Source organism: Pelophylax lessonae, assembly GCF_965119305.1.
Source record: "Pelophylax lessonae genome assembly, chromosome: 3".
Taxonomy (NCBI): domain Eukaryota; kingdom Metazoa; phylum Chordata; class Amphibia; order Anura; family Ranidae; genus Pelophylax; species Pelophylax lessonae.
The window spans coordinates 623803823-623875911 of record NC_138770.1 but is presented as its reverse complement, the minus strand read 5'-3'; the positions used below and the strand labels follow the sequence as shown (position 1 = coordinate 623875911).

At 41.8% G+C, this 72089-nt stretch overlaps 1 protein-coding gene across 1 annotated transcript; it reads left to right on the top strand.

Annotated features, from left to right (window-relative positions):
* Nucleotides 1-32559: 32559 nt before the first annotated feature.
* On the top strand, nt 32560-48572 carry ATF3 (activating transcription factor 3; the record flags this gene model as incomplete). Its single annotated transcript, XM_082249433.1, has 4 exons — nt 32560-32684; nt 44714-44951; nt 45857-45964; nt 47484-48572. 4 exons carry the CDS (start codon nt 32560-32562, stop codon nt 47700-47702), a joined length of 690 nt encoding a protein of 229 aa, XP_082105559.1. The 3' UTR covers nt 47703-48572.
* Nucleotides 48573-72089: the final 23517 nt, after the last annotated feature.

Sequence of the window (72089 nt, the reverse complement as noted above, 5' to 3'; positions counted from 1 at the left end):
AAGGGACCAGGAACAAGTAAGCATTATACTGAACCACAGCCTGAGACAAGACCTACCAAAACCTATTAACAGTGGATAAGCAGAATTCCTCTATTTACCCAGAGACTGTATTCTATCTGGATGTTTGTACTACAATCAAAACCAGTCACAGTAAAAGTTGTGAGTTGTATCCTACCACTGTCTACCTCATTCTTCACTATTGCTACTACAACTGGTTGTACCACCATTAACGGTACTGGCGTCACGACAAATACCACCAAGGGATCCAGCCACCACAAGCACTCTAAACACCCCTGTCATCATGGGCACCTCAACCACCATCTTGGCTGGCGTTTCCCTATCACAGAGCGTGCCCCGGAGGATTTCGTGCTGTCTTCCTCTTCACTGTGCGACCAGCCCAGGGAGGCTTTCTGCTAACCGTGAGTAAACCGATGAACTGTATTATTGCTGTCTCTCATCGGCCCACCGTGCACCTCACGTGTCGCCCCTGCGGTTCTGGCTCGTCGCATAAAAATTTGGCGTCACGAACAGGATATTAACCCCTGCGCCTTATCTAAAAGACTGTTGCATCAGAATAAGCCCCTTTGCTTTATTGAGAGACTGTTTACTTATTGCACACTGTGTGGGGCCACAGAACTGTTTAAACTGTTTCAAAGTCGCATGGAAGTGTTATCCCAGTTATCGGCATAAAAATCGCAGCATCCAAAGAGAGGAAATCAGACATTTGTGTGTCAACAAAACTGCCTGCTGTATTTGAATTGACTGTTTCTATTCACTTAAAATGGCCGCCGGAGGCCTTCTTCTTCAAAAATGTCTGTGCCATCACTGTGGATAAGTTAGTGACACCCCCTGGAAAGCGGGAAAGTTTGGTGCCACCCATATATGCAAAATTGTCCAGCCAGCCCGCCTTACCTTTGCTGTGTCAATCCTGGGAGTAGAGTGTGACAAGCGCACGCCACAGAAGTCGCGAGACTTCGCATGCGAGCAAAAGAAGAGAAAATAATCGCATTGCTTGCTGTCCGAGCAGTAATCGCAACCTGTCAGCTGCCTCTACTAACTATAAGGAGCACTAATAGCAGGAACTCTGCCAGAGACCCAAAATCAACATTGCTGCAGCATTATATTGAGCCAGCATTCAATTCTTAAAGGGCCATACACCCGCAAGACAGCAGTCGCCCATAGCAACACCTTGCAAAAAGTGTCTAAAAACGCATTTGACTTACCTAACTAGAATTCACCTGCTGTTACCATGTCTGTGCAGGAAGATAACATGCAGCCTGACCTCAGCGGACCCCCTGCAGCAGCCGCAGTCGGTCCCAGTACAATACCAGCCGCTGCAGTACCAAGCTTAATGCCTTTAACCATGCCTTATTATTTTGGGGCCCCCTGGTTCCCACGATATTCTGGAGAAATTCATACTTTAATGGACTTTAAAGAAAAAATTCTTGCTGTGTTCAGATTGTACCCTGTATCCTCAGAGCAACAGATGGAGATTCTTCTTGCTCAATTGGAAGGAGCTGCGCTCAGAGAAGTGGAATCTTGGCCGAGCTCAGAGAGAAAGACCATTGAGCAGATTTTTGAACGTCTCTACACCACCTTTGAACCCAGAATCGTGTCAGAGGTCAAGATGAGGTTCTTCAGCAAGAAACAGCAATCTGGTGAGTCACTCAGAGACTTTGCATTATCTTTGCAGGAAGCCCTTAGAGCTGTTGTCCAAGTAGACCCCCCGTGAGGCAGAGAATCAGGACAAAACCCTGAAAGAACAATTTATTGAGGGCGTCAATACAGACAATCTAAAGAGCCAGCTAAGAATGTTAGCCGCCCAACATCCAGGAGCTACCTTCTTAGATTTCAAAGAACTAGCTATCAGCATACTGGGAAAAAGCCCACCAACAGAACCTGTTAGATCTGTTGAAGTGCCTGTATCACAGCTGGTTACCCCTGTAAAGTCTTTACCTATAGTCAGTCAGGCAACCCAAGCTCCAGTTCCTGACGCAGTTGCCGCCTTGACTGAGCAAGTCCATTTCCTGACTAAAAGTCTGGAGAAAGTCCACCAAAAGTTGGAACAATGGGAGAAACCATTAATGCTAGAGGATGAGAAACCTGTGTCCAGAAGACTCTTTCCCTCTAATTATAGAGAGACTTATTCCAGAAATTCGGGCGGACGCCCCCCTGACCGCACTAGTACCCCTAAGCGGCCAATCTGCACGTACTGTCACAAACCAGGCCATACAGAAGCAACCTGCTGGCAGTTAAACAGGGAAACCCCCGAGGCCAAGGACCACCCCTCGGGAGTTAAACCAATAGGTCCAGAAGATCCCCACTGGATGCCAAGATACGTTGGATCCCGTCCAGAAGTGACACTTCAAATAAATGGAGTTCCTTTTGTTGCCCTAGTTGACACCGGATCCCAAGTCACCACTATCCAACAAGCAGCCTTTGAAAAATACTGGGATCAAAATCAGCTTACCCAGCCTCCAGAATCCTGGCTGAGTCTCATAGCCAGTAACGGCAAACCCGTACCAGTCCATGGTTATTGGGAACCTACCATTCAAGTAGGAGGAACTACACTACCTCGACAAGGCCTTATTGTGGTACGAGTCAGAGACAATAACCCTAACCCCCCAATAGTCCTAGGAATGAATGTCCTCAGGAACTGTTATGTTGAGATGCTAGAAGCCTTGCACCAGTTAGTGCCTACTGCCTCTCCTGATTCTAAGAAGGTGATCCAACAAACCATCCGTGTACTAAATGCGCAACAGAGATTCACCAACGAAAAAGGAGAAATTTGCTGTGCCCGCATCCGGGATAAGCAACCTGTGATCCTCAAACCCAACACCGAAACTCTCTTGTGGTGCCGAGCTGTAGTCGGAATTCAAGGTCAAGACTACCAAGCCCTGGTAGAGCCTGTTGTTTTGGAAGACTATCCTCTAGTTAGAGCTGCAAGAAGCCTAGTAACCGTCTCTGAAGGTAAAGTGCCTATTCGACTCCTAAACTTGAGTGATAGCAGTGTAACACTAACAAAACACCGTCCTATTGCACAGCTAATCCAAGTCACGTTTCAAGATGTCATCAGTGTGGCTACAGCTACCACAGAGCAAATTACCAAGAGACAGAACCCACAGGACCAAAATGTAAACACATCCTGGTGGAAAGAACTTCATGTGGGAGATGCTTCCACACCAGCAAACCAAATTGAGGGAGTACTAAAAATTGTGAAGGAGCTTCACCGTGCCTTCAGTAAGCATTCCACAGACTATGGAGAAGTGGATATCATCAAGCACTCCATCCCTACAGGTTCACACCCACCGATCAAGGAAAGATATCGGCCTATACCACCAACTATGTACCAATCCGTAAAGCAAATGATCCAAGAGATGAAGGACTCCAATGTCATTAGAGACAGCCATAGTCCATGGGCTGCACCTCTAGTCCTTGTCCGTAAAAAGGATGGTAACATCAGATTCTGTGTGGATTACAGAAAAATTAACCAAATCACCCACAAGGATGCTTACCCTTTACCACGCATAGAGGAATCTTTGACAGCTTTAGGATCTTCAGCCTACTTCTCTACCCTTGATTTAACCAGTGGATACTGGCAAGTACCAATGGCACCTGAAGATCGTGAGAAGACTGCATTTACCACCCCTATGGGCCTATTTGAGTTCAACTGCATGCCTTTTGGACTTTGCAATGCGCCCGGAACTTTTCAAAGATTAATGGAGCGTTGCTTAGGACACAAAAATTTCGAAACCGTCCTGTTGTACTTAGACGATGTCATCATCTACTCCAAATCTTATGAAGATCACTTGAAACATTTGGCCGAAGTTTTTCAAGTCCTCATTAAACATGGACTCAAAGTCAAACCATCTAAGTGCTATCTACTGAAGTCAGAAGTCAAATACTTAGGGCATATTGTAAGCTCTGAAGGTGTTAAACCGGATCCAGAGAAGATAGCCGCAGTCCGAAATTGGCCTACTCCTACTACAGTGAAAGAAGTGAGGAGTTTTCTCAGTTTCGCAGGATACTACAGACGCTTTATTCCTCATTTTGCCCAAATTGCGGGGCCAATACTAGAACTTCTGAGAGGACATCCTAAGAGGTACCAAAAGTCTCCAATACCAGTTGAATGGAACACAGAAAGAGAAATTGCCTTCCAGCTCCTGAAGAAGAAGTTAACAGAACCACCAATCCTAGGCTATCCAGATTACCAGCAGCCATTTCATCTTTACACAGATGCTAGTAAGAAAGGTCTGGGAGCTGTCCTGTCGCAAGTACAAGAAGGAAAAGAAAGGGTTATTTCCTACGCTAGTAGATCTCTTAGAGGTACTGAAAGAAACGACCAAAACTATAGTTCCTTCAAATTGGAATTCCTCGCACTCGTGTGGGCTGTTACAGAAAAATTTAAAGATTACCTTGCCGCAACACCATTTGTGGCCTTCACAGATAACAACCCGCTAGCACATCTTAATACCGCTAAGTTGGGAGCATTGGAACAAAGATGGGCCTCACGCCTAGCTAACTACGATTTCACCATAAAATACAGAACAGGAAAAGCAAATGAAAATGCGGATGCATTATCCCGTCTGCCTACCCAAGAAGACCCTACTACAAAGGAAGATGTTTGGGAAGAGGTAGAAATGCCAGCTTTTTACAAAAATTTTGCCCAACAAGACATTATCACCATCAAAGGAAGAAAAGTTCTTAACCTTCAACAACAAGTGGATCCAAGATCCCAAATGGACAAAGAAAGGTGGATAAAGCTGCAAAATGAAAGCAGAGTGTTGGGAGAACTGCAAGATTTCTTCACCAGCGGAAGAACACCTGAAAGAATTCGCAGAAGAAATGCTGATCCAGAATTGTCAAAACTTTGGAGACACAGAAAACATCTCTTCCTACAGAAGGGCCTACTATTAAGAAGAACTTTAGACCCAATTACCTGGGATCGTCTATACCAAATCTTAATACCACGCCGAGATGCAAGAATCATTCTTGAAATGTACCATGACCAATCGGGACACTTTGGTGTGCAGAAGACAGAAGCTACCATCCGTAGAAGATTCTATTGGATTGGGATGAGAGGAGACATTGAACAGTGGTGTCGAGAATGTTCCACCTCTGCTGTTGGAAGAAATGAAAAACATGACCAAAAAGCACCCTTACATCCCATTGTAAGCCAAACACCGCTAGAAATAGTTGCAATTGACCATGTGAAGCTGGAACCAAGTCGCTCAGGTTACACATACGCCATGACCATCATTGATCATTATACCAAATTTGTTGTAGCCGTACCTGTCAAGGACTTGACCGCTAAGACCACTGCAGATGCCTTCTGGAAACATTTCCTATTGCCATATGGATGCCCAGAAAAAATCCTTACAGATCAGGGATCTGCCTTTGAGTCGCAACTCTTCAAAGAACTGTGTACACTTCACAATTGTCAGAAAATCAGGACCACAGCCTACCACCCCCAAGGAAATGGACTTTGCGAGAAAATGAACCAAACTTTAATTGAGATGTTAAGAGCAGTACCGCCTGCTACAAGAAGTGATTGGCCTACTCTATTGCCTCAATTGATGTACACCTACAATAACACCATTCACTGTTCTACTGGGTATACACCTTACTATCTCATGTTTGGCCGACAAGGTAAACTACCTGCTGACCATACTTTGGGCGTACAAGTGCCTGATGCAATCAACCCTCTACCAAAGACTGATTGGGTGAGTGAACACCAAAGACGTTTAATTGATGCACAAGAAATTGTTCAACATCGCATGGAACATGCTCATGAAAAGCAACAAAAAGATTATAACCAATCTGCCAAAGCAGAACCTCTCAAAATTGGTGACCATGTGTGGTTAAAAAATGACCATCGCACCAGCAAGTTAGATAGCAAATGGGAGAGAGAACCTTACACCATTACAGCTATTCTCAATCCAGAGACTCATACTTATGAGATCACCAAAGAAAACAAATCACGTGTAGTACATCGCAATCGCCTTAAGTTATGTCTCAAGGAAAGTACTCAAGAAGAAACTCTTCAAGAAGAAGCTGTCCAAGAGGAAACACAATCCATAGAACCAGAGCCTACAAAATCATCTGATTCAGAGAATCCACTACAGTCTTTTGGAAAAGCATTATTAGACTCTGATCCTTTACAATGGTTCCTTACACCATGGCTCAATATCTTAGTGCCTGCCAAGACCAATACAACCGCACTTCAACCAGAGGAGCTATCTCAAGAAGTGTCTACTACAGCTCAAGAGACACCAAGTTCCCTTGAAACAAGGCCTGTAGAAACTCAGCCACTACGAAGATCCGACAGGACTACAAGAGGACAACCACCTGTCCGTTTTAAGGATTTCCTACACCAGCAGCCGAGAAGACAACTACCAGCCCTGCCATCTCATCGTTAAATGCATCCTTACATCGTTTGAAGTTCCAGAGTGAGAAGAAGACTTACTTGTGATATGTTCATTTCCTTTAAAGGACTTTTTAAAAGGACTACTTACCTACTGTTTTGCAACGTTCAAGCTTGCACCCGGAGATAGACTTTCACGTACCTGAGCCTCCGTGATATTCGTCTGTTGACATTTTCCTGTGCCCAGGGAACGGACTCATACCCTGTGAGCCTCCTGAGATGTTATTTTTGTTTTGTTTTCCTTTTTCCATCTCATCGTGGACTATTTTGGTTTTGCCATACATCACCAGTCTTCAGAGGAAAAACTACACCCCTTTTTGTCACCTTTTGACACATTTCGTTGTTGCCTGAGATATGTTTGCCTAACCCATTTTACTTTCAGATACAAGAAGTACAAGAATGGGGTTATGTTGTTATTTCCTATGCATGCATGCTTTTCCCTTTCTCTTATATCTTACAGGAAGACACAACATCGAGTCAAAAGTGTGTCGAGGTCGACACACGTTTTACCATGGGGGTATGCAGCGTCCCACTCATGACACGTGGGAACTGCAAATGTATTATTTCTTTGTCATCGCTGTATTGCATGTCATTTTGCATTTGACATTTGTTAATCCCTGTTCATAGGCTGGTCAAGTGTGCTTCATACTTCCCACCACAAGATGGGGATAGCACCACCCTGGGATATCTATCCCAGCTCAGGTTTATCTGTGGTCAGTGTTCAGTTCAGGAAGTGAGTGTACAGAGGAGAATGTGAAGGTGACAGAAGGTCAGTCCAGAGAAGGGACAAATTGGAACTGCTTAAATCAAAGGGTAAAAGCCACCAAACGGCAGCAAGACCTTTGAGAATAAAGGTGAAGGATTTCTTAGCCACTGGCAACCTCACCAAATTTCACTGGATTCTAAAGGGACCAGGAACAAGTAAGCATTATACTGAACCACAGCCTGAGACAAGACCTACCAAAACCTATTAACAGTGGATAAGCAGAATTCCTCTATTTACCCAGAGACTGTATTCTATCTGGATGTTTGTACTACAATCAAAACCAGTCACAGTAAAAGTTGTGAGTTGTATCCTACCACTGTCTACCTCATTCTTCACTATTGCTACTACAACTGGTTGTACCACCATTAACGGTACTGGCGTCACGACAAATACCACCAAGGGATCCAGCCACCACAAGCACTCTAAACACCCCTGTCATCATGGGCACCTCAACCACCATCTTGGCTGGCGTTTCCCTATCACAGAGCGTGCCCCGGAGGATTTCGTGCTGTCTTCCTCTTCACTGTGCGACCAGCCCAGGGAGGCTTTCTGCTAACCGTGAGTAAACCGATGAACTGTATTATTGCTGTCTCTCATCGGCCCACCGTGCACCTCACGTGTCGCCCCTGCGGTTCTGGCTCGTCGCAATAACGAGCCACTTTGCCGCAGTACCAGCTCAGTGAGCGGTCGGCAAGTGGTTAACCACTTGCCGACCGCCGCACGACTATCTACGTCGGCGGTCAGCCCCTCACAGGCAAACTGACGTAGGGCTACGTCGCTTGCTTATGAGGGTCTAGGGAGCGAGCGCGCGCCCCCGGAGGCGCGCTCCCGCGTGGTCACGGACCCCCCCGCGCGTGTGACCGGCGGACCCGATGTCCGCCGGCCACTCTGCGATCGGCGGGGGAGAGGGAGAAAGTCAGGCAGCTTGTGTAAACAAGCTGCCTGTCATTCTCCTCGGTGTAAAAACACTGATCACACGGATCTACTATGTAGATGCGTTGATCAGTGTCCTTACAGCTCAAGCCACAGCCAATCACAGTAGAAAGCACGCCCCTAGGGACACACACAGCCCCTCCCTCCCAAATAAAGTTAACCCCTTCACTACCAGTGTATTTTTACAGTAACAGTGCATATGTATAGCACTGATTACTGTTGAAATGTCACTGGTAACCCCAAAAGTGTCAAAAATGTCAGTCAAGGATCCGATCTGTCCGCCGCAATGTCACAGTACCGCAAAAAAAATCGCAGATCGCCGCCATTACGCGTTAAAAAAAAAAAAACAACAAAAATGACAAAAATCTTTCCCTTTGTTAGTAAACGCGATAACTTTTACGCAAACCAATCAAAATACGCTTTTTGCGATTTTTTTTACCAAACATAGGTAGCATAAAACAAATTGGCCGAAAATGTTAAAAAATTTTGATTTTTACATTTTTTTGGGGGGGAATTTCATATAAAAAAAAAGTGAAAAATATTGTTATTTTTGCAAAATTTAAGCTCTTTTTTTGTTTATAGCGCATGATCAAAAAATCGCACAGGTGATCCAATACCACCAAAAGAAAGCTCTGTTTGTGGGAAAAAAAGGACACCAAATTCGTTTAGGTACAGCGTCGCACGACCGCGCAATTGTCCGTTAAAGTCACGCAGTGCCGAATCGCAAAATACCCCCTGGTCAGGAAGGGGGTAAAATCTTCCGGGGCTTAAGTGGTTAAGCAATGACTTTAAGCCCCCGTTCACAATGGGCCAATTTGACATGCGATTTGACACTACCAAATCAAAGCCTAATGGCAGCAACGGCACTGTCCGAATCGGTGCAACGCCGACTTTGCAGCGCTGTACCGATTCCCAAAAGTTGTTCCTGCACAAACCCGCACATATGTCTTTCAAATCAACCCCGAAGTCGGAGTGAAATGCCGGTTTGAAATCATGCCAGTTCAGCGAGTTTCAAACCCGCATTCGGTGTAAACCTAAACTAACATGTAGAAGGCATGTATGGTGGACAAGCATGACCATAACCTGGTCATCTTAGAAAAGATGAATTGTTTTGGTGATTCTTAGTCGGAGAATCAGTGATCATTGGTGCAAGTCCTGTAGAATCTGCAGACAGCACACTTTCCTATGACTCATACCCTACAAGCTACTGGTCTTACTACGAGGAATTGGCAGAAATCTTGTGGCCACCCATTAATCCCTCAGGTTACCCACCAGGAAAACCGATATGATTGTGGGTTTTCAAAGATAAAAATGGATCTGTCAGGATTATTATTAAATACGGAGAAGATTCTCCTTAAACCTCACTATTGAATTCCCTTGGGTTCTCCCACTGACACAAATACAAAACCGAATTAGTGGTGTTCTCCATATCAAGCAGTTACTAACTGCCTTTTTTTTTTTTTTTTCAACCTGTGATCTTTATTTTTTTGCAGTAAATTCCCCAAATAGTGTGTATTATTAGTCCAAGCCATGTTTCCTCGCTACATAATGTGCAGTGCTATCAGCATTTACAAAATGAAATAATCAATGAAAAAGTGATCTAAGCATAACAATCACACAAATAATAGTGATAATCTAAATAAAGTGACCAAATCAAGTGACATAAAAGTTCATATATCTGTGTGCTCAAAAAAGTCCACAATGTGCAAAAGATGTTTTCTCTTTCCAGAGAAGCCCCGAGATTTCCAGTAGGGACAGAGATAAATTAAATGCTTACCAGACCACCATGGACTTCTTGCTACTGAGTGGCCAGAAGCGCTTAAAGTGGAAATAAACTCTCCTATCATTTTGAGCAAAGGAAGCTGCCATCTTGACATACTTTCTAGTAGAATGAGGAAGGTTTAGAGCAGAGGTAGGCAAGTTTTGCACTCCAGTTATGGTGAAGCTAGAAATCCTACCATGTCTCTTGCCATACCTCAGGGTACTTTTAGTTTCACCACAGCTGGAGTGCCAAGGTTGTCTACCCCAGGATAACGTCTCTGCCAGGATTATATTGCTGTCTGCTGTATTCTCCTGAAGAAGTGCATGAGGCGAAACGACCGTAGAACAGGGTTACATGTCAGAGGTCCATAAGCCACCATTCTTAGTCCGAGTCTGGTGGCTTTATATTTAGGTGCTTTTATCCACGTTTGCACTATATGGAACTTTATTTGGATGTCACATTCAGCTTGTATTAGCTACTTTTATGCTTTTAACCACTTAAGCCCCGGAAGATTTTACCCCCTTCCTGACCAGGCCCTATTTTGCGATACGGCACTGCGTGACTTTAACGGACAATTGCGCGGTCGTGCAACGTTGTACCTAAACGAATTTGGATTCCTTTTTTTCCCACAAGCAGAGCTTTCTTTTGGTGGTATTTGATCACCTGTACGATTTTTTGATCATGCGCTATAAACAAAAAAAGAGCGTAAATTTTGAAAAAATAACAATATTTTTCAAATTTTTTTATATGAAATTCCCCCCCCCCCCCCAAAAAATGTAAAAATCTAAATTTTTAACATTTTTGGCCAATTTGTTTTCTGCTACATATGTTTGGTAAAAAAATCGCAATAAGTGTATTTTGATTGGTTTGCGCAAAAGTTATTGCGTTTGCTAACTAAGGGAAAGATTTTTGTCATTTTTGTTGTTTTTTTTTAACGAGTAATGGCGGTGATCTGCGATTTCTTTTGTGGGACTGCGACATTGCGGTGGACAGATCGGACCCTTGACTGACATTTTTGACACTTTTGGGGGTACCAGTGACATTACTACAGTAATCAGTGCTATACATATGCACTGTTGCTGTAAAAATGACACTGGCAGGGAAGGGGTTAACTTTATTGGAGAAGGAGGGGTTAAGTGTGTCCCTAGGGGCGTGCTTCTAACTGTGCAGGGATGTGGCTGTTTGTGTAACTACAGAGATATACGGTCCTACATAGCAGGACCGTATGATCTCTGCTGTTACACAAGGGAGAATGACAGGCGGCTTTGTTTACATTAGCCACCTGCCTTTCTCCCTCTGTAACTGACGATCGCGAGTGATCGGCGGCGCGCGCTCGCCCCCTATTGGCTCACAGGCGAGTGACGTACCGGTACGTCACTTTGCCTGCACGGGGCTGACCGCCGCAGTATATGTACTTGCGGCGGTCGGCAAGTGGTTAATAAATACTACACTATGAGGATATTTATTTTCTCTTATGCCTGGTGATTTTCCACACCCGTTTGATTGAAATATCTGAGGAGAGTTTGTCCTCTTGAGGAATAAGAAGATCACACTCAGCCCAATCAACCTGGCTTTATCCAAGACCTGATATTCTTATCTAATAAACAGAGTTGTATAAAGTACTCGAAATTTCTACTTGAGTAAAAGTACAAGTGCTCGATCAAAAAGTGACTTGAGTAGAAGTGGAAGTGCTCGCAGGAAAAGTTACTTAAGTAGAAGTACTAAAGTATTCAACATTTTTTTTACTTAAGTATTGCAAGTAGTTTTTTCAAAAAAATTGCTACTTAAGTACTAAAAGTAAAAAGTACCAGTAGTTTTGAAAAAAAATTTCTACTCAAGTACTGAAAGTAGAAGTAGAAGTACTGTGTTATGTAGTTATTAAAGAAAGAAGTCAAAAGTTTGAACATCATATTGATTTTTATTATTTCAAATGATTTATTCAAATGATTAACCTGTGTTTGTTAGTAGTTTCTTGATGCACTTTAAGCGCTGTAGCACCATTTATTTGTTTGTTTCATATTTTCTTTTTATTGGAAAGATTTGGTATAGCAGCTTTTATTATACACAGCCTTTATTTTAGTATGCGCTGATTTACAAATGACATTATACACATTTTTTTGAGCTTTATGCAACTTCCATCTACTGTTCTGGCAGTGGTAATTTTTTTAAAAGTAACGAGTAACTATGCAGCACAAAAAAAAAATATCGGAGTAGAAGTATCGAAATCATCGAAAAAATGTAGTGAAGTAAAAGTAGAAGTAGGAGAAAAAAATTATACTCTAGGAAAGTACAGATACCGCATTTCGGTACTTAAGTACAGTACTTAAGTAGTTCTACTTCGTTACTATACATCTCTGCATAGCTGTCCTAATAAAACAGCATATTGGTCTGGTGAGTTTGCATTTCTTACCTTGGTGGAGGATCACATGGTGGTGTCTTTTAAATCACATTGACACTGAATATCATCACATCTATGGATATATTATTTGATGGACTGAATCATTATACACAATCTGTCACATTAAGTCATTATATTAGCAACCTTGTTTATTTATATTATGTTGGTGTTTGTATGTTCACACTGTTTGCAAGCTGCTTTCACTTTTTGATAATTAGGCGCTGACATTTCCTTTATTCTAAATCTCAGGAGGGAAATTTCTCTTCACTTCCTGCCCAGGAGATGTGTGTCAGACAGAAAAGAAAGTAATGCCCCATACACACGTGCAGATTATCTGCAGACTTTTGTCTGCAGACTTACCAAAACCATATAATATGAGGTCAAACCTAAACACTTTCAATTTGTATGCAATCCGGCAGGCCCTTGCACTACATAGAAAAGGTAAGTCTGCAGACAAAAGTCTGCAGATAATCTGCACGTGTGTATGGGGCATGAGAGCAAATCTCCTCTGCATTTCAAACCTGACAGAAAAATCTCCACAGTGGGCAGCAGACAGCAACTAACTGGATGATGTTCAGATGATTTGCTGTTCTATCTAAGCTAACAGAAAAACACGTTTTAGCTGAGGTTGGGCTTGAAATGTTAAGAATGAGTTTACATTAGATAATTTCTACATTTGTCTTGTGTTGATGATAGAAGAAAAATGTCTAGCATGCTAAATATGCAGGGAAACCTCTACAGAGTACAGACACAGGCCTACCTGCCTAATGAGTCATTGTACAGCACATGTACAGTATATGTAACGGGACACAGACAAAGCTTCTAACCCTTACCCGCTCTAATAGCTTACCAGTTCAGAGCTGTGTGTGCTTTCCTCATTTTTCATGGCTTTGTCTTTATTTTTATGATGATTCTGCCAATACCACACTTCCTGACCTACAGTGACAACTAGGGTTGCCACCTCATCCCTTTAATCCAGGACACATATTAATTACACAGGTTCTGTCGCTGATTAAGGTGGTAATTAAACTCACTTAGTGCCTTATGTGCATCATATCAGCCTCAGAACCTGTGTAATTAATATGTGTCCTGGTTTAAAGGGATGAGGTGGCATCCCTAGTGACAACGCTCACTTACTGCATCAAATCTATGGAGAAGCAGCGTTGTCACACCAGTACAGGACTACAGAAAACCTCCCCCTCTCTTCATCTTCATGACATAGAGCCAGTGTTCCCCCATGGACTCTGCCCCCGTGTCCCAAATGGTAGCCTAACTAACCCATCTGTGGGTGCTTTGTCTGTTCCAGGTCTTGTCACCTCCCAAGCACAGTTCTCCCAGGAACAGCATCAGGCCGCCTACTGCCAAGCCATGCAGCTTCAATAACTCTATTAACATCCATCCATCATTAGCCGTGGATTAGCTTATAGATCCCCTGCTGATCGCGACAGAATCTGCATTGTGTGAAAGGGGCCCAATGCTTACAGGTACTATATATCTCTTCCAGAGATCAATGGACACCCTGCCTTTATCTCCTGAGAGGAGCACCTCTGAGCCTAGGCACAGTCAATTTCCTACTGTTCTGAATGCCCTTCTTGGCCTAGACACAACCAATTTCTCTTTCTCCCAGAATGCCCTTCCTAGCCTAGGCACAGTCAATTTCTTATTCTTTTGCAATGCCCTTCCTAGCCTAGGCACAGTCAATTTCTTATTCTTTTGCAATGCCCTTCCTAGCCTAGGCACAGTCAATTTATCATTCTTTTGCAATGCCCTTCCTAGCCTAGGTACAGTCAATTTCTCTTTCTCCCAGAATGCCCTTCTTAGCCTAGGCACAGTAAATTTCTCATTATTTTGCAATGCCCTTCCTAGCCTAGGCACAGTCAATTTCTCTTTATCCTAGAATGCCCTTCCTAGCCTAAGCACAATCAATCTCTCATTATTTTGGAATGCCCTTCCTACCGTAGGCACAGTCGATTTCTCTTTCTCCTAGAATGCCCAAACCAATAACCAAATGAGAACACACAGTCCAGCCAGCAAGGTATAACTTCTGTTGTAGGTGTGAAGTTCAAACCATTGCAAACAGATGAAGATGATGAAATCTCATACTGATGTAATAATATGCGCTTACCGCAATATATGGACTCACAATACCTTATGGTAAGTAAGTACTGACAAATATACTTCTGTCAGTATACGGCTTCCTCCCAGTCGTGAACATAGATATCAGATTTTCCCAGCCGCCCCCATACAAAGTTAGCCGGAAACTTAGCAGCCAATCCACATACACATATACATCCCATAATAGGTTTATCTTAAGGCAGACAGAAATAATAGAACAATGGGATACAGGCACTTACCAATAACAAACCCCACCCCACCTCACTGTCTAACAAGGGTCTATGAGAGACTCCAACAATATTCAAGCAATCTGAAAAGTCAAATTGTTTATCTTTATATATTTCTTGAGGGATATTGTTCAGAAATATTATTGTCCCAAATGTAAGAGGCCCTTCATTCTTTTCAACACAAATCACACATATAGAACCCGGGATAACCGGGGTAACACGAGATGCGGTGTGGTTGTACAGCGAGTCTGATTAGTGCAGACCCAAATGGGGTTCTTGGTCACCCTGTGCCCCTAATAGACACAGGGTGACTTACACATAAGAGGGGCCAGGGAAACTGGATAAGGAGTTTCCTGACCTTTCTAAAGTAATCTGGGTTCCACGAGCCCCCTACCCGAAGTGACTCCTGTCACAATGACATTGCGTCTTCTGAATTTCTATGTGATCACTGCTGTGGAAATATCTCATTGAAGCTTATTACTTCAGAATTGTTGTAAGTTTTCTACCTTTTAAATTAATTATTTTTTTACCACTTCTGGACCGGAAGATTTTCTCCCTTAATGACCAGGCCATTTTTTGAGATACTTTAACGGACAATTGCACAGTCATGCGACGCTGTACCCAAAAAAAATTGATGGCCTTTTTTTCCCACAAATAGAACATTCTTTTGGTGGTATTTGATCCCCTGTGCGATTTTATTTTTTGCGCTATAAACAAAAAAGAGCGAAAATTCTGGAAAAAACAAAACAATATTTTTCACTTTCTGCTATATAACATTCCCAAAAAAAAAATGTAAAAATCAAAAGTTTTCATCATTTTATGCCAATTTGTATTCTGCTACATATTTTTGGTAAAAAAAAATCCCAATAAGCGCATCTTGATTGGTTTGCGCAAAAGTTATCGCATCTACAAGCTAGGGGAAATATTTTTTGTTATTTTTTATTTATTTATTTGTTACTAGTAATGGCGGCGATCAGCGATTTTTAGCGGGACTGCGACATTGGGGTGGACAGATTGGACCCCTAACTGACTTTTTTGACACTTTTGGGGGGACCAGTGTCTTTACTACAGTAATCAGTGCTAAAAAATATGCACTGTTACTGTACTAATGACACTGGCAGGGAAGGGGTTAACCGAGGGGTGATCAAAGGGTTAAATGTGAGCCTAGGGGGTGTTTTCAAAGTGTGGGTGGGGGGTGGCCTTGTGAAATCAATACAGAGACCTGTGATCCTAAATAGGAGGAACACAGGAGCTCTGCATTGATTCCTGAGAGAACAACGGTCTACTGTATTTACAATGGCAGACCGCCGTTCTCTCTTCACGGGGATCGATCGTGGGTGCCCAGCGGCAAGGCAAGTGGGCACGCACGTCCCCAGGATTGCTCCTGCGAACCGCCGTACAGGAACGGCGATATGCGAGAACCTGCCGACCTGGCACTGAATATAGGCAGTGGCTGGTTGGCGAGTGGTTAAGACAGTTTTACACTATGTGGGGGTTTCTTGTTTTCTATAAATGTTGGAGTCCATAATCTACCAAGAGGGTTGGTCGGCGTGGAGAGTTGCGGTGTAAAACCCCTAGAGATCACTGCTTCGACCACCATACTGACATTTCCAGCTTCATGCTCGTTTGACTCATTTGAGTCCATACATTCTGATAAGAGTGTTTACTCTCACTCCTGGATGGTGGATGCACGTGTCACGGTGACTCCTTAAGTTGACAAAGATTGCTTTATACAGTATATAATGTTAAAATAAGTAAGCAATATTGGTTTAGATAATCTGTCAGAAGAAAATGGGATTAGTAGTAGGGGCAAAGAAGTAAGATTGAGGGTGACATAGGTAGAAAAAAAAGAGAAGTGGTAGATGGTAAAGAAAGGAGGAAGGTCAATTCTTCCACATGTTGGTAAGCTTTATGTATTTGTATGGGTTATTCTACTTATCCCACAAAATATTGATAGGAGGGAGGTTAACCACAGTTCTCAACCACCATCCGGAGCCCCATCCCCACCCATACACCACCCAGGTGCCTGCAAAACAAGCCTATAGCTCAGGGAGTTAGTATGAATGATCAGGGGTTATTCCATGGTATGCTACAAATTCCAAATGGAATCATTATTAGTAGCTGTAAAGTATTCTATCCTTTTGACCTCCCTGATCCTAGTGTGAAGCTCCGTCAAAGAGGGAGGTTCACTCTCTTTCCAGTAATAATCGTGGTGCCCTAAGAGGACACACCATCAGTCAGTTGGAATTTTTGGATAATGTAGTAGGAGGTAAGCCTAAAAGGTAAGTTTTAGGCGTAAAATGGGATCCAGGTGTCAAAAAGTCAATGGATTAGGTTATGAACAGCTTGCCAGTAAGGTTGGGTAATACCAAGATGATTCCAAGAGCTCTCTTGCATCTTCGGCATTGGCTGAGTACATTTTGGTTGAATGCAAAGGGACATGTGTCTTTGTTCAACTTACCAATGTACCAATGGTGTTAAAGCTTTGTAAGCTGAGCCCATTACCTATCAACAGACATGTTGCTATTGACTTTTACCGAAAAACAATATACTCTTTAGCTGGCTTATCTTGTTTTTGATTTTCTTGCAGCAGTTGGTTAACAGGGATGCTGACTGCACTTCCTGCAAGAAAATGGTGCCACTGCTAGACAGCACCTCTACATATACAGTATACATATGTAAACAAAAAAAAACGTGGAAGCAAAAAAGTGTAAAAATCGTTTTTTAGGTGACCATTTACAACAATAACAAAAATACTCGCTGATTATGAATGGTAATATACCTTTATTAGGTCTTCATGTAGCACTTCACAGACTGACTTTGACGTCCAGTTTTTTGTTGTTTTGTGCTTTCAGGCAGCTGAAGCCCGTCAGAGTGGAGAAGTTATTCATGTGAATGCGATTTGGGATTAGGACAGGTGAGGGAGGAAAATAACCGCAGGGTGTCGAGAAGGAATTTATACTATGAAGAAATCCACATCAGTGAAAACCAATTTAAAGAGACAGTCCCACCAACCTGTGGATACAGTCAAAGGATAAGTTCATCTTCCTAGTTTTCTTTTTACAACAAGATAACTTTAGAGGACCGAGGGACTGTATTATATGACTTGATAAACTTGATAAAATCAATGTGATCTCATATAAACATAAAACTAAGATTGCTTTACTATAGCTAAGGCTCCGTTCATACCTGAGTGTATCGTTTTCAGCCAGTATCGTTTGACCACCAATGTAAGGGGTGCACTCTTCATACTGACCACCAATGTAAGGGGCACATACTCCCTATTGACCATCAATGTAAGGGGCACATTCTCCCTACTGACCAATAATTTAAGGGGGACATTCTCCCTACTGACCACCAATGTAAGGGGGACATTCTTCCTACTGACCACCAATGTAAGGGGATATTCTCCCTACTGACCACCGATCTAAGAGGGACATTCTCCCTACTGACCACAAATGTAAGGGGGCATTCGTCCTACTGACTATCAATGTAAGGGGCACATTCTCCCTACTGACCACCAATGTAAGGGGCACATTCTCCCTACTGACCATCAATGTAAGGGGTGCATTCTCCCTACTGACCAATAATTTAAGGGGGACATTCTCCCTACTGACCACCAATGTAAGGGGGACATTCTTCCTACTGACCATCAATGTAAGGGGTGCATTCTCCCTACTGACCAATAATTTAAGGGGGACATTCTCCCTACTGACCACCATTGTAAGGGGATATTCTCCCTACTGACCATCAATGTAAGGGGCACATTCTCCCTACTGACCATCAATGTAAGGGGCACATTCTCCCTACTGACCAATAGTTTAAGAGGGACATTCTCCCTACTGACCACCTATGTAAGGGGGACATTCTCCCTACTGACCACCGATGTAAGGGGCACATACTCCCTATTGACCATCAATGTAAGGGGCACATTCTCCCTACTGACCATCAATGTAAGGGGCACATTCTCCCTACTGACCAATAGTTTAAGAGGGACATTCTCCCTACTGACCACCAATGTAAGGGGGACATTCTCCCTACTGACCACCGATGTAAGGGGGACATTCTCCCTACTGACCACCAATGTAAGGGGGACATTCTTCCTACTGACCATCAATGTAAGGGGTGCATTCTCCCTACTGACCAATAATTTAAGGGGGACATTCTCCCTACTGACCACCATTGTAAGGGGATATTCTCCCTACTGACCACCAATGTAAGGGGGACATTCTTCCTACTGACCACCAATGTAAGGGGATATTCTCCCTACTGACCACCGATCTAAGAGGGACATTCTCCCTACTGACCACAAATGTAAGGGGGCATTCGTCCTACTGACTATCAATGTAAGGGGCACATTCTCCCTACTGACCACCAATGTAAGGGGCACATTCTCCCTACTGACCATCAATGTAAGGGGTGCATTCTCCCTACTGACCAATAATTTAAGGGGGACATTCTCCCTACTGACCACCAATGTAAGGGGGACATTCTCCCTACTGACCACCGATGTAAGGGGGACATTCTCCCTACTGACCATCAATGTAAGGGACGCATTCTCCCTACTGACCAATAATTTAAGGGGGACATTCTCCCTACTGACCGTCAATGTAAGGGGCACATTCTCCCTACTGACCAATAATTTAAGGGGACATTCTCCCTACTGACCACCAATGTAAGGGGGACATTCTTCCTACTGACCACCAATGTAAGGGGATATTCTCCCTACTGACCACCGATCTAAGAGGGACATTCTCCCTACTGACCACAAATGTAAGGGGGCATTCGTCCTACTGACTATCAATGTAAGGGGCACATTCTCCCTACTGACCACCAATGTAAGGGGCACATTCTCCCTACTGACCATCAATGTAAGGGGTGCATTCTCCCTACTGACCAATAATTTAAGGGGGACATTCTCCCTACTGACCACCAATGTAAGGGGGACATTCTTCCTACTGACCACCATTGTAAGGGGATATTCTCCCTACTGACCACCGATCTAAGAGTGACATTCTTCCTACTGACCACCAATCTAAGAGGGTCATTCTCCCTACTGACCACAAATGTAAGGGGGCATTCATCCTACTGACTACCAATGTAAGGGGGACATTCTACCTATTGACCACCAATATAAGGGGGCATTCTTCCTACTGACCACCAATGTATGGGGCATTTTCCAAGTGACCCCAATGAATTGGTTTTATTATGGGTTCCCTGAGACCTGAATTATTTTAGGGGTTCTTCTGGGGTACAAAGTTTGAGAAAGGTTGCCTTAGATTATACAAGCATTTAACTTCTCACTATCCTGGGGCGGGGGTCACCAAAAAAGTATTTGAAAAGACTGACTGAGACTTAGCTTTAACCCTCCCCATTATTCATTAACCTATGCATGTTTTCACAAAAAAAAAAACAATCACTAGGTGACCTTTCTTTTTTTACTGGGATTGAATGTTCTTGTTCTCTAATCTCCTAGCAGATTATTGCTAGTACAATAAGAACAGACACTGCTGTCCTGTGTACTTTGATTTCTGGCACCTGAATGGAGAGAAATAAGGGTGCTGCTATCGCTGGCCTCCTTCTAAGAAGACTAGTTCCTTGGCGGTCCCAGCTTTCTGTGTCACTGCATAGGAGAGTCAGAGAGTAGTCAAACTTTTGAACCGCATAATCATTCAATATTAGCGCCATAGAAAATTATGAATCCTGTGGGTCAAAATGAGAGCCAGGCAACATGTATTTTCAGAAGGAAAGGTCTGCAATATGGGCTTCTGTTTTCTCTAGAAGTGAGAGATAATCCCTCCAAAGGGAAGGAAATCCCTGCTGTGTCCCCCATTGGAAGATTTCCCCTCTATCCCTGTTTTGGTGATAACTCAGGATTTGGGATTTTATTTTTCCTTCTGTGTCAGTGGTCACCAGGACAAATAGAGAGGGGAAATCTCCTTAACGGGGACACAGACAGCAATAAAAACCTGAAAGGGGTTCTAATCTCTCCCCACTCTATTTAAAACCAAAAAAAAATAATCATGGATTTTTAACAACAGCCATCAGCTAAGACATCCTCTCCATCTCTAACTGCTCCAATCAGCAGCTGATGTCTGCTGTAGTGGAGACTTTAGAGACACAGGACTGTCATATGAAGGTAAAGATCCTCTGATACTTGAGCTGTGATTGAAAACAGATCAAAAACGAAATCACTAAGTTGGAAAAAGGATCACCCCCCCCCTTCTGGAAAATGACTTGTAAACTCAATTAGGAGTAGCTAATCACCTTCTCAATGGCAAACAAAGCCATTTGACTTTCAACTGTGATCAGCTGTGGTAATTTTGATTAGCTCAGCATGAAAAGAGCTTTACTGGAGCATTTCAGTACCTGGTAGTGCAACTGAATCAAACAATCAACTATGGGTGGCAAGGCACTGTCAAAAGATCTCTGGGATAAAGTTGTGGACCGGCACAAGTCAGGAGATGGATATGAAAAAAATTCAAAAGCTTTATCAATGCACAGAAGCACAATGAATCAAACAGTCTTTTGTTAAGAAGTGGAAGGTATTTGGTACAAAACAGACCCTCCCTGGACCAGGACGTCACTCCAAACTGGATTAAAGAGCCAGGAGGAAAATGGTCAGAGAGGCTACCAAGAGGCCTACAGCAACTCTGAAGCAGTTGCAGGAATTTAAATAGTAGTCATTGTGTGCATGTGACAACAATATCACAAATTCTCCACAAATGTGGCTTGTATGGGGGGGGTTGCAAGAAAAAGGCCACTCCTCAAGAAAGGCCACATACAGTCATGACTGAGTTGTGCCAAAACGCACTTTGAAGATTCTCTGGCCATGTAGGAAAAGGTGTTATGGTCAGAGGAAACTAAAATTTAAATTTGGCCTCAACGCCAAACAAAATGTCTGGTGGAAATCCAATCCAGATTGCCATCCAAATGACACCATTCCTACAGTAAAGCGTGGAAGTGGTAATATCCTGTTACGGGGTGTTTCCCTGCAGCAGGGACTGGAGCACTTGTCAGGATAGAAGGAAAAATGGATGGGACAAAATACCATCACATTCTTGAGGAAAATCTGCTGCCCTCTGCCAGAACATTGTCAATGGGAAGAAGGTTTACCTTTCAACATGACAATGACCCAAAACACACAGCAAAATGAATGTCCTTGCATGCCCTAATCAAAGCCCAGACTTAAACTCCATTGAAAATCTGTGGAATGACTTGAAGACTGCAGTCCACAAATGGTCACCATCAAATTGAACTGAACCTGAGCAGTTCTGCAAAGAAGAGTGGGCAAATATTGCAAAGTCTAGAACTGAAAAGTTAGTAGAGTCATGTCCCAACAGACTAAAGGCTGTAAATAAAGACAAAATACTGACACAAGGGGGTGATCCTTTTTCCAACTCAGTAATTCTGTTTTTGATTTTTTTTTTTTTCTGACATGTTGGTGTTATATCTTTCACTTGGATGTTATAAGTTGCACTGAGCCAGACATAAAGTTTGGTGTTGAGACCAAATAATTTAATTTTAGTCTCATCTGACCATAACACCTTTTTTCCATGTGGCCTCAGAATCTTCAGGGTGCGTTTTGGCAAAGTTCAGTGGTGACTGCTCATGGCCTTCCTCGAGGAGTGGCTTTTTTTTCTTGCAACCCTCCCATGCAACCTACTTTTGTGGAGAATTTGGGATATTGTTGTCACATGCACACAATGAACACTCTTTGTCATAAATTCCTGCAACTGCTTGAGAGTTGCTGTAGGCCTCTTGGTAGCCTCTCTGACCAGTTTCCTCCTGGCTCTTTCATCCAGTTTGGAGTGACGTCCTGATCCAGGGAGGGTCTGTGTTGTACCAAATACCACTTCTTAGTAATAGACTTCACTGTGCTTCTAGGCATTGATAAAGCCTTTGAAATGCTTTTGTATCCATCTCCTGACTTGTGCCTGTCCACAACTTTATCCCAGAGATCTTTTGACAGTGCTTTGCCACTGCTATCCATAGTTGATTTGATGTTTGCTTCAGCTGCACTTCCAGGGACTGAAATGCTCCAGGAAAGCTCTTTTCATGCTGGGCTAATCAAAATGACCACCGCTAATTAGAGTTGAAAGTCAAATGGCTTTGTGTACCATTGAGAAGATGATTAGGTACACCTGATTGAGTTTACAAGTCATTTTATGAGGGGGGTGATCCTTTTTTAAACCCAGTGATTCTGTTTTTAAATTTTTTTTCCTGACATGTTGGTGTTATATCTTTTACTTAGATGTTATAAGTTGCAATGAGTAAATACAACTGGGTAGGGCTGCACAGCTAAAGATGTGATAAATGTGAAGGGGGTGATTCTTTTCTATGCCCATTGTGCATTGCTCAATAGGGTAATAAATGGGTCCCTGGAGATAGACTGGAGCATATTTTTTTTTTCTTTTCTAACTTATTATGCACTGGTAAGTTGTTTATGAGCCGTATAGTTTATATTTGGCAGTGGTTTCTGTATCGCTGGAAATTGAAAGGATTGCTTTAATTACATCAGCTCCGTGCTCCGGAACCCCCAGGGTCTCTGTGTTCCCGTTCTACATTCCATCCAGTCACCTGCTTATAAAATGATGGATAAAAACCAAGCAAGTGGCAAGAGGGATTCTTTAGGGATCATTTAAATTAGGTCCCATTTGTCACGCCTGGTACACCTCTCCAAGAATAATTCACAAATCCTAAATAAAGCATATTGATCTTGCAGGCATTAGCAGCAGTGGACTTCCCGGTGGCGGATCTTCAGAGCAATGCTTTGTGGGTATGTATAGCTGCACATCCCGGGTGCCTAACTGCCCTCCCACTGATATATAATAGATTACAGCAGCCTAAGGGTACAAGTAAATCCAATCAGTTATTGGAAGATGCTGTCCAGAAAACACTGCAGTGGCTAAAGTCACAGAAACCCTTCGCAGCCTTATTTAGCAGACTTTTTCTTGGTGGCACTACAGCATCCAATCACAACATTTCATTTATCCAATGTCTACAGAGGGAGATGGTTTTATTTAGGAAAGCTCTGGTCTCAGGAAAGTAGTGAAATCAGAGTCAGGATGACAGCCTAAAACTGTGACCCTTAAAAGTTGGCCGTCACAGCTCCCATTTTCTATTCCTGAGAGGTTTATTAAAGCCTAAGTTTTTTTTTTTTTTTTTTTTTTAAACATCAGCACAAGGGATGTTACTTTTAATTAGATTTGTCCCTTGTGCTGGTTGTCCTAGCTGATATCTTTCATCCTCTGGAACCCCATCCCCACCCTTTCCAAAACCCCACAGAAGTAATTTTCCAGTACTGTGGGGGTTAATACAGCCACTGGACATGTCATAGGCACTCGTCAAGATTGCTGACTTTGCCCGCCCCTTTCTGCCCCACTCTTCCATTCATAGAAGCTGCACTATAGCATTCATTAAGGAGAACTGCTCTATGAATGGAGGACAGGTAGATAAATAAATGGTCTGCCTCCTCTATTCATAGAGTGCTATAGTTATACAGCTTCTATGAAAGGAGGAGGGGACAGAAAGGGCAGATATAGTCGTTGCTCTTGATGAGCACCTGTAACAGGTCCAGCAGCTGTATTAACACCTGCAACAATGAAAGATACCGAGGTCTCGGGGAAGGGAGGCAGGCAGATGACTGAAGATTTCAACAACAGAAAATGATTGGAATGAAACATTCCTATTGGTGATAAAAGGATTTTAAAGGCTTTTTACTTAATGCAAAAAATACAATCAGGTTCTATAAAAGAATATAAACATTTATTGCATCATATAGAAGTGTTTTAAAGGGATCTGGCCTTTATGACCATAAATGCTTCCACAATGTAACCAAACAACATTAAAACCATCCTGCTGGCTTAGTCCAACACGTTTCACATCACTGTCGCTGCTTCTTCAAGGACCTCACAGGAGGATCTACATTAAAATAATCATAAAGCAAAGTAACCTCACATAATATGAACCTACAACATACAATACATGTGATAGGTTCATATCCTGTGAGATTACTTTGCTTTATGATTATTTTTAACTGTAGATGCTCCTGTGAGGTCCCTGAAGAAGCAGCAACAGTGCTGTGAAACAAGCCAGCAGAAACATACAAAGCATTTAGTGTTGTATTTATGCAGAACTCTTTATGGTTTTAATGTTGTTTGGTTACATTGTGGAACCATTTATAATCATAAAGGCCAGATCTCTTTCAAACATTTATATATGTTGCAATAAAAGCTTATATTCTTTTTGAAAACTGATTGTGTTTTGCCTTAAGTACGAATCCTTTAAAGTCCCTTTATCATCATTAGGAATGTTTCATTCCAATTGTTTTTTTTTTTGTCATGACTTTTTGAGACTTTTTGGCATCCTACGTTTATCCCTAGATTTGGTTTAATAATTTTTGACTGAAGATTTCAACTAGGACAGCCAACACCAGCGCAAGGGACACTGCTCATTGAATCCCTTGTGCTGATTTTTCAAAAAATAAATTTAACCAATCTTAGGTTTTATGTTTATGGGGTTCTATAGCTCTAAGTTATACAAAAAGGGCAAGAATTTAAAAATGTTGAAGCACAGACACTAAATAATTACAGCACATATGGCTCATTTTAGCTGAGATATACACTATATGGTCAAAAGTATTGGGACGCCTGCCTTTACACACACATGACTTTTAATGGCATCCCAGTCTTAGTCCGTAGGGTTCAATATTGAGTCGGCCCACCCTTTGCAGCTATAACAGCTTCAACTCTTCTGGGAAGGCTGTCCACAAGGTTTAGAAGTGTGTCTATGGGAATGTTTGATCATTCTTCCAGAAGAGCATTTGTCAAGTCAGGCACTGATCCTGGACAAGAAGGCCCAGCTCGCAGTTTCCTCTCTAATTCATCCCAAAGATGTTCTATTGGGCTGAGGACAGGACTCTGTGCAGGCCAGTCAAGTTCCTTCACCCCAAACTCGCTCATCCATGTCTTTATGGACCTTGCTTTGTGCACTGGTGTGCAGTCATGTTGAAATAGGAAGGGGCTATCCCCAAACTGTTCCCACAAAGTTTGGAGCATGAAATTTTCGAAAATGTCTTGGTAGAAGATTTCCATTCACTGGAACTAAGGGGTCGATCCCAATCCCAGAAAGACAACCCCACACCATAATCCCCCTCTACCAAATGATTTGGACCAGTGTACAAAGCAACGTCCATAAAGACATGGATGAGCGAGTTTAGGGTGGAGGAACTTGACTGGCCTGCCTGCTATTAAAGTTCATGTGCATGTAAAGGCAGGCGTCCCAGTAATTTTGACAATATAGTGTATGTATATATATATATATATATATATATATATACATATAAATACAAACCCGATTCCAAAAAAGTTGGGACACTGTACAAATTGTGAATGAAAACAGAATGCAATGATGTGGAAGTTTAAGATTTTTATATTTTATTCAGAATACAACATAGATGACATATCAAATGTTTAAACTGAGAAAATGTATAATTTTAAGGGAAAAATACCGTATATATTCGAGTATAAGCCAATTTTGTTTGTGCTGAAAACGTCCCCCTCGGCTTATACTCGAGTCAAAAAATAAAAATGTTCCCAGCCGGCCCGCCCGACGTGCTCTGAGGCCCCTTCGATTTAAAAATGTCGCCGCCCGGTGCCAACGTGTCACCGCGCATGCGCCGTCGCCGCTCGGGAAAGGCCATATACGTTCGGCTATTCCCTGGAACAGCCGAATGTATACGAACTTTCCTGAGCGGCGGCGCATGCGCAATGACGTGTTGGCGCAGGCCGGCACCATTTTTAAATCTATTGGCACTTTTCCACTGCAAGTACCGGCTAGTACCGGCTCGGCTCTACTCGGCCCTGCTTGGCCCGGTTTGCTTTTCCACTGCGGTACCGCATGGTACGGTGTTGGAACGGTTCGGTACGGTACGGTATAGGTTTGCTTTTCCACTAAAGTAGTACTAAAGTTAAGTGGGTGGGATAACAACGGGGTGGGTGGGATTCTCTGACCAATCAGTGGCTAGTAGTGACTGCATGCAAAGGATTGTGGGATATGGTACCAGTTTGGTACCTGTTGGAACCACTATCGAGTAGGTACTGTTTTTTCAGAGCCGTACCGTACCGTACCGTTCGGTTTCATGCAGTGGAAAAGCAAACCTATACGGTACCGTACCGAACCGTTCTGACCCTATACCATGCGGTACCGCAGTGGAAAAGCACAAAAGCGTGCCGAGCCGGTACGGTTCTATGCAGTGGAAAAGCGCCATAAGGGGCCTCAGGAACAGGTGAGACTCCTCCACAGCCGCACTATCTGCCGTTATGCGGGGCTGTGGGCATACTACAAGAGATGCAGTGCTGCGGGCATGGTACAGGTGTACCATGCCCGCAGCACTGCATCTCTTGTAGTATGCCCACAGCCCCGCATTCTCTTGTACTATGCCCACAGCCCTTTCCCGAGCTGCGACGGCGCATGCGCGGTGACATGTTAAAGCTGGGCGGCGCCATTTTTAAATCTAAGGGGCCTCCGAGCACGTCGGGCATGGTACAGGTGTACCATGCCCGCAGCACTGCATCTCCTGTAGTATGCCCACAGCCCCGCATTCTCTTGTACTATGCCCACAGCCCTGCATTCTCCTGTACAATGCCCACAGCCCTGCATTCTCCTGTACCATGCCTGCAGCCCTGCACTCACCTGTACCATGCCCGCAGCCCTGCATTCTCCTGTACTATACCCGCAGCTCTGCATTCTCCTGTACCATGCCCACAGCCCTGCATTCTGTACCATGCCCGCAGCCCTGCATTCTCCTGTATCATGCCCGCAGCCCTGCATTCTGTACCATGCCCGCAGCCCCGCATTCTCCTGTACCATGGCCGCAGCCCTGCATTCTCCTGTACCATGCCCGCAGCCCTGCATTCTGTACCATGCCCGCAGCCCTGCATTCTCCTGTACCATGCCCGCAGCCCTGCATTTTCCTGTACCATGTCCGCAGCCCTGAATTTTCCTGTACCATGTCTGCTGCCCTGCATTCTCCTGTACCATGCCCACAGCCCTTCATTCTCCTGTACCATGCCCACAGCCCTGCATCTCCTGTACTGTGCCCACAGCCCTGCATTCTCCTGTACCATGCCCGCAGCCCCTGTTTTGGGTCTCGTGGTGGTCCAGTAGCTGCTGCATTTCCCACCCTAGGCTTATACTCGAGTCAATCATTTTTCCCATTTTTTTGTGGTTAAATTAGGGGCCTCGGCTTATACTTGGGTCAGCTTATACTCAAGTATTTACGGTAAGTTGATTTTAAATTTCATGGCATCAACACATCTCAAAAAAGTTGGGACAAGGCCATGTTTACCACTGTGTGGCATCCCCTCTTATTTTTATAACAGTCTGCAAATGTCTGGGGACTGAGGAGACAAGTTGCTCAAGTTTAGGAATAGGAATGTTGTCCCATTCTTGTCTAATACAGGCTTCTAGTTGCTCAACTGTCTTAGGTCTTCTTTGTCGCATCTTCCTCTTTATGATGTGCCAAATGTTTTCTATGGGTGAAAGATCTGGACTGCAGGCTGGCCATTTCAGTACCCGGATCCTTCTTCTACGCAGTCATGATGTTGTAATTGATGCAGTATGTGGTCTGGCATGGTATTGTTGGAAAATGCAAGGTCTTCCCTGAAAGAGACGACGTCTGGATGGGAGCATATGTTGTTCTAGAACTTGGATATTCCTTTCAGCATTGATGGGGCCTTTCCAGATGTGTAAGCTGCCCATGCCACACGCACTCATGCAACCCCATACCAACAGAGATGCAGGCTTCTGAACTGAGCGCTGATAACAACTTGGGTTGTCCTTGTCCTCTTTAGTCCGGATGACAGGGCGTCCTAGTTTTCCAAAAAGAACTTCAAATTTTGATTCGTCTGTCCACAGAACAGTTTTCCACTTTGCCATAGTCCATTTTAAATGAGCCTTGGCCCAGAGAAAATGCCTGTGCCTCTGGATCATGTTTAAATATGGCTTCTTTTTTGGCCTATCGAGTTTTAGCTGGCAACGGCGAATGGCACGGTGGATTGTGTTCACTGACAATGTTTTCTGGAAGTATTCCTGAGCCCATGTTGTGATTTCCATTACATTAGCATTCCTGTATGTGATGCAGTGCCGTCTAAGGGCCCAAAGATCACGGGCATCCAATATGGTTTTCCGGCCTTTACTCCTACGCACAGAGATTGTTCCAGATTTTCTGAATCTTTGGATGATATTATGCACTGTAGATGATGATAACTTCAAAATCTTTGCAATTTTTCTCTGATAAACTCCTTTCTGATATTGCTCCACTATTTTTTGCTGCAGCATTGGGGGAATTGGTGATCCTCTGCCCATCTTGACTTCTGAGGGACACTGCCCCTCTGAGAGGCTCTTTTTATACCCAATCATGTTGCCAATCTACCTAATAAGTTGCAAATTGGTCCTCCAACTGATCCTTATATGTACATTTAACTTTTCCTCTTATTGCTACCTGTCCCAACTTTTTTTGGAATGTGTAGCTCTCATGAAATCCAAAATGAGCCAATATTTGGCATGACATTTCAAAATGTCTCACTTTCAACATTTGATATGTTATCTATATTATATTGTGAATAAAATATAAGTTTATGAGATTTGTAAATTAGTCCATTCCTTTTTTACTTACAATTTGTGTCCCAACCTTTTTGGAAAACTGGTTTATATATATACATATATATATATATATATATATATATATATATATATATATATATATATATATATGCACACAATATATATATATATATTGTAAAGCAGATTATGGGCTAGACTTTCATGCACAATCTGCAGAATTGCACTCTAGCCCCCTTGTGGTAGCTATGCAGAAGTACATCCCTTTCTTTCCATACAGTACACCCAGACAATTACTTATTGCGCTCCCTGGGGTAGCTGTATTTCAGAGGACATATTAATGGTAATTTATAGGCAGCCCGGACAGCCATGCACGAGTGTGAGTCATGCAGTTATACTGGTAATAGTTACAGTAGCTGTTTAATAGCTTGTCTGGTTACAGGCTTTCCCTGCTCATACCGAATCCCATCTTATGTAATTACTTTACAACACGATACTAGCCTAGGGTGTGAAGGTTTTAAAGCTGATGTAATGCAATGTTTATGTTGAATCCCACACAAAGATTTTAAAAGTTTTATTTTAATATTTTATTATTTTTAGTCTGGTGTTGCATTTATTTAAAGCAAAAATATATATTTTTAGATACAGCTTGTATACCAACCCACACTGGTCCTGATATTAGGTTTTCATGACCTCCAGTATAGCGGAAATTGGGAAGTATAAGAACCCATAAGGTCTCGATCTCCCCTCTGACCCCACACTTGATACCGCCGTCAGGACAGGCACTATGGGTAGATAGGGAGGGTTTGAGAATGTCAGAAATGGTTCTTATTGTTCTTCCTAATGCTTGAGATGATCAAGGATAGTGTAGGAAAGGGTTAAAACATCTATTAGTAATTTCTATTTTACATACTTTATGACAGTAAGATTTTAATACATTGCAGTGCTATCTAACATGTTTCAGGCACTGGGGGCTGAAGGGGGAGGTTGTTTTTAATGGGTTTAATGGAGAGCACAGAGAGGAACTTACTAATGTGTTGAAGTGTTATCATAATCCAAAGAAAAGTCGCTTTATGTAAATGGTTACTTATTCGCAAATATGTAAAATGTTACAGTACTACAAAATATATTGGCACCCTATAATAAAAATAGAATACAATTATAGTGCATTGCAATGTGTAGGGAACATGTGTGACAACTCGTGTTGACATGTTTTGATGAGTTTCCATTGATTTTAATGGAAACCCCACCAGGGGGAAGGGATAGGTTGTTGTGGCAGCTTAACCTACCATGAAAATGTGGTCAGATCTGGGGGGGTTGGATGATATTCTATTGCGGCAATGGTCAGAAAATGTGTGATTTATACTGGTATTGTGGTGACAATCAGAGAAACGTGATTTGTGCCAGGTTACCACAAAGCAAGAATATATCTGAGTTGTAGTGCCACTCTAATGCACATTAATGCCCCTGCACTATGGCGCACCACATCACAGGGGTGGGAATATTTTGAGGCTAAATTCATACCATTGCGTGTCAAAAACAAACGCAAAATGACGCACTTTCCTAACATGTACAGAAACGCCTTCCCCTTTACCAGACACATGGGGCTGCCAAATAACTGTTATTGGAAAATAAATCAATCACCTATCAATGTGTGTATGACAGCATTACTTGTGTCAGGGCCTGGAAGGGGGCTGTCCAGGGGCTGCCGATGAGGGACAAGAATGATATTCCTTATAAACTGAGAATGTTTTTTTTTTTTTCTTTTCATACTATTATATATATATATATATATATATATATGTGTGTGTGGTAAAATGTTATATATATATATATATATATATATATATATATAAGAATTTTTTTCATATATATATATATACTGGTGTGTGTAAAATATATATATATATATATATATATATATATATATATATATAAAACATTCTTTATATATAAAATATATATATATATTATATATATATACTGTGCGTGTAAAATATATATACATATATTTTTTAATAAAACACACATATGTATATAAATATATACTATATATATAATGTGTGTGTGTAAAATGTTATTTATATGAGAATGTTTTTTTCATATATATATATACTGTGTATGTATGTGTGTGTGTATATATATATATATATATATATATAATTATTTTTTTAACAAAACATTTATTAATAAATGTTTAACTAAATATAAACATATATATATAATTTTGCTTAATAAACATATCAATTAATCATTTAAAAAAAATATATATATATATATATGAAAAAACATTCTTATATATATATATATATATATATATATATATATATATATATATATATATACTGTGCGTTAAATATAAATATATTTAATAAAACACACATTGTTAATATATTGTACTATATATATGTGAATAGTTATATATATATATATATATATATATATATATATATATATATATATATATATATACTGTGTATGTATGTGTGTGTGTATATATAATATATATATATATATATATAATTATTTTTTTAACAAAACATTTATTAATAAATGTTTAACTAAATATAAACATATATATATATAATTTTGCTTAATAAACATATCTAATTAATCATTAAAAAAAAATATATATATATATATTTTTTTTAATGTATATTTAGATATGTTTATTAAAAAATTATATATATATATATATAATATATATATATATATATATATATATATATATATAATTTTCATTAACATATCTAAATATACATTAAAAAAAAAAAAAATATATATAATATATATATATATATATATATATATATATATATATATATATATATATACTCATTTATCATTTTATACATTTACTAAATAAAAAGAAAGAGTGATGATTGGTGCAGACGCAGTATTGCGCTGAGCCCGGCTCTCTGTCTCCTCCCGGCGGCCGGTTGCCGGGGTGACAGCGAACAAACATGAAAACATTGGCGCAGCAGCGCTCTCGGGCTCCTCCCAGCGCTCACCTGCCAGCCGCCTGCAGTCATTAGATCGGCTTGGGCTGAATTGGCTCATAGGGAAGACTCGCAGGAGTTAACCCGAGTCCTCGCCCTACTCCTCTTATGGAGAGAGGCTTCCCCCTTGCAAGCCCCGCCTCCTTTTACATCATCATCACTGTCATCATCACAGGGGCCCCGCCTCTCTCCTTCATCATCAGGGAGCCCCTCCTCCTCTCTGGTCCCCCCTTGCATCACCAGCGAGAGCTGCTATTCTTAGCATGACGTATCACATTCCAGAACGGCCCCTCCACTATATAAAGAGGTGATGCAACTCCGAGAGAGGGAAAGAAAGAGAGTGAGAGGGGAGCGGAGCGGGCGGAGTGCGGGCAGATCGGAGCCGACCCTTTGTCTGCCATTCTTCCCTCACACCGGACCTCTGACAGGCGGCAGGTAAGAGAGGCTCCGCTCCTGGGTTGGGGGCTCCTTGTTTTCTTCACACCCCAAACTTTCCCCATCACTTTCCCCAGCTGTTCTACGAGTCCCCGACTGACCCCCCCCCCCCCTCCTCACCTTCTACCCGGAACAATGGAGACACAACCAGACTTTATACAACTTTCCAGCTGTGTCACCTGACACCGGGGTCCACCTACCTCTGCCAGGGACTTACCTACCTCTGCCAGGGACTTACCTATTTCTGCCAGGGACTCACCTACCTACTCCTGCCAGGGACTTACCTACTTCTGCCAGGGACTTACCTACTACCTCTGCCTTTCGGTGACTTACCTACTACCCCTGCCAGGGACTTACCAACCTACCCATGCCAGGGACTTACCTACCTACCTCTGCCAGGGACGTTCCTACTACTTCCAAATGCCTTCCTACCCCTGCCAAGGACTTACCTGCCCTTTCCAGCAACTTACCTACCCTTTCCAAGGACTTACCTGTCTCTTCCACAGTACTTTATACACACATTACTGGCTGGGGGATTATTAGGATCATATGTGGAGTAATTAAAGAATGGTATTAGTGTTGTATGTTGTTATTGTCATTATTATACATGTACAGGGTATGGCATCGCCTCCACTAGAATAATATTACTAATACTAATCTTGGAGAATTCTTCTGTTTATTCTTTTTTTTAATTCTTCTTATTTTTAATATTATTATTATTATTATTATAAATATTATTATTATTATTTCAGTATATGTTTGAAGGGTCAAAAAGCATGGCACTGCCTTCACTCCATTTCTTATTACTAATCATAGAGAATATCTGTTTATTCCTCTTCTTCCTAATAATAATAATAATAACTATGAATATTATTATTTCTAGTATTAGTTTGGGGTGTCTCCGTTCATAGTTGGTAGAACAATACTTCATTTATTATTATTATTACTTCTCATTTATCTGTTTTGCCTGCATTGTATACATTATGTATCCGGAAGCGAAGCAGGATTTCCATCTCTATTATTTACCTAGGATAATGATCCCTCATAAATCCTTACTGGAAGTGAATGAGCTGTTTATAAATATAGAAGTTACATGGAGTGTGTTTTTATTGTTATTATTGTTATTATGTATTAGATTATTTCATGATGTTACTTTTGTTTTGTCGGAGTTGTGTGTAGTGCGATGCGGTGTTCGGTGTATGAAGTTGTATGGAATGATTCGGGTTCTTCTTTCTCGGTCAGGACATTGAGAATTCTGAGGACAGAAGCAGTGGAAGGGAAGAAATGGGCTGTAGGGGGTAGTAGTTGTCATGCTGTAGGGGGTAGTAGTTGTCATGCTGTAGGGGGTAGTAGTTGTCATTCTGTAGGGGGTAGTAGTTGTCTTGCTGTAGGGGGTAGTAGTTGTCATGCTGTAGGGGGTAGTAGTTGTCATGCTGTAGGGGGTAGTAGTTGTCTTGATGTAGGGGGTAGTAGTTGTCTTGCTGTAGGGGGTAGTAGTTGTCATGCTGTAGGGGGTAGTAGTTGTCATTCTGTAGGGGGTAGTAGTTGTCATTCTGTAGGGGGTAGTAGTTGTCATGCTGTAGGGGGTAGTAGTTGTCATGCTGTAGGGGGTAGTAGTTGTCATGCTGTATGGGGTAGTAGTTGTCATGCTGTAGGGGGTAGTAGTTGTCTTGCTGTAGGGGGTAGTAGTTGTCTTGCTGTAGGGGGTAGTAGTTGTCTTGCTGTAGGGGGTAGTAGTTGTCATGCTGTAGGGGGTAGTAGTTGTCATTCTGTAGGGGGTAGTAGTTGTCATTCTGTAGGGGGTAGTAGTTGTCATGCTGTAGGGGGTAGTAGTTGTCATGCTGTAGGGGGTAGTAGTTGTCATGCTGTAGGGGTAGTAGTCATTCTGTAGGGGGTAGTAGTTGTCATTCTGTAGGGGGTAGTAGTTGTCATGCTGTAGGGGGTAGTAGTTGTCATGCTGTAGGGGTAGTAGTCATTCTGTAGGGGGTAGTAGTTGTCATGCTGTAGGGGGTAGTAGTTGTCATGCTGTAGGGGGTAGTAGTTGTCTTGATGTAGGGGGTAGTAGTTGTCATTCTGTAGGGGGTAGTAGTTTTCATTCTGTAGGGGGTAGTAGTTGTCATTCTGTAGGGGGTAGTAGTTGTCATTCTGTAGGGGGTAGTAGTTGTCATTCTGTAGTGGGTAGTAATTGTCATGCTGTAGGGGGTAGTAGTTGTCATGCTGTAGGGGGTAGTAGTTGTCATGCTGTAGTGGGTAGTAATTGTCATGCTGTAGTGGGTAGTAGTTGTCATGCTGTAGGGGGTAGTAGTTGTCATTCTGTAGGGGGTAGTAGTTGTCATGCTGTAGGGGGTAGTAGTTGTCATGCTGTAGGGGGTAGTAGTGCTGGAAGTGATGGCGTTGAAGGATAGTGATTGGTGTAGGTAGGTAGTCGGGTTTTGTAGTATATAATGTGATCTGTGTGTGGCCGGACAGGTGATCTGCACCCGGCTCTCCTCTCCTCTCCTCTGGATGAGAGGTCATTATTCTGATGAAATTCTCTGAAATACTTTCAGTTCTCACACGTGACTTTAACACCGATCGCCAAAAGGTGGCGTCACATTCCAGAGCGAGACACCTCATTCCCTCCCCGACTCCTCCAACTTCAATACAGAGCAGAGGACACTCGGGGATCCCAGGGGAGCAATGCACTGATAGGAGACAAATCTATTATATCCCCATCATCTCTACAGGGGCGGCTCTCTCTCTCTCTTTTTCTTTCTTTCTTTCTTTCTTTCTTTCTTTCTTTCTTTCTTTCTTTCTTTCTTTCTTTCTTTCTTTCTTTCTTTCTTTCTTTCTTTCTTTCTCTTTTTCTTTCTCACTCTCTCTCTCTCTCTCTCTTGTGTCTGCCTTCTGTCACTTATGACTCTTTCATTCTCTTTCTCTTTTTCTCTCTCTTGTTCTTGTGTTTGGCTCCTGTCACTCCTGATAATTAATACCATTGATCACTGAGTCTGGCACTTTCTCTTTCTCTCTCTTTCTCTCTTTCTGCCCCCAACCCCTTTCTTGCTCTTTTTCATTTATTTTTCTGTTAACCCCTTCTTTTCTTCTCTGTTTTTATTTTTTTATTATTATTATTATTTGTCTCTCTGTGACTTTATTTTTGCCCCCCCCCCTCTCTCTCCCTCTTTTTCTCTCCTCTCCACTCTCTTCTTCTCTGTCTCTCTCTCTCCCTCCCTCACTCTCTCTCTCCTCTCCTCTCTTTTTCTCTCTATCTCCCTTTTCTCTCTCTCTCTCCCTCTCTCTCCTCTCTCTAATTTTCTCTCTCTCTCCTCTCTCATTTTTTCTGTCTCCCTCTCCTCTCTCTCTCTCTCTCTCTCTCTCTCTCTCTCTCTCTCTCTCTCCTCTCCTCTCTCATTTTCTCTCTCTCTCTCTCCTCTCTCTCTCTCTCTCCTCTCCTCTCTCATTTTCTCTCTCTCTCCTCTCCTCTCTCATTTTCTCTCTCTCTCTCTCTCTCTCTCTCTCCTCTCCTCTCTCATTTTCTCTCCCTCTCTCTCTCCTCTCCCTCTCTCTCTCTCCTCTCCCTCTCTCTCTCTCCTCTCTCTCTCTCTCTCTCTCTCTCTCTCTCCCTCTCTCTCTCTCCCTCTCCTCTCATTTTTTATGTCTCTCTCTCTTGAAGCTATAGTAGAATAAAACTCATAGTATAAAGCGTGTTACTGTTGCACATTTAGTAATAGCTATTTTGTCAGTAAAATTGCCAACATACAACTGTAACTCAGGAAATTCAGTTTTATACTTTCTTTATGATTAAAAAAAATATATTCCTGAAAAAAACACATTGTTCATTTGTAAGCTATATGCCATCAGAAATATTATTGTATCTGCATTCTGTTTTTATTTCCTTTAGAAATAGTTAATTCCAGATCATATTTATAAATAAGACTCTAGGTTGTATCTTCTCAATTATTATATTTATCTGAAGTCTTGTAAAAGACAAGACCTGAATAAGAATGTGAATGTGGTCATTATTTCAGATGTAAAGGTCTGCCCCTCAGTAATAGATCCTCTGGGGGATCAATCAATAAATCTTTACATTGTGTAGGAAGTAATCAGCTGTAGTGACGCATGACATTAGGTGTATATCTGTACATGTCAGGAAAATGAGGCGCTGGAAAGTAAACACAAGTTTTATTGTCTGGGACCTAACATTTATCGTTATGGTTACCCTGCCACCCAGTAATAGTTATCTTTTGTATTTACAGATCCAGCAGTTTATGTAGTGAGATAAATGAGAGTACAAAGTATATCTCACAGCAATACAAGTATACAAAGTATATCTCACAGCAATACAATTATATAAAGTTTATCTCACAGCAATACAAGTATACAAAGTATATCTCACACCAATACAAATATATAAAGAATATGTCACACCAATACAAATATATAAAGTATATCTCACACCAATACAATTATATAAAGTTTATCTGACAGCAATACAAGTATACAAAGTATATCTCACACCAATACAAATATATAAACAATATGTCACACCAATACAAATATATAAAGAATATGTCACACCAATACAAATATATAAAGAATATGTCACACCAATACAAATATATAAAGAATATGTCACACCAATACAAATATATAAAGTATATCTCACACCAATACAATTATATAAAGTATATCTCACAGCAATACAAGTATACAAAGTATATCTCACACCAATACAATTATGTAAAGTATATCTCACACCAATACAAGTATACAAATTATATCTCACACCAATACAATTATATAAAGTATACCTTACAGCAATACAAGTATACAAAGTATACGTCACAGCAAATGAAGTGTACAAGGTATAACTCACAGTACAAGTTTACAAAGTACAATAAATCTCACACCAATACCAGTATACAAGATACTATATATATTACACCTGTACTAGTGTACAAAGTATCCCACACTAATACAAATGTACAAAGTATATCTCACACCAGTGCCATTGTACAAGATAAATGTCACACCAATACTTATGTACAAGGTAAACCTCACCAGTACAAGTGTACAAAGTACTGTCTCACACCAATACCAGTGTACAAGGTACCATTAATAGCGTACAAGGTATATATCACACCAGTACAAATGTACACAGTATTTTTAACATGAATACCAGTATACAAAGTACATTTTGCACCAGTGCCAGTGTACAAGATGTGTCACACCAACACAGGTGTACAAAGTATATTTCACACCAATACTTGTGTACTGGGTATAACTCACCGGTTGAAATGTACAATGTAGATGTATACACTATATAATTTACACCAATGCAAATGTACACAGTATATCTCACACCAACCCCAGTGTACAAAGATCATATCCCACCACTACTAGTGTACATAGTATATCTCACACCAATATCAGTGTACATAGTATATCTCACACCAATATCAGTGTACATAGTATATCTCACACCAATACAAGTGTATTATGTGCTTACATAAAGATGATTGCAGTGATTTTTACTTCTGCTTGTCACGTTCAAAATAAAAGCAGGAGATGGGTGTAGAATTGTAACCTTTTGTTTAGATAACATTGTTTCATCTTCGCTCTTTGTCACATTTGATGATTTGTGATGTGACAATTCTTGCAGTCTTTATGTGAACTGACATGGAAAGGACAAATGAACATCTCAGTGGTTGCATAAGTCATTTTTTGTTCACTTTTGTGCGAATATTGTGCAAGTTAAAGCGGAATAGATAGTTCCCTTATATGAGGACGTATGGCCAGAGACTTGTTTGGCTTACCGAATGAGAACAGGTTGGTGACATCTATGACATTGTCTATGTGAAAAGTTAGTTATGTCAAGTCACTTCCCTTTTTCCACTCTATATAGATCAACCATTCCCAGCCAGGGTTCCTCATTATACTGGGGTTCCTCCAGAGGTTGGTGGGGGTTCCTTGTGGTGTGGCTGCTTGACCTCCCATCTGATAGTGCCTGCATAGTTCAGCTGCATGAACCCAATCATCTTTTTAGCTGGCTGTAAAGAAAGCATTCTGACCAGCCCTATAAAAGAGGAATCCGTCCCACAAGCCGCCAATGTATGGGGTACCCCCCGATCTCCAATTAATTGGTTTAGGAAGGGTTCCCCAAGACCTGAAAATTATGTAAAGTGTTCCTCCAGTTTACTGTCCTTCAGACTTTAGGGGGGCCAGACTGTGGCCAGTGGGAGTAAACAATGCCCCATTGTTGGTATCAGTGGAAAATGATGGCGCTCCATTGTTGATATCAGTGGGAGGAATAGCTCCCCATCATTAGTGTCAGTGAGAGGAGAATTTGTCCCACCACTGGTGTCAGTGTGAGGAATGGTGCTCATTGGTGTCAGATGTGGATGGATTAGTGCCCCATCATTAGTGTCAGTGAGAGGAGCAGTGTCCCACCACTGGTGTCAGTGTGAGGAATGGTGCTCATTGGTGTCAGATGTGGATGGATTAGTGCCATATCATTAGTGTCAGTGAGAGGAGCAGTGTCCCACCACTGGTGTCAGTGTGAGGAATGGTTCTCATTGGTGTCAGATGTGGATGGATTAGTGCCCCATCATTAGTGTCAGTGACAGGAGCAGTGTCCCACCACTGGTGTCAGCGTGAGGAATGGTTCTCATTGGTGTCAGATGTGGATGGATTAGTGCCCCATCATTAGTGTCAGTGAGAGGAGCAGTGTCCCACCACTGGTGTCAGCGTGAGGAATGGTGCTCATTGGTGTCAGATGTGGATGGATTAGTGCCATATCATTAGTGTCAGTGAGAGGAGCAGTGTCCCACCACTGGTGTCAGTGTGAGGAATGGTGCTCATTGGTGTCAGATGTGGATGGATTAGTGCCCCATCATTAGTGTCAGTGAGAGGAGCAGTGTCCCACCACTGGTGTCAGCGTGAGGAATGGTTCTCATTGGTGTCAGATGTGGATGGATTAGTGCCCCATCATTAGTGTCAGTGAGAGGAGCAGTGTCCCACCACTGGTGTCAGTGTGAGGAATGGTGCTCATTGGTGTCAGATGTGGATGGATTGGTGCCCCAAGGGCCAGATAGAGGCAGGCAAAAGCCCACCCTGGGTCCCAGGGCTGCAGTTTGGAGGCCACTGCTCTAGGATAAAAAAAAGGCTGGAGCAGATTGTAAGGCTTATTAGCAAAGTGTAAAGCTGACCACACACCTTGCAATCTGTGCAATCTCCTTTGGATCTACCAACTGCTTTGTATTGCCCAGGATACAAATAGAATGGGCTGTTTAGGAAGGGCTTCTGCTATATAGTTTTGGTGAATCTAAAGCAGAAAGTATAAAGTTTGGTATATCAGGTGTTTGGCTAGTTGAGGGTGCCTAACTCATAATATCCAATCAGATCTTATATTTCAATTATAATATTTCTGTACAGGTAAGCTTGATTAGTTGCCAGGAGTTACTGCACAGTGCTGTTCAGCTTTGGTCTTTGCATGGCTTTATTGATTAAGTTGCATGAGTGCAGAACGAAGGTCCAGGTGAATATATTGGGATAAAGGAAGAGATTCTGGAGGAATCTCAAGAATTTGGAAGCACGGCAAAGGCAATGAAGGAGAATATCGCCATGCCATGATGACTGAACTTTCCTCACCTGGTGATGTCAGTGGCTTTTAAACTCATTCCTTTCCTTATTGCTGTCGCCGCTAGTTGCTGGCAGGTTGCACGATGGCCTTTGGTGACACAACACATTCTAAAGCAGATTATTTTCCTGGAAATGACACTGCTTCCTGGTTCACTCAATATCTGTACAAAGGAAGGTCAGTTTATTTTTAGCCAAGACTGAACATGACCTCCAGCCTCACCAGGACATGCTGGCACCTGTGGTACCTTCACAGCTTCAGGGGAGCAAGTCACCCCACCCCATTCTACATAGCACTAGTCATGTCAGGTTGCTCCAGGATGCAGCTGGGTCACCGAGGCCATGAACTGACTGGCTGTTTAACATTAACCTGATGTCATCACCATTTTTCACTCGCTGCCAGCCAGCATAGCCAAGTGATGACTTAAAGGGTGACTCCAAGTAAATGACCAAACAATGTACAGTTGAAACAAATATTTAGGATCAATTTTACCTACTTATGTAAAATAATGCCTAGAATTTTTCAATCCACACACCTTTGCTGTGCTAAATGTTTGTATAAGGAGGGTGATAAAGTCTTCATAGCTTAAAATCCTGAAGACTTCACCCACTGCTCTGCCTTCTGCTGCCACTTGGACTCCAAATGTTCTTAATTTCACTAGTGACCCCCCCCCCCCCCTGTTCTCTCTAACCCTAGCCTGTCCCATCCTTTTTAGGTTTAATTTACCACTTGACCTCCAGAAGATTTACCCCCCCCCCCCCCCTTCATGACCAGGCCATTTTTTGCGATATGGCAAAAATGTTACTTTAACTGACAATTGTGCGGTAATGCGATACTATAGCCAAAGAAAATTTCTTTTATATTCCCCATAAATAGAGTTTTCTTTTGGTGGTATTTGGTCACCACTGCGTTTTTATTTTGTTTGCGCTATAAAAAAAAAAAAACAAAACCTGGCAATTTTGAAAAAAAAAAAAAAACAATATTTTTTTTCTTGCTGCTAAAAAACACATCCCACAAAAAAAATATGAAAATCTAATTTCTTTTTAAATTTGAGCAAAAATGTATTTTGCTACATGTTTTTGGTAGAAAAATCCCAAAAAGCATATGTGGACTACGCAAACATTATAGTGTCTACAAACTATGGTATATATTTATGAATTTTCTTTTTTTTTTTTATACTAGTAATGGCGGTGATCAGTGACTTATAGTGGGACTGTGATATTGTGGCAACTATCGGACACTAACTGGCACTTTTGGCACTTTGCGGGAACCAGTGACACTAATACAATGATCAGTGCTAAAAATATGCACTGTCCCTGTACTAATGACACTGGCTGGGAAAGAGTTGAACATCTAGGGCGATCAAAGGGTTAACTGTGTGCCTAGCCAGTGTTTTTTGTGTACTGTTAGGTGCTTTTACTAGGGGAAGAGATGGATTTTATTCCCTGCTTTGCAGGAACACAAAATCCACCCCCCCCCCCCGGTCAAAACGGAGACCTGTGTAGTTTACATAGGCAGATCTCAGTTCTGTGTGTTTTACCAATGATCGGCGGGTGCCGGAGGACATCAGGTGCCGGGGACCTGCAGATTGGCTTCTGCTTTAATGTATCACAGCAGAAGCGGCCTGCCGGTAGTGCATGCACCCCTTGCAGGCGAAAGTGCAGAATCATATATATATATAAAATATATGGAAAGATGAGAGTACCGATATATATATATATATATATATATATATATATATATATATATATATATATATATATTTTTTTTTTTTTTTTTCTGGTACATTTATTAGGGCTTTTTTTATTTTATGACGGTCACTTTCAAGATGCCAAAAAATATTTTTTTTTTCAAAGGATGACAAATAAGGGGGTCACAATAGCTTTCAGTGCCCTCCGAAATCTGGTAGCCAGTATAGGCTGTGGCTTCCAACAGGCAATGAGCCAAATCTTGCTCACCTCTTGTTTACATTGAAACAGACCTCTGAGCAGAATAAATAGTTTAATTGGTGATCTGACCCTAAAAATAACATTGTCAGGTTGTGTAATTATAAGCCAAATGCTATTTATACATCTACTAAACTTTGTACTTTGTAACATTACGAGCAACAATAAGCTTTCTGCTTTATTTGTCATTGCTGACGTATTTTTATTTTTTTACCAAGCTAGAATAACAAGATATACAGCTTATTACACAGCGCAGTCAGATAAGTTATCAAAGTTTGGAAGACTGGACCAAGCATCGAGCCATTGTCTGTAGCATTCAGTCGATTCTTTTTGCCATAGAATGAGATGAAACTGGATTGGTTGTTATCAGACACTTTTGCTTGTGAAATGTAGTATTTCTTTATTAAAGAAACCTTCTTTCCTTATTTTACAAGCCAATGCATGGATGCACCAACCATTTTTATATGGGCAGTTTTGTAGCAGAGAATAATCAGTGCTACAATTGGCGAATGCCAGTCATTATTAGCGATTTTTAGATAGCAATTTAATCATTAGAGTTGCTAGTTCTACAGTGTTATGTTGTACTCTCCTACAAATCATTCTCCTTCAGAAATTAGTAGCTAAGCTAAACCTAGGGCAGCCCATTTATTTCAGTGGGCTGCCCAATGTGGTAGAAAAATGGAAAAGATCTTTTTCCAAAAAACACACAGAACCGTATGGTACTGCGGAACGCATAAAAACAGCACATGTTAGCAGATGAGTGGGAGTGCTATTAACAAATAAGGGCAGGCCACAATAAACTTATTTCTGTGCATATCGGAAGATTGCACGATTATGCGTGTGTGTGTCCCCCCCCCCCCAAACATGCAGTAGTGGGTAGTGGGAATCTAGCCTTAGAGGTGGATGAGGAATGATTGTCGGTATCGATTTTTGCAACAAATGCTTCTAAAATTTGAAGAGGTAGCAATTCAATAGAATATCATTAGGAATTTCTTGGCAGGAAATTGCGACTGCAAAATGGAAGGAAGGGAAATTACTGTGAAAAAGAAAAAAAACGCCCGTGTGACATCAGCCTTACTGTTTCCTGCTTTAGAACAGTGAGATTATAAAATTGTGATTTCTAATTGATTACATTTTTACATCTATAAATGTATGTGCAACATTACACTTACCCTAGTAGTCTGTTTAGTTTATAATGGTAAAGTTCCTTCAGCGATTCTCTACCCTGCCTGCCCTTGTTTATTTCTATTTTGATTGAGGTGAGACTAAGGCTGTGTCCTGTTTCTTATTTGGTTGAGGAGAGACTGAGGCACTGTGTCCTATTTCTGATTTGGTTGAGGGTATCTCGAGGCTGTGTCCTATTTCTGATTTGGTTGAGGGTATCTCAAGGCTTTGTCCTATTTCTGATTTGGTTGAGGGTATCTCCAGGCTGTGTCCTATTTCTGATTTGGTTGAGGGTATCTCCAGGCTGTGTCCTATTTCTGATTTGGTTGAGGGTATCTCCAGGCTGTGTCCTATTTCTGATTTGGTTGAGGGTATCTCGAGCCTTTGTCCTATTTCTGATTTGGTTGAGGATATCTCGAGGCTTTGTCCTATTTCTGATTTGGTTGAGGGTATCTCGAGGCTGTGGCCTATTTCTGATTTGGTTGAGGGTATCTCGAGGCTGTGTCCTATTTCTGATTTGGTTGAGGGTATCTCGAGGCTGTGGCCTATTTCTGATTTGGTTGAGGGTATCTCGAGGCTGTGGCCTATTTCTGATTTGGTTGAGGGTATCTCGAGGCTGTGGCCTATTTCTGATTTGGTTGAGGGTATCTCGAGGCTGTGGCCTATTTCGGATTTGGTTGAGGGTATCTCCAGGCTGTGTCCTATTTCTGATTTGGTTGAGGGTATCTCGAGGCTGTGCCCTATTTCTGATTTGGTTGAGCGTATCTCGAGGCTGTGTCCTATTTCTGATTTGGTTGAGGGTATCTCGAGGCTGTGTACTATTTATGATATGTTTGAGGGTATCCCAATGTGCTGTGTCCTATTTCGGATTTGGTTGAGGGTATCTCAAGGCTGTGTCCTATTTCTCATTTGGTTGAGGGTATCTCGAAGCTGTGTCCTATTTATGATATGGTTGAGGGTATCCCAATGTGCTGTGTCCTATTTCTGATTTGGTTGAGGGTATTTCAAGGCTGTGTCCTATTTATGATATGGTTGAGGGTATCTCGAGGCTTTGTCCTATTTCTGACAGTTGGCAGCAGTTAGCGGAGGTGATTTCCAGAGTACATATACTACCTTATACATTACAGGGGGCTTCAAGTAAGAGTAAGCTTGCCTTGGCTATTTCCCTCTGCTCGAAAATGTAAATATCTTTTGATTAGGAGAGTTATTTAAAGGAGTACTTTAGCACACATCAATTATCATAGATGAGATGTGGAGTAATGTTTCATTTCTAAAATGTTGAATTTGTGTTTTCCCCTTAGAAAAATGATGCTCCAACACCCAGGTCAAGGTTCAGCTGTGGAGGTCAGCGCAACCGCCATTGTCCCATGCCTGTCTCCAACTATGACATTTGCATTCGAAGACTTTACCAACTTGACGCCTCTGGTTAAAGAAGAACTGAGGTTCACCATCCAGAATAAGCGTATCCGCGCACCTTGCACATTGGACAGCGTTGTGGTCGCAGAAAGGCCCATAGAAATGACAATGTCTAAGACAGAGGTAAGCTACGTGTTTGGTTGGATTTTCGGGTTATCAGGGAGAAATGGTTACTTTTGTGGTCATTGTAGAGAGGCATTCATATTTAAATGAAAATACCAGAAAATTTGCTAAATTTACAGTGGAAAAATATTGAAGGTGATTTACTAAAATGGATGGACACAGAATCTGGTGCAGCTGTGCATAGCATCCAATCAGCTTCTAAATTCAGCTTGTTTAATTAAGCTTTCAAAATAAAACCTAGAAGCTCATTGGTTACTATGCACAGCTGGACCAGATTCTGTGTAAACCAGTGTTAGTAAATCTCCCCCAATGTTTGATGCTTTTCTTGCCAAAAAATGTACAATTCTCTACAGCCAATCTTGTGATTTGCACTGCTCACTGCATAAATGGACAGATGACAGATTAAGTTCCCAATTAAATAATTCATTTTCTTACAAGAGAACCTGTCACTGTACTCCTGGTGGGTAAAGAGATTGTAATTTATTTAAAGGATCAGTCTACTAAAAGCTGCAGTCTAGTAAGATGATTTCTGTTATTTGAGTGACTCTAGTTGTGGGATCCCCTTATTGGAGTTCCAGCTGCCCTCCCCCATACCAATGAAATCTCAATTCTCTTGATATATTGTAAGATCTAAAAATACAAAATAGAGACTTCTGTGTTAAGACCACACAGCAGGTAAGCAGTGTTGAGGACTTGGGAGTCTTCCTGAACTATGAATGTCGATTCTTCTTTTAGACTACATTGACCATAAACGGGATTCTGTTTTTTAGCAGACTAATTCTGTGATCAACCAAAAACAAAATCAATGATCTGTTTACTGCTGGTTGTCGGACATCCTTTGAATGTCAGTGTTCTATTAGGAGAATAACTGGAACTTATGTAGACATGTCCTTTTTTCCCCCCAGTTTGTGCCAGAAGAAGATGAGAGGAAGAAGAGGAGAAGAGAGAGGAACAAGGTCGCAGCTGCAAAATGTCGAAACAAAAAGAAAGAGAGAACAGAAAGCTTACAGAAGGTGAGTGTACATAGAGGTCAGAAAATACAGTGCCTTCCCACCATTCTAATGTGCAGAGAATAAACACACAGTGGGCAAATTTATCATAAGGCTAAAAGTATACCTAAAAGGCAAATCTTTTTTTAGAGTGGAGATGGATTAGAATACCGAACAGGTTTTTCTTGCCCTTTGTGCCCGTATTAGGGAGAATCATCCTCTATTTGTCCTCTATACCATTATTATTGAAAGTCAAAAAAAATCCCAAATTTTGGGTTGTCCCCAGAAAAGTAATAGAGGGAAAATATTTTAATGGAGACACTGGTTCTGGTGATCTGGAGGGTTCCAAGGGATTCCTTTAATTTTCAGGGATTTCTTCTCACTTTGGCTGTGGGTTTCGGCTTTGGGACAGGAAGTGAATGTAAACCTCCCTAATAGGATACAGATGACAAAAAAATAAAACCAACAGGGTTAGTCTATCCAGAATAGAAAAAAAGTTTTATCTATTGTTCTACTTAATTGACTACTATTGTGAGAAAATTCTGAATTTTTAAATACCTTGTAAGCTTGTAGCAAGTCAAGAGATTTGGCATTGAGCCCCTTGATTTTGTATTCCCCCAACCATTGCAAACTGTCAATTGACAACAGTGGTTCACTTGTACATGTGTACATATGTTAGTTTGACTTTAACAAGGCTTTGGGGGAGTGTCAGAAAGCAGTCAGAGAGAAGTCAGAAAGCAAGACTAATGCTGGCCATACACTAGCCGAAAAATAGTTCGAATATCTGTAATTTTGGCCATTTGTTCATTTTTCATCCAATTAATGGGCACAAATAGAACTTTTCAGAGCCGAAAAATTGAAGGAACAGTTTGGAAAATTCTGCCGAACAAACGATGAATTGAAAGGTTATGTTTGCACCAGGCATATGTGACAAACTGAACGAAAAATGGATTCATTTATGTCCATTGAACCATTTATCATTTGAAATTCAGTCATTACATGATGGCACGATTGTCTGCTCTCACGGCCGATTTTTTTGTTTTTTCGAAAATGAGTTTGAACGATTTTTCGGCTAGTTAATGGCCAGCTTAATACTAATTCTAATACTAATAAAGATGATTCTTTTACTCAAAGTGAGCATGATGAAGAAATAACATAAAACAACAAATGTCTCAGTCACACCGTTCCCCGTTCTCAAGGTTTGAGAAAGGGCCCAAAACATTGATTTTTTTTTCTGCTTGCTTGAGAAAGGCACTCTGGGGTTGTAGGAAAGGTGGAATGTCCCTTATCTCATGCTTTTTGGCCAATAATGAGCCAGTAAGGGGCATAAATATCTAAAGGGATTCTCTTTGATAAAATCCTATATGCAGGGAGCTTCTAATGGACAACAGTAGAAAAGAAGCTGCAGTATTGCTTGATTTACATTGATATATTCAAAGAATAAAGTTTTATTTAAGAGCGTAATAGTTTTTTAAATTCCATCATGTCTCTAGGTAGGCTGCTTTTATCTTTTCACTAATTCTGCCTTGTTTCTTCTAATAAGGAGTCAGAAAAGCTGGAATCTATCAATGCAGAACTGAAAGCCCAAATTGAGGAACTAAAGAACGAGAAGCAGCATCTTATCTACATGTTGAACCTCCACCGACCCACCTGTATTGTGCGAGCACAGAATGGGCGGACCCCGGAGGATGAACGCAAACTATTCATCCAACAAATCAAAGAAAGCACCCTGCAGAACTTAGTGACGGAGGGTGTAAACTGAGCACCTGTCTGCTGGACTTCTGAATAAACTTGCTGCGGCCCTATGGGGAGCCCAGGGAATCAGAGAATCCTTGTAACTGTGGAATCTTTACCAGGAAAAGTCTACTTCGTATCACCATCAGATGTCTCTGGTTAGAAAGTGGAAGGATGTACCCTTTATAGGATGCTGTGAGCTCCTTCCATTTAATGGTGGCTTGGAATCTCCAACTAAAGGAGAACGTACTTTACCTTTAGGAGTTATTTCCAGGTTCTATTCACTAGCCGATTGCTGCTTCCTCCTTCAGCAGTCTGATTTGCCTTTTTACACTTTGTGCAATCAATTTCTTTTTCTTAACAGAAACAAGAAGAAAGAACATTTCAGTGTTGTGGGGGGGTGATACCATTATCGATAATGGGTTTTCACCAATAATGTTTCTGTTCAAATCCATGGAAGTATTTTGAGAAAATGGAAACACAATGAACTGCCTTAACTGATTCATTTTGAGACAAAATATTTTGCTTGTTTCCTGCTATTTATTTTTTTGAAAGACATTTTGCGTTCACCTTTTTTAATTGTCAATGTTGTATTTGTATTCTGAGAGATCACAACTTTGGGCACTAAAGGTTTATTTAAGTATAGCTGCAGCATAAAGCAGGCAACAATTTCCAAAGGTGAACTAACAATATTGAGAACTTGGTGAGCTGACTGGGACATGTGGAGCAAAAGCAGGCTCATCAGGTCACAGGGAATATTGGGGTTTATCATTTTCAATATTGGTTCACATTTCAAAATGTCTTCAGTTAGGGTATGTAATTTAAAAGTACATAGGAATCATATCACTTTCAGCCCTTCTTAGGCTAGTTATCTGGCTTTTTTTTTTGGAGATTTCAGTTAGCAAATATTCCAAATGAAATAACCAGTTCCCCTCAAACAATGGACAAATGTTATCATTGGAGTCCCAAGGATGTAAAAGGCTAGATGGGGATTTAACCCACTAATACCCATACTTAGACTTGATATATTTTTATTTGGAGTTGGCTATCATTGACTGGGCTGAAATAATTTAGGTTGGAGTTGGTCACCATTGACTAGAACTGAAATCATTTAGGTTGGAGTTGGTCTCCGTTGACTGGAACTAAAATCATTTAGGTTGGAGTTGGTCTCCATTGACTGGAACTGAAATAATTCCATTTGGAGTTGGCCTCCGTTGACTTAAACTGAAATCATTTAGGTTGGAGTTGGTCTCCATTGACTAGAGCTGAAATAATTTAGGTTGGAGTTGGTCTCCATTGACTAGAACTGAAATAATTCCATTTGGAGTTGGCCTTCATTGACTAAAACTGAAATCATTTAGGTTGGCATTGGTCTCCATTGACTAGAACTGAAATCATTTAGGTTGGAGTTGGTCTCCATTGACTAGAACTGAAATAATTCCATTTGGAGTTGGCCTCCATTGACTTAAACTGAAATCATTTAGGTTGGCATTGGTCTCCATTGACTAGAACTGAAATCGTTTAGGTTGGAGTTGGTTTCCATTGACTGGAACTGAAATAATTTCATTTGGAGTTGGCCTCCATTGACTAAAACTGAAATCATTTAGGTTGGCATTGGTCTCCATTGACTAGAACTGAAATCATTTAGGTTGGAGTTTGTCTCCATTGACTAGAACTGAAATCATTTAGGTTGGAGTTGGTCTCCATTGACTGGAACTGAAATAATTTAGGTTGGAGTTGGTTTCCATTGACTGGAACTGAAATAATTTAATTTGGAGTTGGCCTCAGTTGACTCTATATTATGACATAAAGATCCACCAGGGCTGGTTCCTTCTGACAATGCCTTCACTCTTCATAATTGTCTTCAATGCGTTGTGATGGTGTGTGCAGAGTATATGTGGTGGCTGAAAATAATTTCTTAGTGGTTGGTATGGATTACCAGTGCTTACTTGGGTTTTATTTTGAAGAAGCAATGAGGTGCGTGAGTGTAGCAATACCTACCAACCAATCACATGGCAGTTCACAGAGACCTTGTCACATATAAACAATGATTAGGCTATAAAAGAACCAAACTAACTTTTCCAGCGGCCCATGTGTTAAAAAGTGGCCTTTTTTATGCTCCCTGGTTGCTGCATATATTCCACTCTGGGGGTGTGGAAAATACTTGCTCCCCCGTCGCACTTGTGGTTCTTCCCCTGAGATCATAAATAGCTATAGGATGTACAAGCTGGTGGAAGAATCCACAGCGTGCAGTGGGGGTGACAGATATTCAATACACCTGATTGGTAAAAATACATGTGCAGGATTGCATTTTAACACATGGGCCACTAGAAAGGTAAATGAAGAGCCAGACCCTATGGTGATGGGCTTACTATAAATATTGAAGAAACATGCTTTGTGTTTGCAGATTTATTACTTTCTCTCTGCATTCATAAGCAAGAAGACCTCCACATATGTGCATGCATCAGCAGTCTATGTATTAGTCACCCGTATACAACCGCACCAGATCACTTCTTTGCTCCATTATCTTGTGTTTTTATTGCCATGCATAGGGTAGCGTTTGTTCTGCTAAGTTAAATTGACTTAGCGTTAATTTAATGTGTTTAAAGGCAAGTGATTACAGAACCGTGTCACAGTCGTGCTCATGTGTGAGCCGATGTGCAAGAGAAACCTGCAATAGAAACTGACTGATTTATGGATAAGGCAGACCTCTTAATAGTTTGCTATATGAGGCCCCTAATGCAATACAAAAATAAAAAGTATTAAACACTTCAGATTACAGTTTAGTATAGCTTGATGGCAATTACAAAAGCTGCACAGACTAGAATTACAGGCTTTTTTTTACCAGTCTAAGGAGTGGCATGCTGGGACTTGTAGTGCCCCACTGGCACATAGCCTGATGTACAATAATATACAAAATACCAACATTTGCACCAGTAAGCTGGAGTACAGCATTTGATATTCTATGGCTAGGTTCATATTATTGTGGGTCCGGAAGTCTCAGAAAATCGTGCACATTCCTGACCCGCAGGCTAAGTGCAACGCTCTTTAGCAGACACCCAGGGGCGCCATTTATTTTTAATGGCACCCCTGCGCATCCCAAAAACATGGAGCATTTTTGCATGTGCCAAACTTTTGTGATGCTGCAGCACCATGTGGCACGATTTAAAAAGAGTGATGGACTTCTTTCCTTGCATTTCTGCCGGTGGGGCAGCCCATTCAAATGAATGGGCTGTCTACATGCAGAATCCAGATCGCAAGAATGTGAACCAAGCCTAATTGTCAATTCATTTCAGTGTGTTAATCCATTTCATCCAGTGTACAACACACACTATAGACAATTACCTCAGACACAATCTCTACACACAAATACTATACGTATGAATGAGACGCCAGCAAACATGTATTTGATCTCTATATTCTGTACCAGAATAATCAGTACATGTTAAAGGGATCTGTATGTCCCTATACTAATTTTTTCGTCTATGTGTTAAGGTCAGCTCTACCCTAAACTGGTGTTTCAGTGTTGCCTGGTTGCTGGAAAGTGGACGCACACGGTGGTTTCTAGAACTATGGGGAGATCAGCAAGAACTCAGCATAGCCCACCAAAGCGCTAATCTAGTTTTGGGTGGGGTTGACCTTTAGGTATTAAAAAAAAGGGAATGAATGAAACTTTTATCAGTAAATAATCGCAAATATGAAAATGATTCCAATTCCTAAGGTGTAGAATCTGTTTTGTGGCATTAAATGAGATGGGCAGTAATGGTGTCCCGATATTGGCAGCTGTCATGATGGTTCTTACAAAGTGTATTTGTTGTACAGGCGCAGGACCCATTCACTGCTATTTCAATTTCAAAGGCCCTTTCTATTTTTTGGGTTTCCAAAGCAGGAAAAAAAAAAAAAAACTCTCAAAAAGAAAAAAAAGTATCTCCAGTAGCTTAAAGAACCTTGTGCCAAAAGCTGTACCTTCCTGCAACCAATCAGAATTCATTCTTCCACTCATCTGATTGACTGTTTTGGGTTACCGCTCATACCCTGGTAAATAAGACCGATAGATTAAGAAAAGCAGTGCATTGTGGGAATAATTTGATTAATATTTAATTTTCCTTATTTAAAGGATCTGGCGCCTGTACAAGAAATAAAATATGCTATGGTTAAGGAAATGTTCTGCAAAAGAGAAAAGTTTATTGTAGTATAATCTGTCGCTACAAGAAAGTTTTAGGTTCTAGAAGCAGCCAGCAACTTGGGATGTGACTTGTCAGTATGATGGCAGCATCCAATCAGCAAAGGGTTACCTCTAATCAGGGCCGGGACAAGGAGTGAGCAGAAGGGGCTGTTGCCCTGGGTGCAAAGTTTTTTTGCAGGGATTTGGGTGCCCTGATCCTAACCATAGGGGAAGTTGGGGGCGCAGTTTGGCATCTTTGCCCTGGGCGCTGGATGGCCTTGTCCTGGCACTGCCTCTAATTTCTACAACACTGCGATTTGGACACCTTAGGAGGGGTGGGAGTACGAAACAGATTGGCGCACCTTTGAAAAAAAAAAATGTTTTTTAATTTTAGTTCTTATTTGTACTTTTCTTGAATCCAAGAATCAGAGTGTTATTTTTTGTTCTGTTATAAAGTTTTCTTGCGTGCTGAAGTTGGATTGGCTGCATTGTGCAGCGGCCAACCTCCCATGCGCTACTCCAAGTTTATTGCTGAACTCCAGAAAAACAGCTAACTTGACTGATGAAATACATAAAGTATATGGGAGATGTCGTACCTGCCAAAGGATTTGTATGTCTGTTCTGACATGCACACAGCACAACCCTGCCTGGAAGGACAGGGGACTGGTGCAGTTCAGTAACACCCACAGGTCTCCTCCTCAGCCTGTAACTGGATAATAATCTCTCTGCTCTCCCCTACTATCAGCATTTCCCTTGCACTGCAGCACAGCTAATTGACTCCTGGTGCTGCTTCCCCCTCCCCCCAGTCTGAGCTCTGCTGTACAAGGACAATAGAGGCTGATACCAAGTCAGATTCAGTTACTTGCATTATATGTAAAAAAATAATACATTAAGACTCCGTTCACACTGGGGCGACCTGGTCGCCTGACAGGTCGCCTGCCATAGAGAAGCTGTGGACCCGTTCTAATAGGAGCGACACAAGTCGCTCCGACTTAGAAAAATGGTCCGGAGCTTCTTTGGGGCGACCAGGAGCGACCTGCATTGACTTCAATGTTATGAAGTCCGTGCCGGCCGCTCCGAGGTCGCGGTGCGAGCTGAGCACCGCGACCTGTGAGGTCGCCCCGGCAAGTAGCGTCGCCCCAGTGTGAACGGGGTCTTAAGGATGTGTTATTGAATATGGATTTGTGTCTATTTATATCTGTCTGGAGTTCAGCTGTAAAACCAGGAGAGTGAATGATGTGACATGCATTTTAATCAGAGTGCTGTGCATCTGCATAATCTAGTTAAATTAGATGGCATTTTTTATTGGCTTGTTTGATTAACAAAAATCAAAAAAACCAACAGAGGTCTGAAAAAAAAAAAAAAAAATGATTGGGTGACCCAACCTACTTTTTTTTTTCCTGTGCAATGTCACCCACAGATACTCTTGCTCTGTCAACTAATTGTATGATTAATACTACTATATATAATATATATGTGCAGCCATATACCCTACATTTTGACGCGGGCGTCGTTCGTTTTGGCTTTTGTTATTCCCATGTGTTTACTGGCATGTATGTTAATCATGTTAGCACTATATATGTAAAAAGTATATTATTAATATTATTATTATTATTTTGTTCACTTGATGTAACATCTGCAGGTTCAATTATCGTTGTGGTACTAAGTTTAAAACCGCTCACGATATTACAGATGTGAGAGGAACTGCATGTTTTATTGTATTTTAAATACAATTTATCAATTAAGGTACTTTAAGGCCTATGTTTTTTTATTAAGAGGTTTCTTTGCGTTTTGATACTTTATTAATAAATATACAATTGAAAAACAATTGAAAGTCTTTGTGGTTTTAATTTTCATCTCCTTTTCTTGATGCTATTTCAGTGTTTCAAGTAGACATAATCCCTGACTTAACCACTTGCCGACCGCCGCGCGACTATATATACGGCGGCAGTAAGACCCTCCTGGGCAAAGCGACGTACCGGTATGAGCCTCTTGGGGGTGATCGCGCGCCGCCGGAGGTGTGCTCCCGCCCCCGCTCGTTCTCTGACAGCCCCACGCGAGTGACCGGCGGCTCCGATGTCCGCCGGACACTCGCGATCTCCTGCTGGAGAGGGAGAAAGGCAGGTGGCTGATGTAAACAAAGCCGCCTGTCATTCTCCCTGGTGTAACAGCAGAGATCATACGATCCTGCTATGTAGGATCGTATGTCTCTGTGGTTACATCACTAGCCACACCTCTTTACAGTTAGAATCACGCCCCTAGGGACACACTTAACCCCTTGATCACTAATAAAGTTAACCCCTTCCCTGCCAGTGTCATTTTTACAGTAACAGTGCATATCTATAGCACTGATTACTGTAGTAATGTCACTGGTGCCCCCAAAAGTGTCAAAAATGTCAGTCAAGGGTCCGATCTGTCCACACAATGTCGCAGTCCTGCAAAAAAAAAATCGCAGATCACCGCCATTACTCATTAAAAAAAAAAAAACAATAAAAATGACATAAATCTTTCCCGTAGTTAGTAAACGCAATAACTTTTGCGCAAACCAATCCAAAAACGCTTATTGCGATTTTTTTTTTACCAAAAATATGTAGCAAAAAACAAATTGGCCAAAAATGTTAAAAAATTTTGATTTTTACATTTTTTTTTGGGGGGAATTTCATATAAAAAAAATGTGAAAAATATTGTTATTTTTTCCAAATTGTCGCAATTTTTTTGTTTATAGCGCAAAAAGTAAAAATCGCACAGGTGATCAAAAACCACAAAAAGAAAGCTCTGTTTGTGGAAAAAAAAGAACGTCAATGTAATTTGAGTACAACGTCGCACGACCGCGCAATTGTCCGTTAAAATCACGCAGTGCCGAATCACAAAATAGGCCCTGGTCGTTGAGCAGCCAAATCCTCCGGGGCTAAAGCAGTGTGTATGATAGACAGCTGACATTTTAAAAAATACAATACCTTCTTTCTTTTTTTTTTTTTTAAATTGTTTGCATTTCAGTGCAGCTTATCCCCTGCACCTTTTTTTCAGACACTTCATATCCACATGCCCTCAAATGATGGCTGCATTGCATTTCTCAGGGCAGCTTTCCGATTGGTGACAACAGAGGACCATGCCCGTGTAATATGTGTTGAAACTGCCAGTTGCCACTTCCCCATTGTAAGCCATGTGATAGGGTGACAACACAACAAAACAACTGGGAGACAGGAACAGAATGTTGTTTCCCTATGCCTGACCAATGACCTTCGTGGTGGGATCACTAAGTATTAATTTTAAGAAAGCTGCAGATTCACAAATATTGAAAATTACTGTTAAATCTTGCTGTTGAGTTTTTGATCTTTTACATTGGCTGCTGTATTATACAATTCTAATATACACGAGACGAAAAAAAATGTTGTAAGTCAGGTGAACACGGTATATTTCATGAATTGTATTTTATTCCCCATCCAGCAGAGGGATGCTAGGCTCATTTTCACATATCCCACAGACTTTTCATGGCTGTTTTACTTACTGGTTACAGTGTACAATGGCTCAAGCTGCCATTACCACACCTCCATACCTCCTCTATTAAGAGGAGTCAGAAAGAGCTTCAGTCATGGAGAGACAGTTTAATAGTAAACGGTTTCTGCTCTGTTATCCTTTCTTCAGACAACCTATAATTTGTAAAAAGTTAAAAAATAAATAAATTGTATATTGTGAAAAGGAAACTATAACCACATACATTGCACCATGAAGAGTATAGATTCCTTTTAAAGCCAGACTAAAGTTTATTTCATTAGCTAGATATATTGATTCTGCAATAAAAGACACATGGCAAATGTCAATAGCCCCTACTCAGCATGGGGCTTGTCCCACCACATCATCCCCACACAGACGAGGGGTTCTTTACATTCTGCATCCCAGGAAAGAGTATTTTGAACTTACAATAGAGATTAATCAGAGAAATAACAGTAAGATATTTGCCATGTACTTGTTGCTGCCTATTTCATAAATAAAGCTTATATAACAGGAAACTTCAGTTGGGTTTTAAAGGAAATGCCACTTGTCACTAAAATGACTATAACATATATATTTATTGTCAGGGGCGTAACTACAGGGGTTGCAGGCAGGGCCGGTGCTACCACTAGGCGAACTAGGCAGCCGCCTAGGGCGCACTGCTGCCTGGGGCGCAGCCACAACCAGGGGGACTCTGGATACCCTAAAGTAAGTGGGGCTATGGGGACCCTGATGTAAGGGAAGATTTTAGGGATCCTAATCAAAGTGGGGTCTCTTTTGTAAGGGTGAACTCTGGGAACTCTGATGTGGGGGGGGGGGACTTTGGGTACCCTAATGTAAGGAGTAAATGGGGTTTAGGCCTAAAGCTGTGTAAGAGGCCCCGAAATTTCAGCAAGTAGCTGGTCTTGCCTAGGGCGCAAAATAGTCTAGCACCGGCCCTGGTTGCAAGGGTTGCAATTTCAACCAGGCCCCATGCTCCAAGGGGCCTGTGCGGCTCCCCTGTACACCTGGATAGGAGGGGCAGCGGGGGCAGCATGTAGAGAAATCACTATCCCCTTTTTTCCTCTTGTAGCTGCATGAGGAAAATGGAAGGGAATGGTTCCTCTGTATGCTGCCCCCGCCAGTCCTCCTATCCAGTTCACTTGTGTTCTGCTGTCTCTGGGCCCCTGTGTGGTCCCCTGGACCCCCCCCCCTCCTGCGCTGCCCCTCCACCCCCCCTCCTGTGCTGCCCCCCCCCCCCCCCACTCACTGTGCTCTCTCCCTTCTCCTGCCGGCTGCTGCAGGGGATGTGTCACAATAGAGAACCAGGAATGGGTCGGTAGATATGTAATGTACTAGCTCCTTCTTTTTCTGAAAGGACAGAGTCATAGTCAATGACTTTGTAAAAATAAATAAATTAAAATAATAAAAAATAATACAATTAAAATACCAAAAAAATAAAAACTACTGACACCACTGGGTGAACTTCCAGGATCGCAAAGGTCACACTTGCAACCGGCCCTGGCATTCCACCACGGTGGGGAGGCCCCAAGATGGCAGGAAGGGGGCCCACTGCAGAAATTGTGAAAGGGTCCCGCTGCTTACTGTAATAAAGGGCCCCAGGATCAGTGGGAGGATTTCTGGGCTTGAAGGGAAGGGCCCCGGCCAGGGGTCCGGGCGGGCCCTTCATGGTTTCTTGCACTGGGGCCCTGAAGGTTCTAGTTACGCCTCTGATTATTGTACACACAACTTTGTAATACATTTTTCTTAAATTATCTTTCCACCTCACTTTTGCAGCCAACTATGATTTTCTAAAGCCAGCAAAAAAAGTGTGCAAAAATGTTACAACCTTGGAAACCAAAGCCGCATTCTATGCAGTGTGTACAGAATTCCCTTGCTTGTTTATTTTCCTGTTTGTGTGTTCACAACTTTTCCTAGAAATCTGCAGCAAGATTCAAATAAAAAGGAAGTTGGTGCAATGGTCTATTTCAGTATGCAGTGTGTACAAATAGGTCAGAATCTGCAATGCAGTTTGCTAAATCCTTGTGATATATAAATATATTTATATATATATATATATATATATATATATATATATATATATATTCAGTATATAGATACACATATATGTTTTATGGTCAAAAGTATGTAGAGATTTTAGTTCGGGTGCACAAAGCCAGATCTAAAAAAGATCTAGTTTGGTGTGGAGGTTCTCCAGTGACCTGCACCGAATCCTGATGAACCTTAGGCTATACAGTACATTATACAATTTTCTTGTTCAATTTCCTTTAGATTTACCTTCAACTATGTAGTTCAAGGGCCTGCCTGATTGCATCCAAATTTAAAGTGTTTAGGTTTGACTTCATAGTATATGGTTTTAATAAATCTTAAGGAAAATTGTATAATGTATGGCCAGCCTTAATGAACATTCTTGAGATGAATTGGAATGCCATTTGCAAGTCAGATCTTCACATCCAGCATCGGTATCTAACCTCACCTAATTACTCTTTTGGATGAATGGGCACACAGTCCCACAGGCACGCTTCACATCCCTACGGAAAACCTTTCCAGAAGAGTGGAGGCCAACTCCATATCATTGCCCATGGTTTTAGAAATGGATGTCCAACAAGGTCATATAGGAGTGACGGTTAGATGTCCATCCTCTGGCCATATAATGTAATATATTTATAAATAGCTGTAGAACGTGGAAAGAATTGCTCTAATTTTCAGCATAATGCCAAAAATAAAGAAAAACTGAGAATGTGGAGAGAAGGACGGGACAGTGTATTACTTGTTTTTAATGTTTTACATTACCTACAAAAGGGGCCAGACTGAAGTGATCCAGCAGTATATAATTTTCTAACTAAAATTCCATTTTAAAAAGCCCAAATTGTCCTATAAAACCTTCACACATTAATATGTATTTCTAAAATAAAGATTTTATACAAGCAATAAATAAAATATGTGATGTAAAACATACATTTATGTAAATAAAATTGACCACAAACTACAAAATTATTATCAATAACTGTTGTCAGTGCTCTGGAGAAAGCTAATCTGGACCTGGCCCTCAAACTGACAGCCGAGCCCAGTAGATTTCCAATAAAAGCCAATGACAAGGGAGCAGGGGCAGGGCTGTCCCACTGAGTAAACAAATTTGTGCCAGTAGAACCATTGTTTAAGGAATTTCTCCCGAAGGCCTTTTTCGGTGGCCACCAGGTCCACCATTTCATTGATTTCAGCCACTTTCCTCAACCAAATGGCTATAGACAGTGACTGTGTCTGCTTCCAAAAAAAGGGGGATACAGCTCTTTGCCGCTGTAAGTAGGAGAGGTAGAATAGATCATCTATAGACCTTGCTCGAGAAACGATGGTGGTGTAGAAGAAAGGAACCTTTGAAAACTCGCGGCCAGTGAATATTTGGTTTATGCTATGAACCTTCGTCCAAAATGAATAGAGAAGGCGGCAGGACCAGATTCCTCTCTACACCTCCAACTAGACATATGCCGGTTTTCGGTAATTCGATATATCGCGGTATTGCATAGCCACGGTATTGTTATTGTGGCATTTTTAAAATACCGAGTTTATCTGCTCCTCAGTCTGACTTGTGAATTGATACATTTCAGTGAGCTGGATGACTCATTCACTCACACAGCTAACGCCTTTCAGCATCAGTCTGCCAGTAACTATAAACAAAAATGATTACATTGTATCTTTTCCTTCCCTCTGCCAGGGAGAAAGGAAGTTTAACCTCTTAAAGACTGGACCTTTTTATGACACTTGTTGCTTGCAAGTTAAAATCGTTTTTTTTTTGCTAGAAAAGTACTCAGAACCCCCAAACATTTTATATATTTTTTTAGCAGAGACCCTACAGAAAAAAATGGCGATTGTTGTAATATTTTATGTCACACTGTATTTGCGCAGCAGTCTTTCAAACGCAATTAATAGACTTTAATGAATAAAAAAAAAAAAAAAACGTAATAGTAAAGTTATCCCAATTTTTTTTTTTGTTACACAGAGAATCGTGAGAGAATCGTGATCTTTATTCCAAGCTAAAAAATCGTGATTCTCATTTTGGCCAGAATCGTGCAGCTCTATATAATAATTAATAGATAATAACACCGGTCCTCCTGCAGGTTTAACCAATTAATGACCTTACTATTGCTTTAGGCCTGGTTCACATGTATGTGGGTTGGGGGCCCACATTTGCACAGGCATAGCAGCCCATTGATGTGAATGGGCTTGAGCTGCTATGCCTGCGTTTTCAGCTGAAAAAAGGTGCATGCAGAATTTAAAAAAATGCAGTGGCCATGAAATCCATCCTTCTTTTGCACCATGCGACTTACCTGCCGTTGCTGCACACACAAACTGTTTTTAAATGCCGTGCCCACGTATACAAAAAATGCAGAAAGCTTGCCAGAGCAGGAACTGCAGGTTTGTCGCATGGTGCAAAAGCAGGATGGATTTCAAGGCCACTGAATTTTAAAAAAATGCTGCATGCACCTTTTTTCTGCGGAAAATGAGGGCATAGCAGCCCGTTCAAATCAATGGGCTGCTATGCCTGTGCAAATGTGGGCTGCCAACCCGCATACATGTGAACCGCCAACCCGCATACATGTGAACCGCCAACCCGCATACATGTGAACCACCAACCCGCATACATGTGAACCGGGCCTAAAGCAATAGTAAAGTAATTTATAAACAACACCTCCTTCAGGTTTAACCACTTCTTGACCACAAGGATTTGTCCTCTTAATGACCAGGCCATCGGATCGGAGCCGAGCGCCAGGACCAGTTATCACCAGTTAGGCCAGACACTGCTTGATGACCTATTTTAGGCCTGGTTCACAGAGTCTGTACTGACTGACTATATAATAATGTGCCTAAGTGAACCAAAGCCCCTAAATTCAGCAATGAAATTGAAGTGAGGTGGAAATTTAATATTTTAAATTTAATAGAATACCGTGATAATACCGTATACCGTGGCAAAACCTTAATCAATTAATCGCAGCATGAAAATCTGATACCGTCACAAGCCTACCTCCAACAAAGGTCTGAGCATTGGGGGAACATTCCTGTGGATCTTCACTGGTGTATGTGGTACCTTCTGGTCAAAAACTTAAACGTGGATTCCTGATGCTTAGCGCAGATCGATCTTTTGTAAGAAAACAGCAGAACTCTTTCCACCTGGTTATCCGTAAAGTCTTTCCACCTGGTTATCCATAAAGTCTTTCCACCTGCTTGTCCATAAAGTCTTTCCACCTGGTTATCCATAAAGTCTTTCCACCTAGTTATCCATAAAGTCTTTCCACCTAGTTATCCATAAAGTCTTTCCACCTGGTTATCCATAAAGTCTTTCCACCTAGTTATCCATAAAGTCTTTCCACCTGCTTATCCATAAAGTCTTTCCACCTGGTTATCCATAAAGTATTTCCACCTGCTTATCCATAAAGTCTTTCCACCTAGTTATCCATAAAGTCTTTCCACCTGCTTATCCATAAAGTCTTTCCACCTAGTTATCCATAAAGTCTTTCCACCTAGTTATCCATAAAGTCTTTCCACCTGCTTATCCATAAAGTCTTTCCACCTGCTTATCCATAAAGTCTTTCCACCTGCTTATCTGTAAAGTCTTTCCACCTGGTTATCCATAAAGTCTTTCCACCTGCTTATCCGTAAAGTCTTTCCACCTGCTTATCTGTAAAGTCTTTCCACCTGCTTATCCGTAAGTCTTTCCACCTAGTTATCCATAAAGTCTTTCCACCTGCTTATCCATAAAGTCTTTCCACCTGCTTATCCGTAAAGTCTTTCCACCTGCTTATCTGTAAAGTCTTTCCACCTGCTTATCCATAAAGTCTTTCCACCTGGTTATCCATAAAGTCTTTCCACCTGCTTATCTGTAAAGTCTTTCCACCTGGTTATCCATAAAGTCTTTCCACCTGGTTATCCATAAAGTCTTTCCACCTGGTTATCCATAAAGTCTTTCCACCTGCTTATCCATAAAGTCTTTCCACCTGCTTATCCATAAAGTCTTTCCACCTGCTTATCCTTAATGTCGACCCCCAGGTCCTTTTCCCATTTGCTAATGTAAGGAGGTCTGAAGTCTGGAGGCGGGGGAATCAGCAAATGGTATGTTAGAGAGAAAACGGCTTTCTATGGGGGCACTCACCAGAGGGGGGACCTGGGAGCACCTGTAGGGGACAGAGCAGGTAAGTACAGTATATACCTGTTTGCTATTTAAAAAAATAAATACAAATCTTTTGCATTTTCAATCACTCTGCTGCTGTCAATCAGATCCTATCTCAAGGGAGTGCAGGGGGGTGTGGTGGGGGAGGGGGGATGCGAGCCCCGATATCTGTGTCAGGCAGTGGGGCTCAAGATTGAGCCCTCACAAATGCCCCCATGGGAAGCGGCTTCCTATGGTGGGCAATAGACGAAAGAGAAGGAGCCAGGAGCACCGACAGGGGACTCCAGAAGAGGACCGGGGCTACTCTGGGCAAAACCACTGCACAAAGCAAGTGAGTATAGCATATTATTATTTTAAAAAAATAAGGTTTAAAATCAATTTAAAGCGGAGTTCCACCCAAATGTGGAACTTCTGCTCATTTGCTTCCTCCCCCCCCTCTGGTGCCACATTTGGCACCTTTTAGGGGGGAGGGGGGAATGGGTATCTGTTTTTGACAGGTACCCTTCGCCACTTCCGGGAATGGTGCCACAGCGAAGTGAGGACCCCTCTTCCTAACCTCCGCCACCGAGCCAATCCGAATGCACAGCGTGCTTCGTGCATGCGCAGTAGGGACCCACCCGTGAAGCCGCAAGGCTTCACTGCCGGGCTCCCTAACTGGCAATGGCGGCGGCAGCACCTGACAGCCAATGGAAACATCGGCTGTTGTGCTGACATCGCTGGACTCCTGGACAGGTAAGTGTCCTAATATTAAAAGTCAGAAGCTACAGTATGTGTACAGTATGTGTAGCTGCTGACTTTTAATTTTTGGAGAGGGGAGCCGAACTCCGCTTTAAAGCCAGATTTTATTGTTAGGCATCTGTAGTCGCTAACAGTGCTTAGAGTCTAATAAATAAGGAAAATGATTTATTAGGCTACATTACATTGCTGCCTGACAGCAGCACCCAGTGGAAGAGAGACTAAAGAATCAGCAGCGCAGTGGCTGGCACTTCTGCCCAGCAGCACTAGGGACTTGGGTTTGAATCCCAGCCATGGCACTACCTGCTTAGAGTTTGCATGTTTCCCTGTGCCTGCGTGGGTTTATTTCGGGTGCTCCTGTTTCCACACACATTCCAAAGACATGCTGGCTGGGTAATTGCCTTGTGTCTAAATTGGCCCTAGTAAGTGAATGTATAAATGGGAGTTAGGGACCTTAGGCTCCATGTACACGGGACGTTGTTAAAAGTCCCTTTGAATGCTGGCATTTTTAGGACGTTTGAAACTTCCGTTCGGTCGCGTTTGTACCCGCGTTTAGCGGGCGTTTAGCGGGCGTTTGCGGGCGTTTGCGTTTAGAACCTTTCCTAGAGGTCAAAAAAATTATTCCCCTTTAAAATGGAAAAACGCGAATGCCAAACGCGGGTCATCACGTTCGGTCGCGTTCGGACGCGTTCGGTTGCGTTTTTGCATTTGAAACGCCGGGAAACACGTTCGAACGCAAATAATTGCGTTCTAAAAAAAGTCCCTGAACGCAACTGCCCGCAAACGACCGCAAACGACCTGGTGTACATGGACAGATAAGATAAAATGTAGATGGGTTCAGGGGCTTCTAAAAAAAACGCCCAACTGCTCCTAAACGGCCATTTCCAGCGTCCCGTGTACATGGAGCCTTAGATTGTAAGCACCGTCAGGGCAAGGACTGATGAAAATGTACAATATATGTGTAAAGCGCTGAGTAAATTGACGGCGCTATATAATTACCAGGAAATACATTTTAAAAAATCAGAGTTTAAGGTTGCACCAAACTGTTCCTGTCAAGTTGTTCCATGCCCTGTCCTTTTGCAGGGTGACTAGTCTTGTATTCACCCCCTCCTATAGTTTTCTTCAGGCGGACTGAAGTGCCCCCCCCCCCCCCCGACTGAAGTGCCCCCCCCCCCCCCCACAGCACTGCTCCCTGTACAGCTCAGTAATGATGTCACCGCTACTATACAAGGCAATCATTGGGCTTGCACAAAGAGGATTTATATCCTTTGTGGTTATTGAGGAATATATAATTTACATAAAAGTTTTTAAGTCTGGAGTTCAGCTTTAATTTCTAAAAAGTATACAAAAAAAATCGACACAATCATCCAAATTTAGGGGGTCCACATTATTTAGGTGGATTTGGATTTGGATTGTAAACTGCAGACAGAACTGGCAGATCTTTTGTCAAAAGTTTGTAGCAAGGGCCAGGTTCAAGGACATCGTTCCATCCTGAGAGCCATGGATGCTTTGCTCTTTCACCTGCAGGGAAGGCAACATAGAAAAATGAAACTCACATTTCCATACTGCCATCTGCTGGTCAGAAATGCTCAGTTTCGGGCCGATTTACTAAAACTGGAGTGTACAGAATCTGGCTCAGCTCTGCATAGAAACCAATCAGCTTCCAGATTTTATTGTCAAAGCTTCATGGATTTTAATATTTGTGTAATAAAATAATTATTATATACTCAAATTTGGTTGATAGTTTGCTTGCTGCAATATAAAACCCTCAGGGGAATCTTTGATTTTCTGTAACACATTACTGGGGGTGTGCAGCCTCCTTACCTCTATGTGTTTTTCCAGATTTCAAGCCTAAAGCATAACTTCACTTTTGTTGAGAAAAAACATTCCCCTCTGGATGATCTATGTATGTATATTACAAGGATTATAACAAACTTTGTTGCAGATTCCTACCTTTTGTTATTCTGAAGAAATCACTGTTTGTTCCTTTGTGCCTCTGTGCTGAGTGGGTGTAATGGGAGTGGTTTCATAATTATCAATCAGCTGTGAAGCTGCAGAGCACTAATGAGGAAATCTGCTGGGCCTGCATCCCTTTAGACGTGTTCCTATTGGGAGGATCTCACCAAAAATGACATTTTTATTGCAGGGGATGCCAGAAATCCGACTTGTATCTTAGTGCAGACTTCTTGGAAAATCAGTGAGCCAATCACACAAGCAGGAAATTATGTTTCTGGGGTGTGGTCAGTATACATTCTGTGTACAGAACAGCTCCAGGTAGCCATATTGCATTGCATTTGCAGAAAATTACAGCAGCTGCATATTGAAAAGGAAAGGTCATTTTTATTAACATTCAATTACAATATGATTTTTGTCGCAATTGTATACGCTATATTATTTTTTTCCCCACGAAAGTGGAGTTACCCTTTAATTGAACAAGCAGATAGGAGCTGATTGGCTATCATTAACAGCTGCATCAGATTTTTCACTCTCTAGTTTTAGTAAATCAATCCCGCTGTCTCTTTAGGTGTATCCCCCTAGCAGGGACACACAGGTGTGTGATATTTATTCACTTATTTATTTTTTTATTACAGGTATTTATATAGCTCCATCCATTTATGCAGCTCTTTACATACATATTACAAATTCACATCAGTCCCTGCCCTGAAGGAGCTTAAAATCTAAAGCCCCGTACACACGTACCAATTGTCGGCCGTAAATTTTCGGCCAACGTCCGATCGGCCGATTGTCGGCTTGTTAGTATGATGCTTCCGACAACCGACTGCGACTTTTCGGCCGAACAAAATCTGGTGTGCAGGCTATAAAATTTTTGTTGGTCAACAAAGAACGGCCGATTGTTCCGTCAGTCAGTACAGATTTCGGCCGACAAAAATCAGATGAGCAAGACTGGGCATGCTCAGAGAAGAAAAAAACACACGGAAAGTAAACCAGCACATGACATCACTTCTGAAGTTGGTTGTTGTTGGCTGACAAAATTCGTGTGCAGTCTAGAGCACATTTCAACCAACGCAACAACACTGGACAAAAGACGGCCGATCGGTCGGCCAACAATCGGTACGTGAGTACGGGGCTTTAGGCTGCTTACTCACATTCTGAGACTAATTTATACAGAAGCTAATTAACCTACCAGCATGTCTTTGGAGTGTGGGAGGAAACCGGAGTACCTGGAGGAAACCCAACACAATCACAGAGAGAATACGCACACTCCGTGCAGGTAGTGCAGTGGTTGGGATTCAATATCAAAATTAAATGTTACTAGGCTATTCTCTTTCCAGGTTGGATGCCCTCTTTATGTAAGACTAGCATCATAAACAGTAACTTCACTTTCGTAGGGGAAAAAATAGCAAAAAAAAGAAAAAACAATATAGCGTATACAATCGTGACACAAATCATATTGTTATTGAATGGTATTAAAAATGATCTTTCCTTTGCAATCTGCAGCTGTTGTAATTTTCTTTACAATGCAATGCAATATGGCTACCTGGAGCTGTTCTGTACACAGAATGTATACTGATCACACCCCAGAAACATCATTTCCTGCTTGTGTGATTGGCTCACCAATTTTCCCAGAAGTCTGCACTAAGATACAAGTCAGATTTCTGGCCTCCCCTGCAACAAAAATGTCATTTTTGGGGAGATACTCCCAATAGGAACACGTCTAAAGGGATGCAGGCCCAGCAGCTTCCCTCATTAGTGCTCTGCAGCTGCACAGCTGATTGATAATTATAAAACCACTCCCAATAGACCCACTCAGCACAGAGGAACTAACAAGGATTTATTCAGAATAATAAAAGGTAGGAATCTGCAATGAAGGTTGTTATAATCCTTGTAATGTACAGAGATCACCCAGAGGGGAATGTTTTTTTCTCAACAAAAGTGGAGTTACACTTTAAAGAAAATTCTGCATTATGGCCACCAGGCGGAGCTGATTATAATATAAAACAAATATTTATTTATCATCATCTTCTTATAGTGGCCATAATGCAGTATTTTCCTCATTCATGCTATTCTGTGCGAATAAAGAATATCTGATCTGGATAAAGAGTAGCCACGTAACATTATATTTTCCTAGCATTTGCACAGAATGAACATATAAGCAGTGTTGCAGGACAAATAGCTCTGAAAAATTGTTCTGAATCCCTGTACTGTCTGCGTCCAGGGGGAGTCAGAGGCTACAATCACCTACAACCAGGACCACGGATAAGGCAATACAGCCAGCCCTCCTATACTGGGCCCAGGCACCATCAGTTCAAAAGGGGGCCAAGGCACCTGCTAAACACAAAGGCCGACTTTACTGTCTTATTGCAGACACTGATCCTCTTCTGCCTCCCCCTGCATCGCTGCCAGCTTCACCTCCTCTCCCTTCCTCCGGCTGCACTGCAGGGGGATTGGTTCTAGCACATGCACCTCTTCCATCTGCCGTCTGGGCCCCCCTGTGTGCCTCCCCTACAGCACTGCCAACTTCCATTTTCTCTTCTCCCGCTGGCATCTCCCACGGGCACACAGGGGGATGTTTCAGGATGGAGAGCAGGAAGGGGGAGGAGGGGCCAGTAAATATGTACTTTACTGGCCACTTCATTTCCTGAATAAACACAGTGAGCAATCAGTACCAATCACTCCTGTGTCCATTCATCACGGAAGCATAGTAAATTGTGATTACTATGCTTCAGTTTGTGAATGAGCAGGAAGCTTCAGAGTGCTTCCTATTCATTCATCTGTGCAGCTGAGGCTACAGAGAAAGTGACTGATAAATCTACAGTATGCCACTTTCACCCCGGGGTCAAAGTAGTTTAGCATGCACAAAATAATAATAAAGGTTTGCACCAGTGTTAATTTCGTCGACTAAAACCGACTAAAATGTTTTCGTCGACTAACACAATTCAGATGACTAAAATATACGACTAAAACTAAAATGGCATTTTAGTCTTAAGACTAAAATACGACTAAAACTAAAATGGCATTTTAGTCAAAAGACTATAACTAAAACTAAATCGAAATTTGCTGCCAAAAATTAACACTGGTGCATGCTCAAAGCAAAAATAATAACATATTAGATTTTTCACTCCAGGACCAGCAGTAGTATATGATGAGTTTGGAAATTGTAGAGAAATGCTTAAATAATGCATTACAAATTACAATTGAACTACACCCATTTGATTATAGATGACTAAAATGAGTTTTAGTCGACTAAAATGTAGGGCGTTTTAGTCGACTAAAATATACTGGAGTTTTAGGCTCCGTTCACATCTAGGCGTTTTGGGGCGTTTTTGGGGCGTTTTTCTGCTCTAGGATCAGCTCTCAAAACGCCCAACAAGACAAATCCTATTCATTTCAATGGCCCCTGTTCACATCTGAGCGTTTTGACGCTGTATACAAAACGCCCAACGCTCAAAAAAGTACATGAGCTTCTTTTTGGGCAGATTACAGGCGTTTTCCATTGATCTCTATTCAATCTAAAAACGCCTGCACAAAAATCGCGGTAAAAATCGCGGTAAAATCGCGGTAAAAAACGCCGCAAAAATCGCGGTAAAATCGCGGTAAAAAACGCGCGAAAAACGCTACGCTCAGGTGTGAATGTAGCCTTAGTCGACTAAATACGACTAAAACTAAAACACTTGCAGAAGACTAAAATAGGACTAAAAATAAAATGCCATTTAAGTCCTAAGACTAAGACTAAAACTAAATTGAAATTTGCTGCCAAAATTAACACTGGTTTGCACAAAGCATCCCCAATCCTTCTCTTCTGGGGTCCCCGCAAGTGCTCGCAGCTCTCCCCCCATACCAAGGCCCCACCCCCATTCCCTCCTCACTGGCTGTGATTGACAGCAGCAGGAGCCACTGAGGAGTGAGAGAGCCTCAGCTCTGGTGCACATCACTGAATCGAGATCGGGCTCAGGTAAGAATAAGGGAGGCTGGGGGGTAAGCTGCACACAGAAGGTTTTTGTTATCTTCATACATGCAATACATGAAGGCAAAAACAACCTTCTGCCTTTACAACCACTTTAATTGAATAACATTGATTATCTCACTACAATGGCATCTGAAAGTGGGTGGGATATATTAGGCAGCACGTAAACATGTTGTCCATGAAGTTGATATGTTGACTTGGCCTCCAAACTCTCTAGATCTCAATCCAATGGAGCATTTGTGGGATGTGCTGAAAAAAAAACCCAAGTCTAAACCCTAGAGACCCCACCTTGCAACTTACAGGACTTTAAGGATCTGCTACTGATGGCCTTGTGCCAAATACACAGTATAACTCCAGAGGTCTAGTGGTGCCCATGCCTCAATGAATCAGTGCTGTTTTTGGTGAAAAAAGGGGGGACCTAATCAATATTAGGTGGGTTGTCATAAAGTTATGGCTGATCCGTACGGTATATATTTCTCTGAACACAGATTTCCAGTTTCTTGGGTTTTTTAGATGATACACTTTCACCAGTAGATGGCGCACTCTGCAAACAAATTGCATCAGTCTGCAGCAGGCTGGAGGAGGAATTTCCGTATTCTTCCTCTGACCTCCAGCAGTGTAACATGTTTGTTTTTTTAAAAAAAAAAGTTTGGTGTGCCACATGACTAATATTTTACTGAAATTTTCAGTCCAGGGACCACATTGTATATTGGACAAGTCTGTGCAGGCCAAAAAAATAATCAGTTATAAATATATACATAGATTGTGAATTAATCAACACGTTTCACTTGGAGCTTTTTTGTTATCAGCATGATATGATTCATAATAACTGAGAAATAAACTAAGCATCAGTGTCCCCATCAGATTCCCCCTTACATCAGACTCCACATCAGAGTCCCCATTAGATTCCCCCCTTACATTAGGGTCCCTATCAGAGTCCCCTTACACCAGTGTCCCCATCGGAATCCCCCTTACACCAGTGTCCCTATCACAGTCCCCCTTACACCAGTGTCCCCATTAGAGTCTCCCTTACACCAGTGTCCCCATCAGAATCCCCCTTACATCAGTGTCCCCGTCAGAATCCCCCTTACATCAGTGTCCCCATCAGAATCTCCCCTTTCATCAGACTCCCCATCAGAGTCCCCATTAGATTACCCCCTTACATTACGGTCCCTATCAGAGTTGCCCTTACACCAGTGTCCCTATCAGAGTCCCCTTACACCAGTGTCCCCATCAGAATCCCCCTTACACCAGTGTCCCCATCAGAATCCCCCTTACACCAGTGTCCCTATCAGAGTCCCCCTTACACCAGTGTCCCCATTAGAGTCTCCCTGACACCAGTGTCCCTATCAGAGTCCCCCTTACACCAGTGTCCCCATTAGAGTCTCCCTTACACCAGTGTCCCCATCAGAATCCCCCTTACATCAGTGTCCCCATCAGAATCCCCCCTTTCATTAGGGTCCTCATCAGAGCCCCCCTACATCAGGGTCCCCATCACGGTCTTCCCTCATTCTATTGCCCCCCCCCTTACATTAAAGTCTTCCCTTACACCAGTGTCTCCATCAGAGTCTCCCAGAAATCAGTGTCCCTTTCAAAGCCCACCTTACATCAAAGCCCCATAAGAGTTCCCCCTTACACCAGTGTCCTCATCAGAGTCCCCCTTACACTAGTGTCCCCATCAGAGTTTCCACTTTCACTAGTGTCCCTATCAGAGCCCTCCTACACCAGTGTCCCCATCACAATCCCCCTTTACATCAAAGTCCCCTTCAGAGCCCCCCTTACATCACTGTCCTCATTAAAGCCCTCCTTAAATCAGTTTCCCATAAGAACGCAAACTTACATCAGCATCCCTCTTACTTCTGTAATTAGGCTTACATAGTGATGTAGCGGGAGGGTGGGAGTCAGGAGAGTTTTATCCTCTTGTGAATGCTGGGGCAAGGACATCATAAGTTGCTAGATTGCTGGAGTCCTAGCAACCAATGATACAGCGCAGCAGAGATGTGGAGAAATGGAGACTGTGGATATCAGCCATGGGCTAGAAAAAAATCTTGTAGCAGGTTGCATGTGGACCTACAGGCCATTAATTAAAGACCAACTGTACAAAAATATGGAAACTACCCTAACCTATTATTAGCCTTTGAATTAAGGTGCACATGTAAGGGCAATGAACATAGTAAGCAAACAAAAGCACACCCAGCACATTAACCGGCCAGGCTCAGGATCACTTGTGAGCATTACCTAGGGCCATTTGCATTCAAATGTTCCTTCCTAGGAACGGCCACTTCTCCAGACTGATAGCCACCCATCAAGGCTTTTTAATATTTGTATAACTGCTCCCAAGAGTCAGACCACTGCTTGCATCAGGGTTGAGGGCTCTTAAAAGATGGGTGCTGGGCAGTGTTGCCAACCTACTAGAATGAAATTTACTGACACAACACTCAAAATTTACTGGCACAGCCAAGTTTTTACTGGAATTTCCAAAAGTTACAAAATTACAGTGTTAAGTGCAAATTTCAGTATTTAGGCTACAAACAAGTACAGTATGCAATTAAAGCGGAGTTCTGGGCAAAAAATGTTTTTGAGATAAAAATACCCCTACAGGACTAGTGCATTTAAGCAACGATAGCCTCTGAACTGTCCCCTGTTTAGCTTACCTGCAGGATGAAATACTTACCTTGCAAATTTCTTGTCCAGCGCTGCCATCTCAGGTGTGGGCAGCTGAAGCCGGAGCGTCCCTCATCGCGTCCCTTTTCCTGGATGTCGGAGTCTCAGAATGCGATGCTCCTTACTTCTGGGGCAGGCGCGTCATCCTGCAGCTTGTTCTGCGCATGCCCAGAAGCTGTTCTTATGCATTCAGCAGGGAATGACGCACCCGCCCTGGAAGTGACGAGGGACACCGATGCAGGCGCACTGACTCCTGGGATTGATGACGCCCATCTCCCAGGAGTCAATGCAAAGAAGGAAGTGACGTTGGGGCCGCGGCCGCAGAGGGAGGAAGTGGAAGGAAGGTAAGTTCATTTATAGAAAAAATCATGTGAAACAAAAAAAAAATTAACTATACAATTCTTTTTTAGCATGTTTTTATCTAACCGAAAATGCAAAGTGGAAAATAGGGTGGAACTCCGCATTAACAACAATGTGCTTTAAATTAGCTATTAAAGCAAAAAAAAAAAAAAAAAATTGTATTTTATTTTCAATATATTTTTTCAACATATATATATTTATAGTAATTAGATTAGGGACAGGACACTGTAGCAGGCACTCGATTGGTCTCATCCGGTTCTGGTTCTAAGCCAAGCATCCCAGTCATTATTTTTTACTGGCAACCTTTTCCTATCACTGGGATTTACTGGCAGGAGAAAAATGCCCATTTTTTACTGGCTGCCAGTAGAAATAATGACGATTGGCAACACTGGTGCTGGGATGTTTTCAGGAAGCTATGTACAGCACCCTGCCGCACCCTCCCACCTGCCATGATCTGCCTGCATTGCATAGAGATGCACAGACACCCAGTGATGACATCACCTGGTCTAAAATAAGGTATGTAATGAAAACGGAAAGGTTTGATTTAAATATTTCATTAGCATGTTTGCAAGAAGAAGAAAGAAAGCAGGGAAGGCAAAATAAAATTGAACTTCAGCTTTAGGTTTTCTATGTGTTCAAGCATCTGGTGGGAAATCAGCAATTTCTTGTTGAAGATTTTGGAGGGATTTGACACTTATGAGCACATTGGTGTATTCATGTGTCACTGTGGGAAGTTTTATACTCGGTGACATTACCGTTAGATACTCGCTAAGTGCCAATGCAATGAGTTCTCCTTATTTATAGGAAATAGGAAATGAAGACTTCTGCTTGCAGGGTCCATTTACGGACAGCTTGTCATCTGCCAGGCAGAGAACCACCAACCTTCGCTATGAGTCGATAAAAATAAAAG